General features: G+C 38.2%; 2 protein-coding genes and 1 pseudogene across 3 annotated transcripts; 2 read left to right on the top strand and 1 right to left on the bottom strand.

Annotated features, from left to right (window-relative positions):
- The first annotated feature begins 6,503 nt into the window (after positions 1-6,503).
- Positions 6,504-7,218, top strand: LOC308631007 (large ribosomal subunit protein eL8-like; annotated as a pseudogene). The gene has a single exon. The product of its transcript is annotated as a large ribosomal subunit protein eL8-like (transcript).
- Positions 7,219-16,069: 8,851 nt separating this feature from the next.
- Positions 16,070-34,173, top strand: METTL5 (methyltransferase 5, N6-adenosine). Its single transcript, XM_081262093.1, has 7 exons — positions 16,070-16,439; positions 18,387-18,501; positions 19,302-19,483; positions 21,124-21,206; positions 31,720-31,771; positions 33,507-33,556; positions 34,133-34,173. Exons 1-7 carry the CDS (start codon positions 16,331-16,333, stop codon positions 34,169-34,171), a joined length of 630 nt encoding a protein of 209 aa, XP_081118219.1. The 5' UTR covers positions 16,070-16,330; the 3' UTR covers positions 34,172-34,173.
- Positions 33,925-43,429, bottom strand: SSB (small RNA binding exonuclease protection factor La). Its single transcript, XM_081262092.1, has 12 exons — positions 43,305-43,429; positions 41,887-41,961; positions 38,437-38,540; positions 38,088-38,262; positions 37,487-37,594; positions 37,285-37,385; positions 36,183-36,254; positions 35,897-35,939; positions 35,311-35,451; positions 34,825-35,011; positions 34,577-34,705; positions 33,925-34,343 (listed from the first exon to the last, which is right to left on the bottom strand). The coding sequence occupies exons 2-12, from the start codon at positions 41,950-41,952 to the stop codon at positions 34,255-34,257; spliced, it is 1,215 nt and encodes a 404-aa protein (XP_081118218.1). The 5' UTR covers positions 41,953-41,961; positions 43,305-43,429; the 3' UTR covers positions 33,925-34,254.
- Positions 43,430-51,752: the final 8,323 nt, after the last annotated feature.

The following is a 51,752-nucleotide window of genomic DNA, read 5'->3' as shown; positions in this document are numbered from 1 at the left end:
CAACAATTGCCATTGTTAAGGTTACCATGCACATGGAAAAGATGTGATCTATATTTGGAAACCAGACAGAAATTTAGAAATTAATACTGTTGTGAGCATCATGTATATTTATGTGTTCAGCAGCTATCTACTTCACCCCCTTCTGATAATAGAGATGGCGTGGGCCACCAGCTGGATTGGCCAGAGTTTTTCCCCAGAGTTTTAAGTGGAGCTGACAGAGAAAAAAAAAAAAAAAAAACTTTGTCTTTGTGAAGTTCTGGGGGACCTGGCCTAGAACAAGGGATTGGGAGAGGTGCATGCACAGAGGATGTTCTGGAGACAAACAGATGCTTAGTGAAAGCAAAATGGAGATGTATCTGGAATCATCTCCCCCTTGCTTTGCTGTTTATATAATTGAATATGATCCTCTTTTTGACTTAAACTCGTTGAAGTTGGATTTTTGTCTCTTGCAACTCAGAGTTCTAATGAATACAAAAGCAACTTTGGACCTGCTTTATGTTTTCTGTTAAGGGTCTTTATTCTAATTTTGCAAGAAATTACATTATATGCCATTTGTAACTTTTATCTCCTCTGAGTGATTTATTTTAATTTGGAAAACCAACATAGAAATATTTACAAGGTTCTTCTCCATATTAATGAAATTGGAATACATACAAATATATAGTATTTAGATATTATTTTGTAGCTTTCTGTAACAGCCATACAATGCATCATTATTTATACAGTGTCTTTAGTAGTAGCATACTTAAATATAATTTTATGAGGTATAGCATTTAAGCAAGTGCAGAGTTTTCAGTTGAATTTCAATCTGGCTTTCTTTCATGAAAATATGATCATTTTAGGAATTCCCCATGACACAGAACAATGATTTGAGGGATTGGTAATTTAGAATAGTTTTTATGTTGTACCAATTCATTGAAAAAAAAAATTATCAGGCTTCCTGGGTCCAAATGATAGAAGCCCTGGGCTGGGATTGTGGCTCAGCGGTAGAGTGCTTGCCTAGCACAGGCAAGATCCCGGGCGTTCCACATAAATGTAAAATAAAGATATTGTGTTCACCTATAACTTAAGAATAAATATTTTTTAAAAAAATGATAGAAGCCCCCAAATCCTGGGAGAAGCAAAAAGCTTTGAGAGCCTGTCTTACTGAATTTGAAAGTTAAAGCAGTAACATTTTTTTAACCAGGACAGAAGTTGATTATTTCATTCATTTCAAACAATAAGTAATATTTCTGATTATTTAGTGAATATTTGGTAAAGAGTGATTATTAGAAAATCACTAGTAAATAATCTCTAGGTAGTAATTATTTAGTAATATTTCTGATTGTTTAGTTTTAGTGAAGTATAATATCATCTTTTAGATAATTCAGCGATTTTTCAGTAAACTTAAGTAGTTGTAACCATCACCACAATCCAAATTCAGGACATTTCCATCACCTTTTTTAAAATAATCCCTGGGGGCTGAGGTTGTGTCTCAGTGGTAGTGTGCTTGCCTAGCACATGCGGGGCCCCGGGTTCGATCCTCAACACCACATAAAAATAAATAAACAAAATAAAGTTATTTAAAAAAAGAGCCTAATATTAATATGCTGGAAAGAAAAAAAATCCCTGGTACCTATAGTCAGTCTTTCCCTTTTCTCACCCACCAGCCCAGAAAACCACTAATCTAATTTCTATAGATTTGCTTTTTTGAACAGTTCTTGTACGGGACTCATATAGTATATATGAGTCTTTCACTGATCTATTTTTGTAGATCATCCATATTGTAGCATATATCATTATTAAGTTATTTTTTATTGTAGAATAGTAGTCTATCAGATGACTATGCAACATTTTGTTTAGCCATCTACAAGTTGATAAGCTTTTGGGTCATTTCCAATTTTTTTCAATTATGAATAAAGCTACTAGGAATATTTACCTATAAATATTAACAAAGGGCTTTTGTAAATATTCAGTCTTTATGTGGCAAGTCTTTGTACGGAAATAGACTTTAATTTATCTTGGGTGGATACCTAAGATTAGAATTGCAGGGCTCTGTGGTAAATTTATTTTTAACTTTTTAAGAAACTGCCAAACGGTTAACAAATAGTCTGTACCATTTTATATTTCCCCAGGTGATGTATAAGGGTTCCTGGGTTTCTGTAACCTTGCCAGTATTTGTTATTCTCTGTCTTTTTTTTTAATTGCCATTCTAATGCTATGTATCTCATTGTAGTTTTAATTTGCCTTTCTTTAATAACTAATTATGCATCTTTTTATGTGTTTAATAGGTACTTATGTATTTTCTTTGGTAAAAATCTATTCACATTTTTGTCATTTTTTAGTTTTTGAGTATATTTGAATTTTATTTTTTATTTTTTATTAACACATATTGATGTACTACCAATGGGGTTCAGTGTGATATTTCCATATATGCATACAGCGTGCACTGATCCAATTTTTTGCCCATTATTCAATCTAGATTTTTTAATTTATTTTATTATTGGTTCTACTTAATAATTCTTTAGTTTTGAATAGGTTCCATGTGGTCATGAGAAGTACAGGCAGGAAATCTGGCAAATGTTTGGCTTTTTGTACATGTACTGCAACTGAAAAAGGGATGGTATTTGAACTTTTTTTGTTGTCGGTGTTACAGAGTTGAGGAGAAACTGACGACAAATGGTGGAATTTTGTAGAAACTTATGAGTCTGTGGAGACAACTGTGGAATGCTGAAAGACTGCATTTGCCAACATGCATCATCACTGTCTCGAAGAGCAGGCTTCCTTGTTATTCTCCACAGGAATGCAATCCTGGAGAGAAACCAACATATTTCCCCAACTGCCCTAACCCATGGACAATTATTATTAAATACACACTTGTTCTGCCATAGTTAGAAGATGTTCCTGGATTTTACATGTATTATAATTTGTATTATAAAGAGAATTATTGAGCGACTTTTAAATTAATTATCACAGTTAAATGATGATTGTGAAATGTTTTACTAACATAGAAAGCCATGACATAGAAGATAACATATTTAAATTATGTTCAATTCATTACTAACACTAGATTATAGGTTGAAGCACTCTTGTTCTCTTTGGACTGTTCCTCTTATAGGTGTTTAATTCATCTTTGTCCTCTGTCCTGTGCTACTAAGTTATTTATACAACACATTCAGCTCTCTGGAGGGAAGCTAGATTTTCAATTCTGGAGGGATAAAAATGATTATTTCTTTCAAGATTTGTATTTTTGTATACAGCACAGTATAATCCCTGAATATTTTGATTCCTTTAGATCTGAGATGGGACCTAAGAAACTGTTTTTGTGAGTAGAACTTCAGATGATTCCTAGGATCAGACAAAATTGGGAAACATGGTATGGCAGAACTCATCTGGCACTGAGTGTCATAGCACATGCCTGTAATCCCAGCTATTTAAGAGGCTGAGGTAGAAGGATCACAAGTTCAAGGCCAGCCTCAGCCACTTAATGAGAACCTGTCTCAAAATTTAAAAAAAAAAAAAAAAAAAAGGGACTGGGGATGTAGCCCAGCAGTAAAGCATCCGTAAGTCCAATCTCCAGCACACAAAAAAAGAATAAGAACAAGAATTCAGGGCTGGGGTAACACTATTCTGGGGTTGTGGCTCAGTGGTGCAGCGCTTGCCTAGCATGTGTAAGGAACTGGGTTCAATCCTCAGCACCACATATAAATAAATAAAAATTCATCAACAATTAATAAAACATTAAAAAAAAAGAACAAGAATTCAGGGGGCACCATTTACATTAAATATAATACTCTTGACATGTAGCCTACAAATTGAGAAAGCATATTATTAATTGCATAATAATCTAAAAATACATTAGATAATAATAATAATATTGTTACCATTATTTTACTTATGATTTTTTTTAAAAGAGAGAGAGAATTTTAATATTTATTTTTTAGTTCTCGGCAGACACAACATCTTTGTTTTGTATGTGGTGCTGAGGATCAAACCCGGGCCGAACGCATGCCAGGCGAGCGCGCTACCGCTTGAGCCACATCCCCAGCCCCTTTACTTATGATCTTGAAATGAGGAAACCTTTTTCTTTTTTTGAGACCAGGTTTCATTATGTTGCCCACTCTGGACTTGAACTCCTGGGGTCAAACAGTCCTCTGTCTCAGCCTCCCAAGTAACTGGGGCTAGAGGCTAAAAAAAACATAGAGGATATTTGGGCAATGATCACTGGGTTTTCTGCTGTAAGGGTCCCTGAGAGAATTCTCCAGACTCCCAGCTCATGCACCATCACACTGATTGAACAATTAATCAAATACTACTTAGTAATATAACTTTGAGTTTCTTGAAACGTGTTTTAATTATTTTCTTGTCCCTAATACACTATCTTACAAATTTCAAATATGAAATTCTGTATATGAATATTCATTAACTACTTTGTAAAGTATGGTTTGCAGACCTTTGGGGAATCCCAAATCCCTTTCTAGAAATCCCCCAAATCAGGATTATTTTCATAATCATATTAAAACCTTATTTGTTTTCTTTATTCTCGTGATTTTGGAAGTAGACAGTGTTTTCCAGATGCTACGTGATGTGTTTTAATATCATCATTCTCGAGGCTGGGGATGTGGCTCAGGCAGTAGCTCGCTTGGTTCGATCCTCAGCACCACATACAAACAGAGATGTTGTGTCCGCAAAAAACTAGAAAATAAATATTAAAAAATTCTCTCTTTCTCTCTCTTTAAAAAAAATAAAAAAATAATATCATCATTCTCACAAATAATAGAAAGTGGTTCTTTTGTATCCTTGTGGTTTTTAGACCTTACTGAGGTAATAAATAATAGGATTAGGGTTTAAACGTGTGCAATTTCAGGGATGAATTCAGTTTGTTCTTAGTATATCTATCATATTTTTACTGGTTCAATACAGTTATATCTGCTGTTATCATAAACTAAATTGTTATTTTGAAATCCTCAAATTTTCACTGTCCACTTGCAAAAATATAAAATAAAATACTATCTGTATCATTTTGCAGTAATTATTTAAATTTGAAAACATTTTTAAAGGTTTTAATTTAAAATGTTTTTTTTATTGGTTGTTCACAACATTACAAAGCTCTTGACATATCATATTTCATACATTAGATTGAAGTGGATTATGAACCCCCAATTTTACCCCAAATGCAGATTGCAGAATCACGTTGGTTACACATCCACAATTTTACATAATGCCCTATTAGTAATTGTTGTATTCTGCTACCTTTCCTATCCCCTACTATCCCCCCTCCCCTCCCCTCCCATCTTCTCTCTCTACCCCATCTACTGTAATTCATTTCTCTCCTTGTTTATTTTCCCATTCCCCTCACAACCTCTTATATGTAATTTTGTATAGCAATGAGGGTCTCCCTTCATTTCCATGCAATTTCCCTTTTCTCTCCCCTTCCCTCCCATCTCATGTCTCTATTTAATGTTACTCTTTTCTTCCTACTCTTCCTCCCTGCTCTGTTTATAGTTGCTCTCATTATATCAAAAAAGACATTTGGTATTTGTTTTTTAGGGATTGGCTAGCTTCACTAAGCATAATCTGCTCTAGTGCCATCCATTTCCCTGCAAATTCTATGATTTTGTCATTTTTTATTGCTGCATAGTACTCCATTGTGTATAGATGCCACATTTTTTTTATCCATTCATCTATTGAAGGGCATCTGGGTTGGTTCCATAGTCTAGCTATTGTGAATTGTGCTGCTATGAACATTGATGTGGCAGTATCCCTGTAGCATGCTCTTTTAAGGTCTTCAGGGAATAGTCCGAGAAGGGCAATAGCAGGGTCAAATGGTGGTTCCATTCCCAGCTTTCCCAGGAATCTCCAAACTGCTTTCCAAATTGGCCGCACCAACTTGCAGTCCCACCAGCAATGTACAAGAGTACCTAAAATGTTATTTTTAAAACTGTTGAGGATTTTATATTTAATTCTAAAATAGAATTTACTCATTGTTGGGTGCACAGCAGGCTAAACTGTGTTGTCTGCAGGGCAGGCTGAACAGATGTTGGCTGCAAGATAGCCCACGAACTCAAACCCCCCTCTATCTGGTCCTTTATCACCTGTTTGCCTCAAGTCTGAACATTCAACCACACTCAAGGCTGAACACTTGACCCCACCTTGGGCCAACAACGCAGCTTGCAGACCCAGAGGCCCCATTAGATTTGGGCTATAAAAACTCCCTCCTGCCAGGCCCCCCTCTCTCTTGCTCTCTCTCTCTCTTGCTCTCTTTGTCTTTCTTGTGCACGCTCTCTCTCTTGCTCTTGCTCTCTCCCTCTTCATCTCTCCTCTTTTCTCTCTCTCTCTCTCTCTCTCTCTTTCTCTCTCTCTCTCCTTCTTTCCTTCTTTCTTTTCTCTTTGTTGCACTGCTGCAATAAAGATCTTTTGGTTGCTCCGAGTGTTGTGGTCACTTTTCTTTCACTTATAGCTTTTTTTTTTTTCCACATTTCTTACATTTAAGTATGAGTTCGGCTCTCCTCCAGTTACCCAAGATGCCAAAGAAGGCCAAGGGGAAGAAGGTGTCCCCGGCCCCCACCGTGGTCAAGAGGCAAGAGGCCAAGAAGGTAGTGAACCCGCTGTAGGAGAAGAGGCCAAAGAACTTTCGCATCGGACAGGACATCCAGCCCAAAAGGGACCTTACCCGCTCTGTGAAATAGCCCTGCTACATCCAGCTACATTCACCCAGGCCTCGGTCAGCCAAACAGCCACCCAGCTGCTTAAGCTTGCCCACAACTACAGACCCGAGACCAAGCAGGAAAAGAAGCAGAGGTTGTTGGCCCGGGGTTAAAAGAAGGCTGCTGGCAAAGGGAATGTCCCCACAAAGAGATCTGTCGAGCAGGGGTCAATACTATCACCACCTTGGTGAAGAACAAGAAGGCTCAGCTGGTGGTGATCACACAAGACGTGGATCCCATAGAGCTGGTTGTCTTCCTGCCTGCCCTGTGTCGCAAGAAGGGAGTCCCTTACTACAGCATCAAGGAAGGCTAGGCTGCCTGGGACATCTGACGTGCCTTCACACAGGTTAACTCGGAAGACAAAGGAGCTCTGGCTAAGTTGGTGGAAGCTATCAGAACCAACTACAATGACAGATATGATGAGAGAGATCGTTGCCACAGGGGAGGCAACATCCTGGGTCCAAAATCTGTGGCTCGCATTGCCAAGCTGGAAAAGACAAAGAATAAAGAACTCACCATTAAACTGGGATAAATGTACTCTTTTGCATTTCTGTACATAAAAATAATAAATCGTCCTTCAACCAGTATCTTGGGCTGAAGGCAGTAAACTTGTTCCAGGCAGTAGCAAGGGCATGCCCGTAGTGTGAGAGCATTAGAAACTCATTGTGTAACTTGCATGAAAAGGCTGTATATAGCAGTAAAATGCTCAGAAACCAAGCCAGAGTTTTGTGATTGACCAGGCACTGCCTTATTTAAGATAGCAATGAATATGAGTCTATAAAGCATTTATTTATACTGATGTTACCGCTGTTTACCAGTGATGAGTCCTTGCTTCCCTGAATGCTGAAGTATAAAACCAGAGAAGCACTCAGAGACAAGTGTAGAGTGGAATAATAATAAGTGTCCCTTATTAAAGGACAGCAGAAAAGACTTCTCCCCGAGGCCCCGAGAATTCTAGAAGGGGGAGGTCTTCCCTTTTTCATAGCTAAGGTCTTTCAGCTGTGTCACACTCCTGTCCTTTGTTTCCCTTTATCTTTCAGTGATAGAATGCAGGTGGGAAGACACAATAGGTGGGATATAGGTTGGCTAGAGAAGTAATCTGGGCAGGAAGGGCCTGGGGCAGCTTTTGATTAGCACTTCCCTGTTTGCTGGGAGCTGTTTCATTAACAGTTCCTTAGGATGGGTTCCCAGGCCTTGGAGACATTAACATTTCAATTTCCCCAAGTGCTGCTCTGGTTTCTTGGATTCCATTCTCTATAATAGCCTCCATTTTATTTATCTTACTCGATATTAGACCTAGTTACCTAGCTACACTAACTACCTATCCTCAAATCTGGCTTCACTGATAATACATGATCCAGTAAAGTCAAGTCTCTTGAAATGACAAAAAAAAAAAAAAAAAAAAAGAATGAGTCCTATAATACATGGCTGAACTTGTAATTTTCCTTATTTCTCCAGATTCAGCACCAAATAAGTATCAGTCCTTTTTTTAAATGTGAATGCTTGGCAATAAACTTATTTCATGCTGAAATACTCAGAGTATTGAATAACTTTTTTTTAATATTTATTTTTTTAGTTTTCGGTGGACACAACATCTTTGTTTGTATGTGGTGCTGAGGATCGAACCCGGGCCGCACGCATGCCAGGCGAGCGCGCTACCGCTTGAGCCACATCCCCAGCCCTGAATAACTTTTTTAATCTTGTGATTTATCTTGGAACAATAGCATTGACACTTGCACTAATTTTGCAAAAGCACTGCTGAATAAAACTGCTTTTAATATGGTATGAATCAATGCAACAGCAGTCGTCATCTAGTTGTCATTGTACTTCTCTGCTAAATACTGGAAGAAAAATAAGCAGTTTCACTTTAAAATGGCCTCAATAAAACAGTAAAAAAATATTAATTTGATTGCATTTCAATCCATGAGGACACATCTTCTTAAGATTTTTTAAAAGCTTTTTGTAGTTGTAGATAGACAGAATGCCTTTATTTTGTTTATTTTTATGTTGGGTTAAGGATTGAATCCAGTGCTTCACACATGCTAGGCAAGCACTCTGCCACTGAGCTACAGCCCCAGCCCATATCTTCTTAATATTTTTTTAAATATCTTTATTGTATTATTTATCTTATTTTTTTAGTTTTCAGCGGACACAACATCTTTGTTGGTATGTGGTGCTGAGGATCGAACCTGGGCCGCACGCATGCCAGGCGAGTGCGTTACCGCTTGAGCCACAACCCTAGCCCCTGTATTATTTATTTATTTTTAGGTGGTGCTGAGGATCGAACCCAGGGTCTCGCACATGCAAGGCGAGTGCTCTACCACTGAGCCATAACCCCAGCCTGAAAAACCAGCCTCTATCTCAGAGCAAAGCCTGTCCAAGAAAGGGACATGACCTTTGTCCTTGGAAAAACCCACAGAGCACTCCTAAGCACATTCCCACCCTGCTAAGTTATTTATCTACAAATAACAGGAGAGATCTGCTGCCCCAGGTGTCCCTGACTCAGTCAGGCTAGGTGGAGATCCATAGCAACCCCCTAGCAGCCACCAATCAGCATGAGACAGGGAAATACCTGGGATGCCAGATGACCCTCCCAGTTTATGGTGGTTGATAACATGTTGGGAAACCATGTAGTTCAGCACGTACACCCCTCTTGGCTTAAACCAATCAGTTCAAACGAATACTGACCAATCACCCCTACCCAACTTGTTCCCGCCAGTGAATGTGCTAATCCTGTTTTAGAGTTGTTATTTGATTTTCCCGTGGTGTGTGATGATTTGCTATGATGTATGTTGAAAGGGTAAAGTTTCTAAGCTGCAAAGCCTGAGTTAAAATGTAAAGGACCAGGCATTGTAAACCTGCTTCTAAACTGCAAAGCATGGGTTAAATTCCTGAGGCAGTTAGGACAAGGCCCTACTGGCCATTTAGTTGAATTATGGCCTGGGATCCTGTGCAACTCCTTACGTAAGCATTCAAGACCCTGTGCAGCTTGTCACGTAGACATTTAGGGTCCAAACCAATCAGTTTAAATGTAACCCCCTCCTTAGGAAAGACCTATCACTCCAGCCAGCCCTGTTCCCGCCAATGAATGTACTAATCAAGTCTAAGAATTATTGTTTGATTTTCCCGTGGTGTAAGGTGATTTGTTAAAGGAGACTATGAGTATGCAAAGCCCCCCCCCCTCAGTCCTCCCCAAAAGGTGTACTTAAGCATTGTTCAACCCCTGCTCTGGGCTCTGGGCTGCTCTCGCTTCTTGAGTGAGCCTAGAGTCTCAGCGCGCTGAATCGGGATCCTCAATAAAAATCCCCTTTGCTTATTGCATGAAGCCAGTCTCTTGTGGTCTCTTACTCCGACGTTTCGCCGGTCCCTTACAATGTGAAGTCCCTGCCCTCTCCAAAGAATGTATAAAAATGCTGCAAACCCTGCGCTCAGGGCCTCTCAGCGTCACCAGTTGCTGTGTGTGCACGCGGAGGACCGGGCTAGCTCGCAATAAACACCTCTTTGCTGCTTACATCGATCTTGGGTCTCTGGTGGTGTCTGGGGGTCCTAAATTCGAGCACAACCAGCCCTCTTAATATTTGTAATGAGTTAGTAATTACCCATAAAGCTCTTCAGTTATAAACTGAAGTATCTTAGAAGTCTCCAGGAAAAAGTACATGGGCTAAGTGCTAAACTAAACTATTAGCTTTATATTTTTAAATTCTGACCATCTTAGTTAGCTGGAGCTGCTGTAACGAAATACCATTGACTGGGTGGTTTACACAACAGACATTTATTTCTCACACTTGTGAAGGCTGGAAAATCCAAGATCAGGGTTCAGGTATGATGAAGGCCCTCTTCCTGGCTTTGGATGGCTTCCTTCTTCCTGTGTCCTTACACGATAGGGGTGGAAAGGAAGTTCTCCTCTCCTAAGGACACTAATCCCATCAGGCAGTCACCAACTCTGTGACCTCATCTAAGCCATCTAAGCTAATTACTTCCCAAAGCCCCCCCCCACCCACCCACCCAATACTATCACTTTGGGTGCTAGGGTTTCAGCACATGAATTTTAAGGGGATACAAACTTTTAGCCCAGTGGGAAAATATACATAGCATAAACTTTACTGTTGAGGGCCACAGCCAAATTGGGATGACACATGGCATTCTGCCAGAAGGGAGTGGTTGAGAGGTGACCCAGCAAGCCATTGATATGATGATGGTTATGTTAAGCTGTGTATTCAGTTGTATATGGACCCCTGCTGTCTGGCAATAGGGTAGCTCTGGGAATAGGGTAGTTCCTGCTGCCTTGGGCACCCTCTACTTCGGAGTTCCTGTGGAGTTCTCAAGGGTCCGAGTGGGGTAGGCATGGAGCCCCGGGGAGAGCTCAGAGAGTTCCGGGGAGTGTTCGTGGAGTTCTGGCAATGAAGTTTCCTGTTTGAACACACAAGTGCTTTGTGGCGGCTCCGTGATTTGTGCCCAGCCAGACTGCGGCACTTTACCATTTTAAGCATTTTAAATGCACAATTTAAGTGACATTAAGTACATTCACAATGTTATGTAACAATCATCACCATCAATATCTAGAACTTTTTCATCATTTCAAACAGAAACTCTCTACTTATTAAGCAATAATTATAGATTCCCCAACCCACTCACTCTCAACCCTGACTACCTCTATTCTACTTTGTCTATGTATTTACCTAGTCTAGGTATTTCATATAAATGGAATCATATAATTACATGAATATATATTATATGATTCCATTTAATCATATATTATATGATTATAATCATATAATATATGATTAATATAATCATATATCTGTCCTTCTGTGTTTATTATTCCACTTAGCACAGTATTTTACAAATTTATCCATGTTGTAGTATGTATATGAATTTCATTCCATCTTATAATAGAATAATATTTCTATTTTATGTATATATAGTACCACAATTTGTTTATCCATCCATCTGGTGATACACAACTTTGGTTGTTTACACCTTTTGGTTATTGTGAATAATTCTGCTATGAGTGTTGGTATGTTCGAGTTCTGCTTTCAGTTCTTTGGGGTAGATACATAGAAGTAGGATTGCTAAATCATATGATAATACTGTTTAGCTTTATGAATAACTACCAAACTGTTTTTCACAGTAATTGCAGCATTTTATAATCCAGCCATGCATGAGAGTTCCAGTTTTTCCATATCCTTTCCAACACTTGTTATTTTCCATTTTATTGATAATAACCATTCTAGTGGGTGTTAGTTTATTGTGATTTTAACTTCTATTTCCCTCATGACTGATGAAGTTGTGCATTCTTTTTATGTGCTTATTGACCATGTGTGTATCTTCCTGGCAGAAATGTCTATTCAATCTCCTTGTCTATTTTGGATATAGGTTGTATTTTTGTTTTTGAGTTGCAGGAGTTCTTTACATATTTTGGTAGCAATCACTTATATGCACTACATGTGATTTGCAAGAATTTTCTTCCAGTCTTTGAGTTGTATTTTCACTCTTTTGATAGTGTCCTTTGGTGTACAGAAGTTGTTCATTTTGATAAAATCAAATTTACCTACTTTTTCTTTCGTTATTTACGCTTTTGGTTTTGTGTTCATGAAATAGTGCCATTTTCAATTTCATAAAGATTTAACATTATGTTTTCTTCAAAGATTTTTATACTTTTGGCTTTTTACTTTAGGTCATCAATCCATTCTTTTTAAAATATTTTTTAAATTGTCAATGGATCTTTATTTTATTTATTAATTTATTTATATGTGGTGCTGAGAATCGAACCCAGTGCTGAGCCACAACTCCAGCCCCATCAATCATTTTGAGTTAACTTTTACATGAGGTAGAAGTTAAAGATTCAATGTCATTCTTTTGCATGTGGCTATCCAGTTTTCCCAGTACCATTTGTTGAAAAAACTATCTTTCTCCATTGAATGGTCTTGACATCCTTGTCAAAAATCAATTGACCAAATACATGAGTGTTTATTTCTGGACTCCCTATTCTATTGGTATATATGTATTCTCCTCATGCAAGTAGTGCACTAGTTTGATTATTGTAGCTTTGTAATAAGCTTTGAATTTAGAAAAGTATAAGTCCTCAATCTTTGTTCTTCTTTTTCAAAACTGTTTTAGCTATTTCAGATCTATTAAGGATTCCATATAAATTTGGGGACAAATGTTTCCATTTCTAAAAAAACAAAACAAAACAACAAAAAAAAATGGGATCTTGATAGGGATTGTGTCGAATCTGTTCTTTGGGTTGTAATGGCATCTTAATATTCTCTTCCAATCCATAAATATGGGATATCTTTCCATTTATTCATGTCTTCTTCTTTTTTTTTTTTTTTTTTTTTGGCAATGTTTTGTAGATTTTAGTGCACAAGTCTTTCACTTCCTTGGCTAAACTTATACCTAAGTATTTTATTCTTTTTGAAGCTATTGTAAATAGAATTGTTTTCGTACTTTTCTTTTCATATTGCTAAATGCTAATAAGTAGAAACATAACCAGTTTTTGTTTTGGATCCTGCAAATTTGATAATTTAATTAATTCGATCAATTCTAAAAGTTGTGTGCCTGTATAATCTTTAGCATTTACTAGAGTTGGCTTTTTTTAAATTTTTTTAAGGAAACACAATTTTATTTGAAAGCATTGAAAGGGTAAAGTTTCTAGGCTGCAAAGCCTGAGTTAAAATGTAAAGGACCAGGCATTGTAAAGCTGCTTCTAAGCTGCAAAGCCTGAGTTGAAATGTAAAGGACTAGGTATTGTAAAGTTTCTGAACTGCACACAGAACCTGAAATTCCTGAGGCAGTTAAGACAATGCCCCACTGACCATTTAGTTGATTAATAGCCTAGGACCCTGTGCAGCTTGGCACGTAGGCATTCAGGGCCCGAACCAATCAGTTTGAATGTAACCCCCCTCCTTAAGAATGACCTATCACTCCAGCCCGACCTGTTCCCGCCAATGAATGTACTAATCAAGTCTAAGAATTGTTGTTTGATTTTCCCGCAGTGTATGGTGATTTGTTAAAGGAGACTCTGATATATGTAAAGTCCCCGCCCTCCCCAAAAAGTGCACTTAAGCACTGCTCAACCCCTGCTCTGGGCTCTGGGCTACTCTCCCTTCTTGAGTGAGCACGGAGCCCCAGCGTGCTGGATCAATAAACCCCCTTCTGCGTTTGCATGAGTCGGTCTCTTGGTGGTCTCTTCCTCCGATGTTCGCTGGACCCTTACAGCATGACTGACAAACTATGTTTTTTCAGTCTTGCTACTTGACAGGCATTTTCTGAAAAGTGGAATAAATACAACTGTCACTTCATGAAAAACACTAGACTGTATTTTTTGCCAATGGAAAAAAAACTCAAGCTGTATTAATGTTTTGGAAAATGTATCTTCCATCTTGAGTTTAACAGTCTTCCCTCTATTTAAAGCCTTTTCTGGGGGAGATCAGTATTGATATTAATAAATGTGATTTTCTGGTATTGTACAATGAAACATGATGGAATACTTTCAAAATTCAGTGAACCAATTTTTTTTCCCAAATGACTAATACATGATATTACAAATCATGTATGAGTAAAACATTTATTCAAAGACCAAGACAGACTAAGGGATTGCAATGTAACAATATGAGAAGTTATTGATTCATTGGTGTAGTTTAAGATTCTAAATTGCAATTAACCTCCAAAAGAATTATAAGTGCGGAGGGAGGGGGGAAGTGCAGGAGAGTAATACTGGCCAAATTATATTCTTATATTGTGTGCATGTACAGATATGTAACAACAAATCCCATCATTATGTATAACTATGATGCACCAATAAAAAAATGTGGAAAAAATAACAAATCAACCTGCATCTTTGGGATAAACAAAAGGAAAAAAGTGGGGCTGGGGATGTGGCTCAAGTGGTAGCGTGCTTGCCTGGCATCCATGCGGCCCTGGTTCGATCCTCAGCACCACATACAAACAAAGATGTTGTGCCCGCCAAAAACTAAAAAATAAATATTAAAAAACTCTGTCTCTCTCTCTCTTAAAAAAAAAGAAAACATTACTTTTGAATATATGGCTAGCTTCAATTATCTCTTTCTCCACCACCATTCTATCAATAAACACCACCAAGAGCAAAAACAGTTAACATTTTATTGGGAGTTTGTTATATGACAAAGAACTTTGTGTATTGCCTTTATCTACTAAGAACTTTATATGTACAAACTCATTTAATCCTCATAACAGTAACTGAATTCTACTTTTCATAGGAAGTAGCAGCCTCAGACACCATTTATCAACTCAATCATCATCCCTTTACTCCCTTTTTCTTCCTTTAATAACAAAATGTCATTCCATTGGCTAAGGGCAATCCTTTTTTTTAATCAATCAATTAATTAAGTAATTTTACAGTAGAATGCATTTTGACATACAGTACACATCTGGAGCACAGCTTCTCATTCCTCTGGTTGTACAAGGTTCAGGGTCACTCCACTAGTGGGGCAACCCTTTTATTTAAGCACTGGATCTGAGAATCCCAGCTCCATCCAATATCCCCTCCCTTTCGATTGTCCCTATTCTGTTAGAATTTAGATATGTTCCTTTCTTCTCCTATCTTTAGAGAAACTCTAATAATGTTGGTGGTGTAGCTCAGTGGTAGATGGCTTGCCTAGCAAGTGCAAGGCTCTTGAGTTGAACCCCAGCACACCCAGTAGGTAAATAAAGTTATCTACTAACACCACCAGTAAAGCCTTTCCCCAAACTTGCTAAGCATCAGCGATTTTCACTCTCCTTTTCATAGGTGCACTTTTTAACAACTGTTCACCTTTACAACTTCTACTTCCTAAACTTCCATTCTCTTCACAATCCACTACAACGTGGTTTCTGCTCCTTCTGTGAGACACCTGACCTCTTTCCTGCAAAAGATACCACGACCTTATTCCTTCATTTAAACTTTCTTTGGCTTCTCTGACATCACCACTCATGTGATGGTTGAGATAAGTGACACAGGTGACCTAAAAAGAGGGAAACGCTCCAATAAAGTAGGACATGTGAATGGAGAAGGAAGCAACGGAAGTGGAGACTGCCGCTTTTTGAGAGGGAGCTTGGGAGAAAACAAGCAAAAGGGTCACACTGGGCCACAAAGTAACTGTGACTTTTACCCTCTGTCTTGCTTCACTTTCACCCTCTTTCCACTTCCTTAGAGGCTGGTAGGCAAAGCCTGAGGGTTCTGAGCACACGACAGACGCGAGGGCTGACTGGCGATATGCGAATTCAGGTGGTTCTTCGGTTCTTCCGAGGCCGAAGAGGACGGATCGCCAGCGGAACCCCAACGATGGGCAGAGATTGCAACCCGACGCCGGATGACGGAGGCGTGCGCGTGTGCGTGGTGTCGCTTCCGGCGCCGTTCGCTTCCCGAGGTGCTGGGACGCTGCTGCACCAGGCATCTTGCACGCGCGCTCCAGCTATCGCCGCCGGCTCCCAGAGGCCGTAGGGCGGCGCGCGACACCCGGGAGGCGGGTTGGAGGCTGGCCCTATGTCCCGCGTATCCTGCCCCGCCCTCAGCTTGTGACACTGAGAAAGTGTGTGGCGGGAGGAAAGATCCGGGTTAGATAGATTTCCCTGCAGTTCTGGTGTGGTTGAACCCTGTAAGCCCACATGTAAGAGGGGGGAAAATGAAGAAATTAAGGCTCAAGGAACTAGAGAGTCGCCTGCAGCAAGTGGATGGATTCGAAAAGCCTAAGCTACTTCTAGAACAGTATCCGACCAGGCCGCACATTGCAGGTAGGGCGGCTGGTTCACCATGCCCTAGCTTCTGGGCTTAGCCTTATATGCTTACTCCTTGATGAAAAAAAGAAACGTAATTTGGTTAGGGACTGTCTGGAGAAATTCCGCTTTAAGATCGCGTGTCACTTTAGAGAGGCCTTTACACCGCAGTTAAAGACAGTCCCCTGCCGGTCCTAACACACACTTTTTTCCTGTTTGGTTTTCTGCGTACTTCTTAACACTGTTTGTTTCTCTCATAAAGGAATTTGTTAGTCTTGTCAACCCCCCCCCCCCCCGAATTCCCAGTGCCTAAAAAAGTTGCTGTACTAGTTAGGAGCTCAGTAAATATTTGCTAAGTAAGGATCATTTTCCTCTTAGAATGAATTGTCAGGGATTGGAATTGCAGGATTCTGATGCAATCCTCTGCCCTACAAATGAATACTAGAGTTGGTAGTGGAAGGACTTGAATTTAGCAAAATCAGAGTATGGCTGTATAAAGAGATGAGGACACGTTTTAATTTTAACACATTACTCGAGAATTAGCACTGTTTCTTGATGCCAGCAATTGACATAGAGTATAGAAGGGAATATAGAAAGATCCATATTTAATAAATATAATAAAGTGGTGGGGAAACCTTAGGAAAATTAATTTCCTGGGAACACTTGCAAGGGGGACTATTTTCCAGTTCCAAAATAGTTGTTTCTAAGCTGCCAATGAGAAGGATAAAGAATGTGTACATACCTGCAGTTAACTCTAAGATGTTGGCGTAGTCCCAACCAGAAATCCACACAAAACTTTTGTGCAAAACTGGGGAATGAAATTGACCAAATTTCTTCATTTTGTGCATGTAAATATGTCAAAATGAATCCCACTATTATGTAAAATTATAATATGCCAATACAAATTAATTTAAACTGTGTCTAGGTTAAGATCAGTTTTCTCAGTTTATAATGACTTCTTATAGTCTTCTGTAGGGTTTTAGTTTTTTTTTGTGAAATTCAATTTTTTAAAAATAAGTTATTTCACACCTAGTTTGTAGCATGCACACAGGTGTGCTTCTTTTCAGAAACCAGCGTCAAAGTAATCACACCCACATCAGTAATTACACATTCAGTCTGAAATAGCCCTATAATTGTGTTTTTAATAAAATCTCTGGAACCTCAGCCACTAGGGATTGCCAGTAGCCCTTGCTGAGGTCAGATATCCACAGAGAGATATAAGTGGTATTATTCATGCTTAACCTACAGTTAACCTTGTGTTTGAAAAACCTCTTTCTCAGCAACCTTCTGCCCTGTTCCTTAGTTCTCTTATCAGTTATCATTTGTAGATTATGAATATGTGTCTTAAGATATATATATCCATGTGTGTATATATATATCTGTATACACATGTGTGCACACACATTACACACACACACATATATATAGGATGTAGGAGATTATGATACTTGTGTTCTGATGACAAACTTTACAAAAAAGTTCTGTGCCCCTTTAATGCTAATACTTGTTTGATATTACTGGTTCCTAGACTTGTAGTCTTCCCACATTAGTAAACTTTTAAAGCTGACTGATACAGGGCTGCCAAACTTAAATTTTGACAAGGAAGGATATTTATAACTCTATTTACTTGTACTATTCTTTTATATAAACTACTTCAGCATCAAAGAAAAAACTAATAGATACACATACACACACAGAGCAATGTTTTGAATAGGTGGCTGAGGAAAAATAAAGCATTTTTCTCATTTTACTTGAGATACTAGTGACAGTTTTGTCATTCTTGGCATTGTTACCAGAGACAGTTTTTTGGGAACCTCTAATAGGTGTTATCCTCCTTTGTGGTGCTTTTTTACTACATACCAAGTAATCTTTTTTTTTTTTTTAATAACATGGTACACTGATTTGTACAAATTAAATGAGTCATACCCTACTTATTCCCTAATATGTTTTAAAATTGTTCTTTAGCATGTATGCTTTATACAATCCATAACACATATGATGACATTGAAAATAAAGTGGTTGCAGACCTAGGATGTGGTTGTGGAGTGCTTAGCATCGGAACTGCAATGTTAGGAGCAGGGTAAGTGATCCAACTTATACTATTTGGGTATGGGGCAGCCTTAATAAGTGTAAATAGGATGAACTGAATTATATTCATGGGACTCTAAACAATGAGATGGGGGACCAATAATCTAATACTGAGTATATTTTGAATGTACAGAATATCAAAAACTATATATTTGTTTGTTTATAGGATGTAAATAAAGATAGGCAGTATGGTTGAATCCCAGAGGTCCAGGAGGCTGAGACAGGAGGATTGCAAGTTCAATGCCAGCCTCAGCAATTTAGTGAGGTCCTCAGCAACTTAGACCCTGTCTCAAAATTCTAAAAAGGGCTGGGGATGTGTCTCAGTGGTTGAGCATCCTGTCTTCAATCCCCAGTACCAAAAAATAAATAAATAAAAAGTATAACAGCAAACTTTGGATTGTGCAGAGGGGAGGGGAAAGGGTATGGGGTTAGGGAAGACGGTGGAATGAGATGGACATTATTATCCTATATGTATGATTACGCTACCTCTGTGACTCTGCACCATGTTCAGCCAGAGGAAGGAGAAGTTGTGCTCCATTTGTGTACAGTGTGTCAAAATGCATTCTTCTATCACGTATAACTAATTAGAATAATTTTTTTTTTAAAGTATAAAAGCAACAGTCCCTTTTATATACATCTGAGTTTCCAACCCTGGCTGCATTGGGAAATCATGCTGTTGAAAAGCTACACCCACTCTTAACTTTTGTTAACTGAGTTAAAAAGCATAAATAAAAACTTTTTGTTTTGTTGTGGGAGATGTAAGATGCCACTCTTTGTGTTTTGCATTTATAGGTTGTGTGTTGGATTTGACATAGATGAAGATGCATTGGAAATATTTAATAGGAATGTGGAAGAGTTTGAGTTAACAAATGTGGATATAGTTCAATGTGATGTATGCTCATTATCCAACAGAATGTCTAAGTCTTTTGATACAGTAATAATGAATCCTCCGTTTGGGACCAAAAATAATAAAGGTTAGTAACAAGAATTAGATGTACTAGTGTATTCATAGGAAAGCAAGTTTTTTTTTTTTTTTTAAAGAGAGAGTGAGAAAGGGGAGAGAGAGAGAGAGAGAGAGAGAATTTTTAATATTTATTTTTTAGTTCTCGGCAGACACAACATCTTTGTTGGTATGTGGTGCTGAGGATCGAACCCGGGCCGCACGCATGCCAGGCGAGCGCGCTACCGCTTGAGCCACATCCACAGCCCTGGAAAGCAAGTTTTAAAGAACATTTTACTATTAACTGGATTAAGTGATTTTATCATTGATCATTAAATAAACCAATCTTCTACCTGTATAGGTATTATAACTTAAATTTCAGTTTATTTAGGAATTGAATTTTTAATCTTTATTTTTACAAATTTGTATTAAGTAAATTTTCATCATTTATGATTGATATTTGGGATGATTTGTCTGGCCCTTATAAATGATTATGAAACTTATAAAGGATTTTGTACTTTTTGAATCTGCCTTTTTTTTTTTTTCAGGGGTAGTGCTGGGAATTGATCACAAAACTTCACCAATGCTAAACACACATTCTGGTGTTTTGGTTTTTTTTAATGTGTATTTTTTAGTTGTAGTTGGACAAATACCTTTATTTTATTTATTTATTTCTATGTGGTTGAGAATTGAACCCAGTGCTCTACTGCTGAGCCACAACCCCAGCCCTAAACACACATTCTTATCACTGAGCTATAACTCCAGCCACTCAAACCTGTTTTTTTTTCTTTTTAATATATATATATATATATATATATATATATATATATATATATATATATTTAGTTGTTAATAGAGACCTTTTTAAATTTATTTACATGCGGTGCTGAGAATCAAACCCAGTGCCTCACACATGCCAGGCAAGTGCGCTACTGCTGAGCCATAGCCCTAGCCCTCAAGCCTGTTTTTTTTTTTTTTAATATGCATTATCTCAAACACATGTGGATTAACTCACAGTTTCTGTAGGTGAGAAGATCAGACACAGTTTAGTTGTATTGTCTACTTCAAAATCTTTTTTTTTTTTAAAGAGAGAGAATTTTTTAATATTTATTTTTTAGTTTTCAGTGGATACAACATCTTTGTTTGTATGTGGTGCTGAGGATCCAATTCGGGCTGCGTGCATGCCAGGCGAGTGCGCTACTGCTTGAGCCACATCCCCAGCCCTCAAACTTGTTTTTAATGTTTAAACACACATGAGTGTTTCAGAATGTGCTCATTGGTAACAGTGACTCACTGTAGCTATTAATTTTGTTTGTACTATGGGCAAGGAGGGTAGGAAATCAATAAGAGAAGGAAAACACATGCATACTTTAAAAAGTACCCCTACCCCACCAAGATGATTCTGGATTTTGACTCATTAGAATGGGATATAATATTAAAATTTTACTTTAGCTTTATTTTTTAGCCAAGACAATATAATTCTGGTTTTATTTTATCAACTTTAATAAAATATTCTGATATTTATTTGTACCCTGACTTGATGCAGAAAGAATTTGAAGTGCCTGTTTTGGAGTTTAGGAAAAAGTTTCTAAATTCTATTTGTCTAATCTTCTGCTTTGATAAAAGGTACAAAATGTAAATAAGAGGGTTTTTTTTTTCTTTTTCTTTTCATAGGAACAGATATGGCTTTTCTAAAGACTGCTTTGGAAATGGCAAGAACAGCAGTATATTCTTTACACAAATCTTCAACTAGAGAGGTAAGTTCACATCACCATGATATTTTAGGTCATTTTTTAAAAAATTGTGTTTTAAGGACTTGCTGTGGATGCTAAATTACCACAGTGCCTGTTTCTCCTGACCTTTTGATATTTAGCTCTTAGTAACTAAATTTTCCCTTTAATTAGCTATTATTTATGACTACCTTCTTTCATCAAAGATTTGTTCAAACAGGACTGTTACTAGCAAAGGTACTACAATTCGGGAGTAGAGAAGTATGGTATAACTAGGATTACCATATGTTCTGGTTTGCCTGGGTAAGTTCTGGTTGATTAATGCCTCTTCTCCCAGTGGGCTCATGCAATTAAAGGAGAAGTATGGTATAACTAGTTTCAAAAATGGTAAGCCTCAAGCAAAAGAATTCTGAGTTCAGAAACCACATATTTCACTATTCTTTTTGCCAATACATAATGTGGGGGTGTGAAAGATGTATTACAGAAATTAGGGGGAGGGGCGGTACCTTTTTCCTTGTCAATATAACTTAGTGATTAAGAAAGAACTGAGGGGGGCTGGGGATGTGGCTCAAGCAGTAGCCTGCTCGCCTGGCATGCATACGGCCCAGGTTCCATCCTCAGCACCACATACAAACAAAGATGTTGTATCCACCAAAAACTAAAAAGTAAACATTAAAAAATTCTCTCTCTCTCTCTCTCTCTTTAAAAAAAAAAAAAAAAAAAAGAACTGAGGGGCTGTGATTGTGGCTCAGTTGTAGAGTGCTTGCCTGATGTGTATGAGGCACTGGGTTCGATTCTCAGCACCACATATAAATAAATGAATAAAATAAAAAAGGCCTATCAACAACTGAAAAAATATATTAAAAAAAAAAAGAAAAAGAAAAAACTGAGACTCTGGAACCAGATTGGACTGGATTCAAATCTAAGTTCTGCTGCATCTTAAGTATGTTTTTGGTAAAGCCACTTGATCTTGTTTTCTCAACTATGCTGACCTATACTCTTTGGTGTAAAGAACTCAGTATGCTATAATTGGTATAATTATGAACATTAAATGAGTTACTATTTACAAAGCACTTAGATCAGAGTCTTGCATATCTAATCGCTGTGTGTTGGCTGTTATTATTTAAATAGTTTCTATGAAGAGATTTTAAAATAGCCTTGTAGGAAAAATATTTTAGTCATGAACAGTGCATAAGAACCCAGTTGAAAATAAAAAAATTCTAGAGACATGGTAATCTAATAACCCTTCTTTAAAAAATATTTATTTTTTAGTTGTAGTTGAACACAATGCCTTTATTTATTTTACTGAGGATTGAACCAAGGGTCTTGCACATGCGCTCTACCGCTGAATGACAACCCCAGCTCCCCCCATTTTTAAAAAATATTTTTTTAGTTGTAGATGTACACGATACCTTTATTTTATTTACTTAAAAAAATATCTTTATTTTTTACTTTTATGTGGTGCTGAGGGTCAAACCCAGGGTCTCACACGTGCTAGGCGAGTGCTCTACCACTGAGCCACAATCCCAGCCCCATACTTTTTTATTTTATGTGGTGCTAAAATCAAACTCACTGCCTCACTCATTGCTGCAGTCTGGCTGGGCACAATTCAGGAGCCACTTGTCAAAAGAAACAAACTTTATTTTTAGAACTACAAACGCCAAACAAAACAGCTCCTCAGGAAAAACCCCTCAGAGCCCAACTGCCACCACCGGCTTCCCACAAGCCTCTCACCCCGACACAACCCTCACCACCTCCCACAATCCTCCTGTTCTTGAGGCCGATTGGCTGGGTTGCGTGGGCGGAGCCAAAGAAGTCCCCCAATGAGCAGCTCCGTGGAGGAGCCAATCAGCTAGATGTTGCTGGGGCCGCTGTGAGCCAATCATCAGCTGGCAGTCTGAAGGGCAGGGAAACAGCCCAATGAACATCACCGCAGAGGAGCCAATCAGCTAGATGTTGCTGGGGCCGCTGTGAGCCAATCATCAGCCGGCAGTCTGAAGGGCAGGGAAACAGCCCAATGAACATCACCGCAGAGGAGCCAATCAGCTAGATGTTGCTGGGGCCGCTGTGAGCCAATCATCAGCTGGCAGCTGGTTTCTGGCAGCTGGAAGTTTGCTGGGGCCCCTTTGGCTGTGGCTCTCAACATCTCCCCCTCTCTGTTTAAACAACAAGCATGTGGCTTGGGGACCGTGCCTGCCTTAGGTTGTCCAATACTACATATGGTCCTTACCCGTCTTCGGATGAGCTGACCTCAGGGCGTCAGCCTCCTGTCTTAGGTTGGTACCATTGTAATTGGATCTTACCCGTCATTGACTACCGGTCCAGTATACAGCCACACCTGTGGAGAGGTCTTTGTCATGACAAGCAGAAGGGAGGAAGATACACCAAGGCAATTGACGGCTCTTGTTGGAAAAATTGTACAACTGATGACATCATCAGCAAAAATACCCCAACTCTACCACAAGTCGCTGCACCAACAGATAGTTCACAATGCATACAAGTGAGTTCACAATGCATACAAGTGACACATAGTTTAGGCAAGTTCTGCAAGCAGTTCAGTGATGGCTATTGCCGAAACTGTAGATTAGTTTTATCTTTGTCTTCACCGGTACTGGGATGAAGATAGGAATTCTGGCAATAATGGCTAAAGAAAAAATTATGTAACATTCCAGAAGGCACTAAAAGAAAACAATTTTCTTAACAATTTACATTATCTTGAAGAGAAAAGAAAACAATTTTCTTAACAATTTACATTATCTTGAAGAGAATTATTAAATATAATGAAAAGGAAAGGTGAAAGTAAACAAACAGATCTGTTAACCTTCTTTTTTGTTTACATATTAAAACAATTCTTAACAGTTATTTACCCAATTTAAATTAAACCATTTAAATCACGTGAATAAAAAAAAATATTTGGATCCATTTTTTCATGAGTGCTCATCATATATGATATATGGACATACGTACATTCAAACATATAACACAAAACACAAGTGTGCACACATAATATAATACATACAACACATAACATAATAGTAAAGGCCTTATAACTTTTTACAGGTGAAATCTCCATTGCAATGTTTAAAAACTCTATAGTCAAAAAAAAAAAAAATAGAACTGATCAGCAAAACATTAACTTAGATGAGCTCAAAAACCAAAATAGAACTTCATGATATGGGAAAGGGCAATAATAAAATAGATATTGAAAAAAGCATCCTGGTTCTGTCGCAGATGTAAGGATAGCCAAATTGGTGTTTTGGATATCAGCTGTTATGGATTTGAGCCAAATCATCTTCTTTTTGGTCTGTAGAAATCGCTTTAGTTAATCTCTCTGGAATCCAAATCGGCTGCTGTTCTCCCTGTGGAAACACACAAACAGGCCCCCGACTCCAGACAATCACTGGGTCAGGATTTTAGTTAATCTTTCCGGAACCCAAATCGGCTGCTGTTCTTCCTGTGGAAACACACAAACAGACCCCCGACTCCAGACAATTACTGGGTCAGGACCTTTCCATTGTCCTGTTAGAATATCTTTCCAAAGTACCTTGGGCTTATGTACATTTTTTGGACACATATGCCTTTCTGCAGCACTAAGTCCTGATGAATCCAAATTTAAAAAGTTTAGAGTAAAAAGGGTTATTTTAAGTTTATCTTTGGGGAATATATACCCCTTCCCAATTCCGTCTTTTTGCTTTAATAAGTACATTTTAATAGTTTGATGAGCTCTTTCAACTATGCCTTGTCCCTGTGGATTGTATGGGATTCCTGTTATATGAGTAATGCCAAATGATGAGCAAAATTGTTTAAAAGAGGTAGAAGTATAACCAGGGGCATTATCTGTTTTTAACTGTTTTGGAATGCCCGCAGTGGCAAAATTTTGTAAGCAATGAGCTATAACATCTTTAGTTTTTTCTCCGGCATGAAGGGAGCCTATCAAAAATCCAGAAGAAGTATCAACTGTAACATGCAAATATTTTAATTTTCCAAATTCTGGCAAATGTGTGACGTCCATCTGCCAAATATGGTTAGGTATCAATCCTCTAGGATTGACTCCAAGATTAACTTGTGGTAAAAAGGTCACACAATTTTGACATTGTTTTATTATTTGTCTAGCTTGTTCCTTAGTTATTTTAAAACGCTTTTGTAAAGTATTAGCATTGACATGGAACCTTTTATGAAAATTTATAGCTTCTTCTAGTGTAGAGAAAATATGTATGTCATGTGTAGTTTTATCTGCTAAATCATTGCCCAAACTAAGGGCTCCAGGCAATCCTGTATGTGCCCTGATATGTCCTATAAAGAATGGATCTTTTCTGTCCCAGATTAAACTTTGTATAGTGGAAAACAAAGAGAAAACAGTAGAAGAAGGGGAAATCCTACCAGCATCTTCAAGGGATATTATAGCATTAACTATATACTGACTATCAGAAAATAAATTAAATACAGAATCTTTAAACATCACAAAAGCTTGTAATACTGCATTAAGCTCTACCTTTTGAGCTGATTGTTTGGGTACTAAAAATGTAAAAGTTTGATCAGGTGTAACTATTGCTGCTGTACCATTATTTGACCCATCAGTGAATATATTTGGAGCATTCATGATAGGTGTTTTTCTTGTCATTTTTGGAAAAATTACAGGATGCAATGACCAAAAAGACAATAAAGGATTAGATGGTAAGTGGTTATCAAATGAAACATTAGATTTGCACATGATTATTGCCCAAGTATTTAACTCATTAGCTAATTCATCAATTTGATTCATAGTATATGGAGTAATAATTGTATTGGGAGAAATTCCAAATACTCCCTTTGCTGTTTTTATTCCTTTGAGTATTAATTGTCCTACAGCCTCAGGATACCTAGTAAGAATAGTGTTAGGAGAATAAGATAAATGTATCCATAATAATGGACCTTCTTGCCAAAATACTCCTGTAGGAATATTTTTTGTTGGTAGTACAATAAATAATAAAGGCAAACTTATATCAATTCTATCCAAATGCATATTTTCCATATATGTTTCAATGATTTTTAATGCCTTTCTTGCTTCAGGCGTTAACATTCGGGGTGAATTTGGATCTGATGGACCTTTTAGGATATCAAATAAAGGTCCTAATTCTCCTGTTGGAATACCTAGATAAGGCCTTATCCAATTTATGTCTCCTAATAACTTTTGAAAGTCATTAAGTGATTTGAGTTGATCTACTCGTATTTGAATTTTTGGTGGACGGACCATGGTTGAGGATAATAGAACTCCTAAATAATTAATTGGAAAATTTAATTGTACTTTATCTATTGCTATCTCTAGATTATAATTTTTTAATAAATTTGTAAGTGTGGCATAACATTCTAGCAATGTGTTTTTAGCTTTGTGTGCTAATAATACATCATCCATATAGTGAAATATTTGTAGTTCAGGATTTTGATTTCTAAGTGGCTGGATTACTTTGTTAACATAAATTTGACACATAGTTGGGCTGTTAGCCATCCCTTGAGGGAGTACTTTCCATTCATATCTCTGGTCAGGACCTTCATGATTTAGTGCAGGGATAGTAAATGCAAAACGTGGACTATCCTCAGGATGAATTGGAATTGAAAAAAAACAATCTTTAATATCTATAACTAAAACATACCAAGTTTTTGGCAAAGCAGACAATTGAGGAATCCCCGATTGAGCAGGTCCCACAATGACCATTTCATTATTAATGGCTCTTAAGTCTTGCAATAATCTCCATTTACCAGATTTCTTTTTGATGACAAAAATGGGAGTATTATGGGGAGATACAGAAGGTTGTATATGTCCTTCTGCTAATTGTTGTTTGACCAGATCATGGGCTACTTGTATCTTTTCTTTAGTCAAGGGCCACTGAGGAACCCATACTGGTCTTTCTGTTTTCCATGTAATTTTTATTGTCTCAGTGGCCCTTTGTGAAAATCCAACCCATGTCTGTCTGTTCCTTGATCTATTTGTATTGGTGCTGCTATACCTTGTTCTTGTTTTTCTAGTCTTTTTCCTTTCCTAAAACCTTGTCTAGCCATAATAGTGGGTGCATTTTGATTGATGTTATTTGTTAATGTCAAACCTAATTGATCTAAGACATCTCGTCCCCATAAATTTACGGGAAGATGATCCAATACATATGGCTGTATAGTTCCTTCACATCCTTCAGGATCCTTCCAATCTAATACCATTGCGCTTCTATTGGGATTAGTCGCCACTCCTAGGCCTCGAAGCGTTTGAGTGGCTTGTTGTAATGGCCAATGTTTTGGCCATTCTTGACGAGAGATGATGCTAAGGTCTGCACCTGTATCCAGTAGCCCATTAAATTCATGTCCTTGAATATTTAGTTTTAGCATGGGGCGAGAATCTAAATTTAAAGAAAGCATAGCCCAATCTACACCTGTGGAGCCTAATCCCTTGGAACCTCTTTCTACAGCATGACTGGAAAATTTATCATGTAGGCTTGGTATTATTAGTAACTGTGCTATTCTATCTCCTGGTGAAATTACTGATATACCCTTTGGAGAACTGGCTATAATTTTTATTTCACCTTCATAATCGGGATCAATTACCCCAGGACTTATCAAAAGTCCTTTTAGAGTAGAAGAGCTGCATCCCAATAATAAGCCTACTGTTCCTTTGGGAAGAGGTCCTTTTACCCCTGTGGGAATGATTTGAACTCCCATCTCTGGAGTTAGTACTGATCTGGTGGAGGCGCAGATGTCCAACCCTGCGCTCCCTCTGGTTTCTCTGATGAGGGATCTGATGGACAATGTGTCCTGGGCACTACCCTGATGGGGTTGCTGGGTTCCTCCAGTGCTCCGTATATTTGTGGTTTGGGGCCCCGGAGCATTGGGGCCCCCTGTCCGTTTTTTGGCAACGGAGCCCGATGCCTTTGTCCACGATATTGTGGATAAACACCTTGTCCTTGTTCGTTTTTTAATGGAGTACCCTCTATGGTGGTTTGAGAACGGTATTCATTAGCCCAATGTAATGGAGTACCCTCTATGGTGGTTTGAGAACGGCATTCATTAGCCCAATGTCTCCCTCTACGGCATCGTGGGCAAATACCCGGTATTCTACTCCTTTGATACCTAGTTTTGTTAAACCCTCCTCCTATGGGGCAATTCCTTTTAAAATGTCCTGTTTGTTGACAATTGTAACATGTTCTTGGCCTGGAATCTAAAGCCTGTTTTACTGCAGCTGCCACAATTTGCCCTTGTTCATTAATGTCTCTGGCATCTAAAGCCTGTTTTACTGCAGCTGCCATGACTTGCTCTTGTTCATTAATGTCTCTACATAATTTAATATATGTGTTTAAATCTTCCTGTTTCCATGGTCTAATGATATCTCTGCACCAACGATTCGCTTGGTCATAAGCCAGTTGTTTTATTAATGGCATTGCTTGTTCTGTATTCCCAAAAACTCTGGTAGCTGTTTGAATAAGCCTATCTACAAATTCAGCGTAAGGTTCATTGGCTCCTTGTATTATCTTAGATAATTGACCTTGTAAACCTCCATGTCCTTGTAAAGTCTTCCATGCCTTAACTGCATCTACAGCAATTTGTGAGTATACGCCAGGATCATATGCAATTTGTTGCTGCCGATCCTCATAAGGTCCCTTTCCTAACAACATATCTAGATTTCTCTGAGAATAACCAGCTGCTGCATTTCGCCTAGCCGTCTCCTTGCAAAATTCCTCATTGGCAACCTTCCATAACAGGTATTGTCCTCCATTTAGCACAGCTTTACACATATTAGCCCAATCTGCTGGCGTCATGCTTAAGTTGGTAATGGATTCGACTAAGCTTACAGTGAAGGGTGCTTGAGGACCATAGGTTGTTACAGCCTCTTTTAGCTCCTTTACTGTTTTGAAATTTAAACCCTGGTAAATTCGCTGCCCTCCTACCTCAAATACAGGGCATACTTGAGATCCTGTCTCAGGATCCCAACTATCAACTGCGGGGGTTGGGAGTCTCCTAGCATATGGAGGTGGTGCTGTTGATATGTCCTCTGGTGATAGAATACTGTTAGTAGCAGTCTCCTGTAGAGGTGGTGCTGATGGTTGGACACTTACACTCTCTGATAGAAAGGTGTTATTAGCAGTCTCCTGTTGTAACTTTTCCCCTGATGGCTTTTTCTGCTCTAAACTTCCTTCCTCTGACTCACTAGCTCGAAAGACCTTCTCTTTTACTTGAATCTTTATGTCTTCTCCTTCCTCTACCTTTGTCTGAACTAAAGGCTTTGGACTAAGTAAACCAGATACGAACGTCCACAATGGCAATGTGCCAACTGGCAGAGTCCCTGGGTTGTTCTTTTCTATTCTTTTTAAATCTTCACCATGATGGTTCCATTGTGATATATCTAACAACTCCTCCTTAAAAAGCCATGGGCTACATTGTTGTATTGTATCAACGTATGCCCTGTCTGTTCTTGATTTTACTGCGATGCCTCCTTCCTCTAACAATTTACTTAACAGTCTTTCGGTTTGTTTTTTACTAATTGCTGATCCCGTATTTCTACTATAATACAACCCAACAAGATAACCCCAAACAAAACTGAGACAGAATGAAATAAAAATGGAACCACACAAAATCATTATGACAGCCTTTCTATCCTCCTGACATGTGCATCCGTCCTTTCTCCCTATCTGTTCCTCAGACGCAAATAGTTTTTCCTCAGACGCAAATAGTTTTTCCTCAGATGTGAGCGGTTTTTCTTCCGTCTCACTCATCTCCAGGGACAGGCAACTTAAAACAAAAGTGAAGCAAAACAAAAGAGGAAACTTAGAATGGCTACCCATCCTCTCACCCTGCCCTCAGGGGCGAGCAGTTTACTTACCCTCAGTCGCTCCCCGTGCGAGCCACCAAATGCCGCAGTCTGGCTGGGCACAATTCAGGAGCCACTTGTCAAAAGAAACAAACTTTATTTTTAGAACTACAAACGCCAAACAAAACAGCTCCTCAGGAAAAACCCCTCAGAGCCCAACTGCCACCACCGGCTTCCCACAAGCCTCTCACCCCCACACAACCCTCACCACCTCCCACAATCCTCCTGTTCTTGAGGCCGTTTGGCTGGGTTGCATGGGCGGAGCCAAAGAAGTCCCCCAATGAGCAGCTCCGTGGAGGAGCCAATCAGCTAGATGTTGCTGGGGCCGCTGTGAGCCAATCATCAGCCGGCAGTCTGAAGGGCAGGGAAACAGCCCAATGAACATCACCGCAGAGGAGCCAATCAGCTAGATGTTGCTGGGGCCGCTGTGAGCCAATCATCAGCCGGCAGTCTGAAGGGCAGGGAAACAGCCCAATGAACATCACCGCAGAGGAGCCAATCAGCTAGATGTTGCTGGGGCCGCTGTGAGCCAATCATCAGCTGGCAGCTGGTTTCTGGCAGCTGGAAGTTTGCTGGGGCCCCTTTGGCTGTGGCTCTCAACAACTCATGCTTGGCGCACGTTCTACCACTAAGCCACAACCTCAGCCCATAATAACCTTTTTAAAAGTACAACATCCAACAGCCAAGCAGAAATACACTGCTAACAATGAACAGTGGTACATGTAAGCAGTCAACAGAATATAACATATCTACTGGTAAATCTCAATCAATATATGAAAGCAAGTGCCAGTACATATTGTGTCCAAAAAAGCCTTAATTGAATAAAGCAGTTTTATTTCATTTATTTATTTATTTTTTTTAGAGAGAGAGAGAGAGAGAATTTTTAATATTTATTTTCTAGTTCTCGGCGGATACAACATCTTTGTTGGTATGTGGTGCTGAGGATCGAACCCGGGCCGCACGCATGCCAGGCAAGCGCGCTACCGCTTGAGCCACATCCCCAGCCCGAATAAAGCAGTTTTAAATAGTAAATTAGTAATTAAAAATTAATAATTCTTTGTGAAGTGGTTCAAGAATTTTAGACCTATAAAGCTCTAACACATCTGTTACAGTTCAAAACACTAACTCAAGCAACTTAGACCCTGCCTCTAAATAAAATGTAAAAAGGGGCTGGGTATGTTGCTCAGTGCTTCAGCATCCCTGCGTCCAATCCCAAGTTCAAAAACAAAACAAAAAAACACTAGCCTCGTTAACAAATGAGGAAACTGAGGCACAGAATGAGCAATTTGCTCAGGGTTATATAGCTAGCAAGTGGTAGTTCTGTAGTTTAAATGCAAGGAGCCTGGTTCTAGAGACCATGCTCTGAACTACTATGCCATACTGCCACTGAATTGCCCATGGACATGGACCTCTCTGCTGAATAGTTTCCAGGATAAGTAGTTATATTGATGAGACAATGATGAGAAATCATGAGTGTATCATGTATTCTCATGCTTTTCTTAAAGTTTTTCACTTGAATTTATGTAATTTGGCTGATTGTTAAATATATTGAAATGAGTTGATTACTGATTTTCAAAATATTCATCTAGTTGAAACTTTTCAGTCTAATTTCTAATGAAATTTTAAGCTTAAAACTTAATCTAATATTAATAACAAGCAGTTTTTAAATCTTACTTAAAAATAAGCCCACATAAAAATGTTATTTATGTTTAGCATGTTCAAAAGAAAGCTGCAGAATGGAAAATCAAGATAGATATCATTGCAGGTAAGATGAATCTTAACCCTGATTATCCAAAAGGGCCAACGTGCAATAACCTAACCAAAATTTTTATTCAGGTGCTAAGGAAATATACTATAGAATGTTTTTCTGTGTGGAAAAATATGAATGATTGGTAATTGATTTTGTCTGTCACAGTTTATCCATTTTACTGAAAATTTCTATTAGACCTCAGGTAATTTGTAACTCCAGGCCCAGATAGACTATATCATCCAGTGGGTAAAAACATGGGCTTGGAGTTGATAAAACCAATTTTTGAAATCCACTTGTGGAAATTGCCACCAGGTTGTTTCCTAGTTAACTTTTTTTTTTTTTAAATTTTCTAATTACATAGAGTAAGATAACATTGACCTTTTTCTTTCTGATGGGAGATAGATTATAAACATCTATACCATGAGCTCACGCTTCTTTTTTTGGCAATATTTGGCAATACTGGGGCTTGAACCCAGTACCACAGAGCTACATCTCCAGCCCTTTTTGAGAAAAGTTGCCAAGGAGGTTGGCTCAGCTGTTTTGATAACTTTTTCCACTACATTGGGTGCAATGGTAGAGTTCTTGCCCAGCATCTGCAGAGCCCTTAGTTGGCTCCCCAGCACAAAATAAAAGTTCAGTGAAACATGTTTTTTCGCTAATAATAAACTTACCATGAATTGGTCCTGTGGTATGAAAATATCTAACTAGGTATGTTACTGTTTATAATTAGTAATGAAATAATTAAAAGATCAGTCTTCCTACTATATTTGGTATTATTGTCCCTCATGAAGTTTTAAGGTATTACAATATAGAGCATTTTTTAAATAGTAACATATATATACTTTTTAGTTGTAGGTGGATACAATATATTTATTTTTATGTGGTGCTGAGGATCAAACCCAGTGCCTCACACATGAGGCAGGCGCTCTACCCCCAGCCCCTATGCCACAGTATTTTAATATGCCAGAGCCTTGCTGCTCCACACCTGGTGTTCAGACCATCAGCACTGACATCCCTGAAAGCTAAAGAAAATTTCAGGATCCACTGAGTTAGAATCTGCATTTTAATGAGATCCCCAAGTGCTTGGATTGCACATTAAAACTCAAAAGAGCTGATTCTAGGGTTAAAAATATGTGTTGGAAAATATGAAGGATAGGTAACTGATTCCCATCCTTCTAAAACAGATCAGTAGTAAGAGTACAGTTTAAATTATTTAGAATATGAAAAATATGAGTACTTTAGAAATTAGTAGAAAAATATCTGCCATTACTAAAATCTAGACAAGAAAACTTTGAATTAAGCATCATCATTATGAGATGACTTAAGTCATCTATAGATTTTTTTTAATATTTTTTAGGTGTAGATGGACACAACACAATGCCTTTATTTTTATGTGGTGCTGAGGATTGCACCCAGGTCCTGCTTGTGCTAGGCGAGCGCTCTACTGCTGAGCCACAATCCTAGCCCCAGTCATCTATAGATTACCATGAAACTATATTTATTTTCCACTTGTTATTTCTTTAACCTTTCCCCTTTAACATGAAATTGTGGTACAAATGGGTTACAACACCAGAAATGCCTTGGCCAGTTTGCCATGTCACTCTTGGGGAAACATCAATTCAGTACATGGAGAAGTTAAAGTAACATGTCATTAGGCTTACCAGCATTTTGAACTTTCTTAGTTTTGCTTATAGTTAAGGGTGGTAAATGTTTGGAAATGACATGTTTATCTTTACCTGTTGTTTTTTAGAACTTCGATATGACCTGCCAGCACTATACAACTTTCATAAAAAGAAATCAGTAAGTCTCTTGATTCAGTCCTATCTACATACAGTATTGAAAAGCTTTGAAGGGCTGGGAGTATAGCTCAATCAGATAGAGTGAATGCCTAGCATGCATGAGGTCCTGGCTTTGATCCCCAGTACTGCAAGAAGGAAAGATGATGGCTAGAAAGACCAACAGAGTGAAGGGAAAAACCTTTGCAGTAAGTAATTGTTTGCACCGTTATATAAGTTGCCTGGGTAAATACAGAAACCAAGCCTAAGAAATGAATTAACTGTGGGAAGGGCCCATAACCAACAGCCAATACTCAAACTTTTTTAAGTTCTTTCTCAAACATCTTGTGGATACAAAAAGGAAAAATAACAAGTTTTTGTTCTTTTTTATATAGCATATATTTTATTAGTTTGTACTAATACATTTTCATATTACAAAGGCAATTGAGTGGAAGAATCTTCCATTTGATATTTGAATCCTCTGAACACAAACAGAACTATACATTAAAAAACAAAAAACAAAAAACAAAAAAAAAACCCTCACTTTGATAACAAAAAAGAAAAGACAAGTTAAACAACAAAAAAATTTTTCTTTTTACAGGTGGACATTGAAGTGGACCTAATTCGGTTTTCTTTTTAAAAGCCTCCAAAGACAAAAAGCAGCTTAAAACCTAACTACAATGAATTAAAAAAAAAAAAAAAAAAAAAAATGTATTCACTAAACTACTGGTCTCCGGCACCATTTTCTGTTTTCTGTTGCTTTGATGCAGGCTCTTCTTTGTCTGTTTCTTCTCTTGCTCTTTTCACTGTTCCTAAATAATTAAAAGAAATTTTTAATAAATTCAACTGCTCTGTTTTAATGCTGAGCACAATTATTAATAAAATATCCTAGCCTGTCTCCTACTTGTAAAACAGCACGACAGAGTTACACCATAATTCAAAAATGTCAGTCATACAGAAGTTAAAAAACCACATCTCTGACAAGTAACTTCTCATAAAGTACACATTTCTCATGGAACTACCAAAGGACTTAGTAAAAACTTACCTGCTGCACCATTTTCATCACGGTCATCATCACTATCAAATTTCGTTTTTTTGCCCTGAAACTGCACTTTTCCTTTAGACCCAGGCTGGGCAGCTTTATTACCCTTTCCTTTTCCTTTAAATCTGCGACCTGTAGAGGCATAATTGAGAACTTGGTAAAGAAAATAATTTGAGTCTGTTGTGTTTTTGAACACTGACTAAAATAAGTAAAGTAACCAAACTGTTAAAGGAAATATCAGAATAAATAACCTTTCGACTTCCATTTGTTTAGGGATTCCTGTTGGTCCTCTATGATTTTTTTCAAAGCTGTTTTTTCCACCTCTCCTTCGAGTACTTCCCAAGTCACTTCTTTGTTCCTTAACTGTAGGTTACCATTGTTTGCATCTTTGGCTTTCTCCAGTGCTTCCTTGGCTTTTTCTTTAAAGAGAATAATTCCCTAACCAAGTACAGAAAATAAAAATCACACCCTTAGTTTGTTGTCCCCTAATTAAATTTTTTTGTTCATACTTTTTCCTACCCTATAATTCCTCTATGCCATTACTAATTCAATGAATTTTACTGAACCAAAAGCTATTCAGAAAAAAATCAGACATAACATCACTGATAGGAATAACAAAACGAAAAATAAATCATTTAAGTATTTTAATCAATACAATTTAAAAATTGTTTTCTATTAACTTTATCTTCTATGGACTTTCAAACTGAGCACCAAAAAGTATTTGAATATTTCCAAACCTCTTTTGCTCCTCTGACAAAGTCTATCCATTTTATTTCACCGTGACTTGAAAAGAGGATGTGCAGATCTTCTCTACAGGTCTGATCATCTAAGTCACCTGAAAATTTCAGCAAACATCCAATCTTTTCTTCTAGAGATTTCTAAAGAAATACAAAAGGCAATCAAAAAAGTTTCTTACCCACCTATCAGAAATGGCTCAAACCACTCTATGCCTACAACAGAAACCAAAATGCTGTTTTAATGTAGTTTAAGTGTATTTTCCTTTGTTATTCTTTAAAATTGCTTCTGATTTTAATTTAATTTCTTCTATAAGTGACATTTAACTGCGAACTATATAAATCCGATTATTAAACTCAGGACAGTAATTTTAGGTAATATTATTTCTATATTACTTTAATGATAACCAAAACATTTTCTTTAAAAAAAGCCTCAGACATGGTGGGTAACTCAGTAGCAGAGCATGAGCTTTGATTGTGCAATATCCTGGGTTAAATCCGAAGCACCACACACATTTACACCGTTTTCAAGACTTTTAAAAGTTATTCTAACTAGTAGATATATTAAATATCAGTAGTATACACTTACCATTTCAGCATCTTCTGCTAACTTTTGTTTTTCTTCTTGCTCTCTACAAATAAACATGATTTAATTATAATTTTCCCACCCACTATAATAAGAAAATTAAAAATAAATAACCTAATCATGACCACTAAGTTACTTGATTACCAAAGCCGGTCCTTAGGTTTTCTGATTATCCAATGCTAGACTACAATGTAATATGGCCTCCAATATAATAAGACACTTAAACTGTGTTTCAAGCCTATTTTAAAGCTTTAAGTAATTCAGATATGTCATACGTCAACATACTTACTGTTTAGCTCTTAACTTAGCTTCCACTTTATTTTGCTTTCTTTCTTCATTTTTTTTTGCAAAGTAATCTTCCCTAAAGAACATAACACAAAGGCTAAGGTCATGAGAACAAAGGTAAGACTGAAAATTATTTTGAATGATTTAAGACATGGCACAGCAAGGAATGTCACAAACATTTTCTATCAAGGTAATCATCTAAAAATTCAAAATACATATAGGAAGGTTTTATTTATTTTAATAACAGCTTTACTATGATAAAATTCACCCTTGAAAAGTGTACCTTCAATGATTTAGTAGCATACTCAGAATTCTACAACCATCACTAATTTTAGACATTTCATGACTCCCAAAGAAACCCAATATCCCACTCTCCTGTCTTGTGTTGGTTTTCACTTACCCGTCCATGAATAGAAAAAAAGATCAGAAGTCATGTAAATATGTTTCACAGTTTTCTATAATGTTAATTTCACAAAAGGCGAAAAACCTAAAATCCCAGTACCCCAAAACAACACCCAGCAATTATGAAAATCATGTTAAAAATTTAATTTTGACTATGTAACACTGATAGTATGCTTTATCACAGTGGATCTCAGTCAATCAGGTTTAACACCAGCATTTAGAAGACTATGTAATGCAAAAGTAAGGCACTATGGCCCTACAACTTTATCATGAAAATGCCCTGGTTCATTCTCATTTTAAAGACATGCGCACATACACAAGAACGTGATTCAAGTCTCTATCCTTTGTTCCTTATAAAAACATATTTTTATACAAACTATTAAATATAAAACAGTGATTTACTCTTCACCCACACAAAAAGTCCAATTTTAGTATTCAGCCTGATTATAAATTTTAGATGCAAAGTAAGTACTAAAAGTTAACTTTCCTTATTAGTTTCTAATAATGAAAAGGTACTAATAAACACTGTCTTATACTCTGAAAGGACTAGTGTACTTCTCACTGAAAAAAATTTAGGCATTTCTCAAAGGATTCCCAAGAATACCAAATATTAACTGGGGACTTTAGTTATGATCCTTATCCTAGTTTGTCAATCAATTCTAAATAACTGAGGAGCCAGAAGAAAAAAGAGTGAAATTACGTACTTAAAAAGTATTAACAGATCTGTGTCTTTGTACTTTTGTCCAGGGGTCTCTACAAACTTCTTAGCAGAGTCAATGCTATCAAACACAGCAAATATTGATCCCTAAAAAAAAAAGAAAAAAAAAAAAAAGGAAGAAAAGATTTCTTTTAAAGTTATGCCCCATATATTTTACAACTAGAAGTCTTATCATCATACAATCATACCTTAAAAGCTTTATGCAATGTTCTTCTCATTTGAATATTCAGCACTTGACCTTTATCTTCTAGCCATTCTTTTATGTCATCAAGGGTTGCATCAGTTGGGAAGCCTTTCTGTGAAAAGTGAACAATTCCCCCAAAATTATGATTGGTAATGAAGCAAGGATACACATTATCTCTTTCTCTTCCTGTCTCAATCAAATGAGCCTTACTCAGTGCAATGAAAGTGATTCACCTGATACAGGTTTTAAGTTTGCACAGAGGGAAAAAAAACAACCATTATTCATGTGTTAAGTACTGCTAAATTTCAATAATGGTACATTATACTTTATACTGTTCAAGCTACTTCTGTAACTTTCTGAAAATTTACAGAATAAAGTATTTAAAATCAACATACTAAAGAAAATTGCTGTAGATTTTAGGTGTTGACAAGTAAGAATAGTTGATGATATGCACTGGGCACTTAGAATATGTCAAAGATTTTATCGAATGTATGAGTTTTTTTATTTAACTCTCAATTGAGGCAACTGAATCTTGAGCCCTTATCCACACCACTGTTTTCTTCCTAAATAAATGTATTATATTAAATGCATTAAGACCCACTTACAATATAAACAGATCTGTTTTTTACATCATTTTTATACTCATCAGTTACTTCTGGGAGGGGTTTGCTTGGAGATCTTCTGATTTTAGTTTTGTCTTCACTGATTTCCATAAGTTCTGCCTTAGATTTGCTCAAAGCTTCCACTATTACATTAAAATCTGTTGTTAGGCGGTTTAACCTGAAGAATATATTAAGATTTAGTAGAAGCACTCATTACTAACAGAGAACCTAGATGACTTTTAAAAGGCATTAGGGCTGAGGGAATAGCTCAGTGATAGAGGGCTTGCCTAGCATGTAGGAGGCTCTAGGTTCAATCTCCAAAATGCAAACAAACCAAAAAGGTTTTTTTTACCTGTTGAATTTTATCATTATTTCCAAAGGTACCCAGCCTTCGTCCAATTTGATCTGTTCCTTTAAAAATTTGTCTCGTGGCAAATTGAAGTCTCCAAAATAATACTGTAAGATAATCATAATACATTTTAGATTTTGGAGCACTGTATAATACTTTTTTTTTTAAATTTTTTTATTGATTATTTAAAGCATTACATAGCTCATGATATATCATCTTTCATACATTTTGAACTCCCATTTTCACCCCAAATATAGATTGCAGAATCACATCTGTTACATATTCACATTTTTACATAATGCCATATTAGTGTCTGTTGTATTCTGCTACCTTTCCTATCCCCTACTATCCCCCCACCCCTCCCCTCCCCTCCCATCTTCCCTCTCTACCTCCCCTGCTGTTGTTCAATTCTCTCCCTTTTTTTTCCCTCCCCCTTGCCCCTCATAGCCTCTTATAATTTTATGTATCCTTGAAGGTCTCCTACCATTTCCATATGCTTTCCCTTCTCTCTCCGTTTCTCTCCCCCCATTAGTCTTTGTTTACTGTAGTCTTTTCCACATGCTCTTCCTTCCTGTTCTGTTCTTAGTAGTTCTCTTTATATCAAAGCAGACATTTGGCATTTGTTTTTTAGGGCTTGGCTAGCTTCACTTAGCATAATCTGCTCTAATGCCATCCATTTCCCTGCAAATTCTATGATTTTGTCATTTCTTAGTGCTGCATAATACTCCATTGTGTATAGGTGCCACATTTTTTTTATCCATTCATCTATTGAAGGGCATCTAGGTTGGTTCCACAGTCTAGCTATTGTGAATTGTGCCGCTATAATCATTGATGCAGCCGTATCCCTATAGTGCTTGGAGCACTGTATAATACTTAATCCAACCCTGGAATCTTTTTTTTAACTACCATTATACTACCAACTTTCATTCTTTAAAAATGCATGTCATAACTTAAAAGAGGCAACAACCATTCTTCCTAAATTTACAATAATGAAATGTTTATAATACAAATTAATAAAAAGAAAATTAAAGTATTGATTACTGGCTGGGGTTGTGGCTCAGTGGCAGAGTGCCTGCTTTGCATATGTGAGGCACTGGGTTCGATCCTCAGCACCACATAAAAATAAATAAAGGTATTATGTACACCTACAACTAAAATATATACATATATATATATATATATATATATATATATATATACACACACACACACACACACATACACACACATATTTATAGAAAAGGTGGGGCACCCCTGGGTTTAATCCCTGGTACCAAACCAAACAAAAAAAAATACCCAGTTATGGCTATTTGGAATGTCAAAAGTAGCATGAGAGAAAAAGTAGTTTAAGGTTCTTATAAACTAAGGGGAATGGTGGGGAAAAAAGTGAACAGCTATAGAGAAATAACAACATAAAGTGGGCTGGGGTTGTAGTTCAGTGGAAGAATGCTTGCCTAGCATGGGTGAGGCACTGGGTTCGATCCTCATTACCACATAAAAATAAATAAAGTAAAATAAAGGTATTGTGTCCAACTACAACTAAAAAAAACAAAAACAAAAAAAAAACCCGAAAAACAAAAAACCTTTAGCTGGGGCTGTGGCTCAGCAGTAGTGCACTTGCCTGGCAAGTGTGAGGCACTGTGTTCAATTCTCAGCACTGCGTATAAATAAATAAAATAAAGGTCTATCAACAACTAAAGAACCTTTAAAAATAAATAAATAAATAATTGCATTGTGTCCATCTACAACTTAAAGAGTATATATCACATCATGTACACAAGAATGGAAAAAGTTAGACTCCATGTATGTAGACCTCAAAATACATTCTAGCAAGTTGTCTTGGCACACACCTGTAATCCCAGTGGCTTAGGAGGTGCTAAGCAACTCACTGAGACCCTTCTCTAAATAAAAATACAAAATAGGGCTGGGGATGCAACTCAGTGGTTGAGTGCCCCTGAGTTCAATACCCAGTACCACCCCCCAAAACAAAAAACACTCTACTGTCATATATAACCAAAAAGAAAAGTACATATGTATTACAACATAAAAAAGCCGACCTCATTATAAAGCCAAGAAACAAAATGAAAAACAGATAGCACTTCCCCCCAACAAACTGATTAAAATTCTCCCCTGCCCCCAACTGGATAAAATTCTAAAAAACCAAGAAAACCTAGCATCGGTCTAAACATTGGTAGAGATGTTAACTGGAAATATTAAAACTTTTTTAAAAATAGGAATTTTATCTTAACAGTAATCAGTAAGCATGTCTACTAAGATTCACATGAAGAATATGCATGACAGGCACAATGGCACATGCCTTAATTCCAGCTAATGGGAAAACTGAGGCAGAAAGATTACAAATTAAAGTCCAGCCAGGGCAACACAAGAAAACTCTTCATCTCAAAATCAAAATTTACAAAGGCTGGGATATAGCTCAGTGGTACAGCATTTGCCTAGCCTGCATTGAGACCCTGGTTCAATCTACAGTGCCAAACAAAACAAAAAATCATAAACCTGTTAAAATTTAGAAAGATCCTACATATTAAGGAGGGGAAATGAATAATAAAATATTGATGGCATAAAAAAATTTACTCCCCAAAACACATCCCATGATTGGTGTGAGGAAAAGGAAGGAAATAAAAATTGTGTTAGTTATGTACCACACTGGTGGGGAATGTTTGAGAAATCTCTGTATTTTCATACAAATTGCTGTGAACTTAACATTGCTCTAAAGTCCATTAAAAAAATTACATTCGATGGGCAACAGTGGCACCCGGCTGTAATCCCAGCAGCTTGGGAGGCAGAGGCAGGGGAAGGCAAAAGCAGGATCGCAAGTTCAGAGCCAGCTTCAGCAATGGCAATGCACTAAGCAACTCAGTGAGACCATATCTCTAAATAAAATACAAAATAGGGCCGGGATGTGTGGCTCAGTGGTCGAGTGCCCCTGAGTTCAATTCCCAGTCATCACAGCTCCCCATTACATTATTGTGAGTATGGAGCAAAGTATCAAAGGCTTTTTTTTTTTTTTTAGTTGTAATGGGCTTTTATTTTATTTATTTATATGTGGTGCTGAGATTCGAACCCAGTGCTTCACACATGCTGGGCAAGCAATCTATCACTTAAGTACAAACCCAAACCCATATCAAAGGCTTTTAACCTTGATTACTTCAAAAGGGTAAGATTAACATCCTATGAGGAGGATACTATTATTATCCCCAGTAAAAAATGGTTAAGTAACACCAGTCCATAATGTCACGTTTTGAAATTTTTGTAATTCTTGGGTTTCCTAACCTGACTTCACCCAAATAAAACTGTATACTAATGTACATTCATCTAATTCTAAGAATCAAAGACAAGACATGTATTGAATTAAATATCCTTCTTGTTATTTTCAGGCCCTAAATTTCCCTTTAAGGAACTTATTTTTGCAGTTTAATAGCACAAGAATCATACCTCGATTTGATGACAGATTTTGGCTTCCAGGGCAGCCATTTTTTCATTATCACCGTTTTCAGCCATTGTGGCTATCTGTAAATTTTCCCAAATCGGCAGAAATGATTATTTCTTTTAACATAAAACTTAAGACCAGAAATATTGTTTACTATGGCTCTCCTTGCTATTTGATTGGTGTAGCTTCTTTTAAAATTAGCCATGGATGACTTATAAAAACGTTATCAGCAAGTTAGATATCATAACTTTACAGTAAAATTTTCAAATATTAAAATCGGGAGTTAGATTAGACACTACATTAAGAAATGTATGCAAATCTGAGAGCATGGATACGCTATAACCACTTTGCGGTGGGTGAAGAATGAGAGGTGGTGTCTAACAATTCACTAACATATTCGTTAACTTTACAATCAGTTTCCTGTTTCACATCCTGACATTATTACGGAGGGGGGGGGAAGAAGGATGTGATGTGATTTGCTAGAAATCACAAACCAAGTCTTTTGACTTTACGTTGAATCTAGTAATGAGCTACTGATGATATACTTCTTGAAGACATCACCAGATACACTAAATTTGTTATTCAATAACCCGAGTACCCAATGAAAGATCACGCAATGGGAATATTTACGGCCCACTACAGAATTCACGCGATATTATGCCCTGGTTTGCATACCACCACCTACAATGGTCAAGTTACTAACATTACCGTGATCTAGGGCCTCTCAAAAAAGCAAACGATGAGATAAACGAACTTATTTAGTCCCTGCAAGGCTACTTTGGCCTACCCAATTGTGGAACTTCGTTTCATCAGATCTACTTTTCCAGAACGTACAACTAGAACTGAGATACTACCCACGCTCTCCCATTTCACACAGAAGCAGCTCTGTTGGGAAGGAGGATCCTAAAGCCCAAGAGACACAGGTCGAGGCTACATCTGCGGCCCCAACTTCTTTAGCTTCCAGTCAGTCCCCACAGACTCCATGGAACCCTTTGGTGTTTTACCCAGCACCGACCTACCTAGAAATTTTCAGAGGTGGCTGAAGCATCACCCTTGGGGAGGACTGAGAACTGGTGGAGATAAGAAACCGAAAGAACGCAGGGAGGATGCGGGTAGCCTCTACTCAAAGACCTCATCAGAGTCGCGTCTCACGGGAACACAGGCTCCCCTGGGCATGTGGGGAACCCCAGGCGCCCGCATTCCTCGCCCGGGCCGGCAGGGTAACCTAGTCGCGGCCCGCGCCCCCTCGACTCGTAGCACAGCACGCCGCCTCCGGCTGCGGCCCACGCGGCGCTCCGCCCGAACGTGCAGAGGCGAGGTGTACATGCGTCCCGCGGGCGGCAGCAAGAAAGGAGGACGCGCCGTCGTGCATCACGCAATGCAGGTTCTTTTTTACCTTCCCATTAGCTATCGAAAAGCTCACCTTTAAGGTCCGGGCCCCGTAAGCGCGCCACAGGATCACTAACAACGACCGAACGTCTCCACTTCGCAGCGCCGCCGGCTGGCTCAAAGCGCTCAAAGATGGGAGCCGTCCCGGCAGCCCTTGCGGGCCGAGTGGGCGTGGCCTCGGGCGAGCTAGAGCCGTCGCTCTGAGCATGCGCTACGGTCGCAGGCTCCCACGGCCCGCAAAGTCCCGCCCTCACTCCAAGGAGATTGGGTTAAAACGTTCCGCAGGGTGTTGAGGGATAGCTGGTAGTTCGTGTTGGGGTAAACGTTTAAATATTTATGGATGGCATTTGTATCCCAGCCTTTCCTCTGGCTGTCTATTCATTTGAAGCGTTTGCCTTTTTATTTTTTTCAAAAAACTTGTTTTAATATATATCTAAGTTACATCGTGTAAGCGAAAATTCTAAAAATCAAAGATTTGTGGAATCCTGGAGTTGAGAAAACAATGGAGTGTGTGTGTGTGCTGAGGCTCTGGAATCAGACTGTCTGCTTTCAAATATCGGTCCTGTGTAAAAACTGTGCGACTGTGGGCCAGTCAACTTCTTTGTCCCTCCTGTAAAAAGTAGGGCCTGTTGGTTGGCGAGATAGCTCAGTTGGTAGAGTGCTTGCTTTGTATGCATAAGGCCCTGGGTTCAATCCCCAGTACCAAAATAATAATAATAATAATAAAAGGCTATCTAGTTGTTAGGTCCCTAGGCTGAAGTAACTCCATTTTGAAAATTAGCACTTGCCCACCCAGGCATGACCTTAGGCCGACCCCTGAAAGAGTCCCTAACAATCACAGAACCAGACAGATTATTCTTTAACTACTCCATTGTATTTGACTATATAGTTAAGAAGTTTTTCCCAGCAGTTTGCTGTGCCTTGGAGAAAGTAGCCTGGCAAATATTCTCTGTCAGTAAACCTTTGCTTGAACTCAGAGAGTGTCTCCCATGGATATTTGTGCCACCTACCCTAACGCTACTGATTATTGTTTATGCTAGAGGCATTCCCTATTAGTGTACCTTTTCCAAAATTTTAGTCATTTACTTCCCCCCACCCCAGGTTCTGGGGAGTGAACCCAGAAGCGCTCTACCACTGAGCTATCACACCAGCCCTTTATTTTTATTTTGAAACAGAGTTTCACCGAGTTGCTGAGGCTGGCGTGCAATTTGCAATCCTCCTACCTCGGCCAACCGATTTGCTGATATAACAGGCATGATTTACCGCTCTCTGCTAGTCATTTAATTTAAAGCAGTTATCCCCTTTCCTGTGGTGAGACCATCTTTTATTTTTTTCCTCAATTTTCTTGAAAATATTTAATGCCATTGGTGAAAAATCCTGTCAAATTATTTCAGGGATTTTCAGTGATCCCAAACAGATCAAATATTATTTATTTGGGAAAAAATGCAGTCATAGATTGAATAAGGACATTACATTGGGCCAAAGGCGGGATATTTAATAGCATTGTGCTCAGGTAGTTTAATTTCAGATGAATTAGATTCTCTTTTACTCACTCTATATTTTTCTAGCCCCTACTTTGTGCTAACCACAATTGAAATCTCAATTATCCTTTAGACCAAATCAGTGAGAATATAGGTATTTAACAGAACTAATCATATGAGCGTCAGGGTATTCCCATTCATCCATTGAGCAAATTATTATCTTTTGTGTTTAAGGAAAAAGAAAATGAAGACTTTATTGATAAATATGTTATGATACAATTGAGTAATGGCTTGTCAGGGAATAAAAACTCAGGCAAAATCACCATCTCTGTCCACCCAGGGCCTCTAGCTCTCAGCCTCTACCTTCTTGCTGCATACTCTGGAGGATGAGGACTTCGTGGGCAGCCTCTGTCTCCATGGCCCGAGGTATGAGGACTGCCTTGGACCTGTCACCCTTAGGAGGAGCAGCTGCTGCTTTCGTTCTTGGCTTCTCTCCAGCCCCCTGGCAAGCTCTCTCTTTAGGGGCCTTGGCAGCCATCTTCCTTTTGGTTGGGGAAACAACTCCATTCTTGACCTGCTTAGTTACAGGTTTTGAAATCTCATTCTTCATTTTTGACTTCCCACGGGCCTCTGTATCTACTTGCCTACTACTCTTGCCTTTCTTTTTTTTCTATGTTTTTTTTTTTAAAGAGAGAGTGAGAGAGGAGAGAGAGAGAAAGAGAGAGAAGAGAGAGAATTTTTAATATTTATTTTTTAGTTCTCAGCGGACACAACATCTTTGTTGGTATGTGGTGCTGAGGATCGAACCCGGGCCACATGCATGCCAGGCGAGCGCGCTACCGCTTGAGCCACATCCCCAGCCCCCTCTTGCCTTTCTTTGACCTTTAACTTTTCACTGATCCATTGGCACAGGAAGGGGACTGAGTGGCCTCTCTTGAGGACCTTTTGGTTGGCAGCAGCTGGTCTGGGAGGAGCCTTCCTCCCCTCACCCAGCATTTTTGCTGCCTTCTCTACCTTGCCAGAGCTGGCAGGTTCCTTCTGTGCCTTGCTTGGTTTCTTGAGCCTTTCCCAGGAGCTTTCCTGGCTCTCCTGGGGGCCTTCAGGGTGGGTGTCTTCCCAGGCCAGATTTTCCTCTTGTGCTTGGGAACTAATTTGAAGAGACAGTGGCCCCTTTGCCCCTGGAGTTAACAGGCCTGGTGAGCAATCCTCTTCACCAGCAGTTGCCAGGACCTGCTTGAGCAGGTACTTGTAGTGAAAGACATCCACTGTGGGGTATTGTGCAGGGTGTAGAGCTTGATGGCTGCCACCAACATGCCCTGGGGCTACTCCCAGCCTGCAGTGCCTCCAGCCCCTTGAGGACCTGGTTATGGCTCAAGCCTGCCTTTTCAGTCCAGAGGACCCCTTAGGGGTGCTAGAGGGAACAGAGATATCAGTGGTGACTCATCTGGGAGCCACCAGACAGATGCAACAGCCAAGCCTCTTCCCCAGGAGTGAGCAAGCAAATTGTTGGTTACATATCTATTAATGTCTGGTAGGGGGCCTGACACTGGGAGTCGGTGGGGGGGGGAGATTGCCTAGAGACAGTCACCTAAACAAACATAACTCTTTCATGCTCCACAAAGACTACAAAGAAATGCAGGTACAGTTTGTAAACAAATAATACTTAGGAACATTTAGTGTCTTATCAGGTCACTGGTCCTTTGCTCTCCCTCTCTTTCTTGTCTTGGTCTCCAGGAGACCACCTTTTGGGACAATAGCTGGCTGGTAGCATACCAGGAAACTCAACCTACCAGTTAAAGCACCTAGGAAAAGACTCTTATGCTGCTAGACATCTCTCTCATAGCATAAGTTTGTAGGTCAATATACCAAAAGTATCTCAGTATACATTTATTTATTTATTTTTATTTTTAAATTTTTTTTATTTATTTACTTTTTTAATAACAGATGTCCTGAACTATGAGAGAGAGAGAGAGAGAGAGAGAGAGAGAGAGAGAGAGAGAGGGAGGGAGGGAGGGAGGGAGGGAGGGAGGGAGAGTTTTAATATTTGTTTATTTTTTAGTTTTCGGCAGACACAACATCTTTGTTTGTATGTGGTGCTGAGGATTGAACCCGGGCCGCACCGAAATACCGCTTGAGCCACATCCCCAGCCCCTCAGTATACATTTAGAACAATCATTTTAGAGGACACTTTGATAAAATCTGCTAATATATAAGATGTGCATTGTGGATGGCTAGCAAGTCCACTCTTCAGAATATATTTTGGGGAAATTTCTAAACTCTGAACAAGAAAACATATTCAAAAATATTTATTGCAGCATGATGTGTAAACCCAAGCAACTGAAAATCAACTAAATATCTACTCCAAAAGAATGGGTAACTAAATTGTGGCATAAACAATGCAATATTATACTAGATCTGCATGCATTGAGGTTGATGAAATTCACATGTAATATGCTGAGAAAAAAAAAAGTAGCACTCTTGTCACTATGGCAATGAAAAATCCCATCCACATTTCCAAACACTAAGTGATTACTGCCCTCTGTCTTATATTAAGGACAATTAATCTAGAGTAATTGTATTATTTTATTTTGGACATTTACTTTGAAATAATAGACATCTAGGGAGAGATGCCAGTAAACAGTTAATCTTTGAGTTTGGAATGAAAGGCAGAAATCAGGGTTGGAGACACAAATTATGGAGTTATTAGTATATAGATAATATTTATTTATTTATTTATTTTTATTTTTATTTTTTTTTTAAAGAGAGAGTGAGAGAGAGAGAATTTTTAATATTTATTTTTTAGTTCTCGGTGGACACAACATCTTTGTTGGTATGTGGTGCTGAGGATCGAACCCGGGCCGCACGCATGCCAGGCGAGCGCGCTACCGCTTGAGCCACATCCCCAGCCCTCATATAGCTATTTTGATAAACAAAAGTTAAAATTAATATTAAGGCTAAAAACTGCATGTTAAAAACTAGAATTCCCAGGGTTGGGAGTGTAGCTCAGTGGTAGTGTTCACCTAGCATGCATAAGACTCTGGGTTTGATCCTCAATAGCACAAAAAAGGAAAAAAAGACAAAGTCATATTTCCAGTGTATCAGTATATTACATATCTAGAACCAAATGGTATTTTAAAATTCCTGCAACTGTAATTCTACAGAATTTGTTTGATTTATGTTCCAGACCATGCAAATTTGACATTATTAAAAAGTAGTCACAGATGTGTAGAGTTGAAGGGGAAAAAAATCACATCTCATCTCCAAGCAGTTTTCTAAGCAACCAATTAAAAAAAAACTTTCTAGAGGAATTCTAACTATTTTAATAGAAATACTGAATTATTGTAAAGGGGCTCCTTTGAATTAAAAGCCCTAAATTGTTTTTTTCTTCCATATTTCCTGGTTTCCATCTCAGCTATCTCATGCTGACAGTGGAAGCTGAGAATCTGTCCCCAAATCCCTGGCGGGCAATCACAAAGGTTGAAAAACCGGAATTTTAACATAATTCTGGTAAACACAGCCTGGCTGTATTTACATACATATATTTCCTGACTTTTGTTTCTATAAATTGTAACATTTCTTTAGGTTGCATGAAGACAGATTAGTTGACTTCCCAGTTCTGGCCAAACTGTGATTAAATTCATTTTTCCTTTTTACATTGTTGTTCTCTTATTTCTGATGTAGTTAGGCAACCAAATCCACTTAGTCCAAACCCCAGCAATCTCTGGCCTGGGCCCTGGTAACATTATCTTTATATCCTCTTTGTAGAAAATCTTTAAAATTTATTGTGTATGAAGAAAGATCAACGACTATACTGAACAAAATGTAGAAAAATATAGCAAGGTGTGGTGGCGCATGCATGTAATTTACTGGCCTGGGAGACTGAGGCAGGAGGATCACAAATTCAAAGTCAGCCTCAGCAATTTAGTGAGGCACTAAGCAGTTTAGCAAGACCCTGTCTCAAAATAAAAAAGATGTTTCTGGCAATTAATCAACTGTGTTGTTCAGTAGTGGATCTAGAGCATACTGGAGATCCTAGGTTCAGCCCTCAGCATAAAAAAGGGGGAGAGGGACTTTTTTCTGGATTTTGTGTTGTTGTGTGGTATTTATCTTTATTGTGACTTATTCATCTATCATATTCATTTCCCTAATTTTGTGCTTTTAATTTGGCATTATTTTCCTCAAAAAGAACCCCCCAAGGCCGGGTGCTGTGGCCCATGCCTGTCATCCCAGCAGCTTGGGAGGCTGAGACAGGAGAATTACAAAGCCAGCCCCAGCAACTCAGCCAGGCGCTAAGCAACTTAGAGAGACCATGTCTCTAAATAAAATACAAAAAGATCTGAGGATGTGGCTTAGTGTTTAATTAAGGGCCTCTGGGTTCAAAATCCAGTACCAAAACAAACAAACAAAAAGCCCGAAATTGTAGTTAGCATCATGCCCCACAAATTCTGATATTAATCTGTTCAGAATACATACTACAGAAACAGGCACGACAATAATGACAAGGCAATGAAATTAGAACATAAATGAAGCTTCTTCTCTAAGAGGGATCATATATTTTAGGAGTTTAGGAACCCATTAAAGAAGGAGGGGGGGGGAAAACAAAAGCGGCTGAGATGGGTAAGTGGTAGGGTGGAGGAAATGCTGGCCCAAACAACTTTGTCAGCACAGGGTAGAAAATCATTCCAGAAGCATATTTTCTTGAGAAATTCGCTATGATACAGCGGACGCCCCAGAAGCAGTAGGGATACTGGAGCAGAGTAGGAAGACCTGGGAAATCGGCTCTAACATGCCAAAACCATACTTTGACGACAGCGCCTCCTACTGGGAGGAGTGCTTTAATTCGCACCTGTGGAGCCTAACTGACTACTAGAAAAGTTCCTGAAGAAATAATTCAACCTTCGTAATCAAAGCACACAAACGCAGCATTAATTACTTGAAAGAGTCATGAGGAATTCTGAGACAATCTCAAGGGCCCTAAAGGAAAGAAAATCAGATGAAACATTGTAAAGATATTGCTAATAAATTATTCATAGGTTTTGGAAAGATTTCCCAAAGGAACATCTGAGAAGCCTGCAAAAATTTTTTAAAAGATCTTAAAATTTTATTTTATTTTTATTATGGAAAATTTTAAGCTTACGTCAGAAGTAAAAAGTATGATATAAATAATATAAGCCCCTGAATATCTATTATCCAGCTTCCACATTCATCAGCAAATTACGTCTTTTTTTTGTCAGTGGATCTTTTTTTAATTTATTTATATGCGGTGCTGATGCACATGTTAGACAAGCGCTCTGCCACTGAACCAACCCCAGCCTCTTAAAGCCTTGCTTTATCTGCATGTTACACACTTTCCCAGAGCCCTCAGGGGATTATTTTTGAGCAAATGGCTGCATTTTTATTTAATCTGTTAAATTTTGTGTGTGTATGAAACCCCCAGGCTTTTCATACATAGCACCGTTGATGTGGCTCTTAAATTTCCTCTAGTCTATTGAATCTTTTGTTTTTCTTCCATTTATTTCTTGATGAAATTGAGCCATTTTTTCCTATAGAATTTGTTACATTCTATATTTTGCCGATTGTATCATGAATGTTATTTAACCTGTTCCTCAGTCCTCTGTATTTCATATAACCTGAAAATTAGATCTAGAAGGTTGATAAGATTTACACGAAATATTTTGGGAGGGATACTTCATAAGTTGTACTGTGTTTTTATTGCATCACATCAGCTGGCACATAATGACTGTCTCTTTGAAATATTAAAATTAGCGAGTTCAAGTGCCAGCCTGGGAGATCACGTGCTTATCAACTGTGCAAGGCCTTGGGTTCAATCCCCAGCACTAAAAAATGAATAAATATTGTCATCCTGATCCATCATTGTAAGTTCCCCAATATCCTCTTACTTAATGATTTAGCTATTAATAATCAATGCCTTTCATTAAGTGGGAAAATGGTGATAGCATATAATTCTTTCTACATTAATTAGGTAGAATTCTGTTTTTCATTTTTTTTTAAGTTGCCAGGTATGCACATCTTTTGGTGCACATGTGTAATACCAGCTATTTGGGAAGCTAAGGCAGATAGATTACAGCCTGAGCCAGCCTAGGCAACTTAGTGAGACCCTGCCTCAAAATAAAAAGGGCTGGAGCTAGAGCTCAGGGGTACAGAGTCCCTGAGATCAGTCCCTACTACAGAAAAAAAGTATGTTTACCACTTCATGGTTTGTTCTCCTTGATGTACATACAGGAAAGAGAAGATGACTGCTTGAATTTTTTTCTTTTTCCTTTTTTTTAAAATATCTTTATTTCATTTTTATGTGGTTCTGGGGATTGAACCCAGTGCCTCACGCATGCTAGACAAGCACTCTATCTCTGAGCCACAACCTCAGCTCCTTGAATTTTTTTCTTATATTAATTTTCAGAATAATGAGTTGGTTTCTTAATATTCTTTTAGAATAACCAATTAATTTGGCTGCAGGTCAACATTACTGATGATGGCTCTAATTAGCACCATCTGAGAAAGAAACTGGTCTCTGAATCTCTGAACTGGTAAGTTCTATTATATAGGCTGGGCCTCTCAGCCACTGGAATAGGGCACAGTCTCTCATACACTATTCCAACAATTTATTTAATTTTGAAAAACATCAAAATGAATCATCATTTATAGATGATAAATCCCAAGTGAACACTCTTTTGGGAAATCTAAAATTTTTTGAGAAGTCCATAAGATATCCATGGTTTTAGTAATATATCTATATCTGCAATGAGAGATCAAGTCACACTGGAAATGTTCAAGGTCCAATTAGGGAATTTTGAGTACCAGTAGCCAGAACCTCAGAATGAATAATTGGAACTGATATTTCTGGGGAATTTTTTTTTTTAAATTGGGAGAACAAAAAGTTCAATACTTTATGGTAATAGGGGAAGCTAAACAGTTATTTTCTAGAATGCCTTTCCTAAAGTATCTAGTTGAAATTCAGAAGAGGCCTCACCTGCACCTATAGC

The sequence above is a fragment of the Spermophilus citellus genome (genome assembly GCF_964194105.1).
Source record: "Spermophilus citellus genome assembly, chromosome: 11".
Lineage (NCBI taxonomy): Eukaryota > Metazoa > Chordata > Mammalia > Rodentia > Sciuridae > Spermophilus > Spermophilus citellus.
Note: the sequence above shows the minus strand (reverse complement) of the source record. Positions and strands in the feature narration are given on the sequence as shown.

Bases quoted from the DNA above. Each gene is read 5' to 3' on its own strand.
- METTL5 (XM_081262093.1), top strand. From the start codon at position 16,331: ATGAAGAAATTAAGGCTCAAGGAACTAGAGAGTCGCCTGCAGCAAGTG. The intron at 21,207-31,719 runs GTAAGTTCACAT...ATTTATGTTTAG, and splicing joins ACAAATCTTCAACTAGAGAG to CATGTTCAAAAGAAAGCTGC. The intron at 31,772-33,506 runs GTAAGATGAATC...GTTGTTTTTTAG, and splicing joins CAAGATAGATATCATTGCAG to AACTTCGATATGACCTGCCA.
- SSB (XM_081262092.1), bottom strand. From the start codon at position 41,952: ATGGCTGAAAACGGTGATAATGAAAAAATGGCTGCCCTGGAAGCCAAA. The intron at 37,595-38,087 runs GTAAGTGGGTCT...CACTTTTCACAG, and splicing joins AAAACAGATCTGTTTATATT to AAAGGCTTCCCAACTGATGC. The intron at 35,012-35,310 runs GTTTGGAAATAT...GTACTTGGTTAG, and splicing joins TTGTCAGAGGAGCAAAAGAG to GGAATTATTCTCTTTAAAGA.